Source organism: Mus caroli, unplaced genomic scaffold, assembly GCF_978045245.1.
Source record: "Mus caroli unplaced genomic scaffold, Mus_caroli_1 scaffold_8, whole genome shotgun sequence".
Classification (NCBI taxonomy): Eukaryota; Metazoa; Chordata; class Mammalia; order Rodentia; family Muridae; genus Mus; species Mus caroli.
In genome coordinates, this window is record NW_028227263.1 from 133,723,491 (window position 1) to 133,795,579 (window position 72,089).

A 72,089-nucleotide genomic window follows, 5' to 3' on the forward strand; every position below is an offset into this window, starting at 1 on the left:
TGGAACTCTGGAAAGAGGCTGACACAGTTTTGTGCAAAAGACAAGAGGAGTAGAGGAGGTGGCAGGAGGGAAAGCAGTCTTCAGTTAAAAAGATCAGCCCTCAGTTTCAAAGTCAGCTTCAGGGAGGATGTATATGGATATATACATATATGTATATGCAATCTCTCAAATATTTATGCTCATGGTATATTTTAATCATCTCTGAAGACTACTTCCCATTATACAAACTGGGAAAAGAGATGAGGGTAGAAAGAAGGGAACAACACTTAGGATGATCAAAAGTGAAAATGGACAGTATTTGTATGCTTGTCTGTGTGAGTCTTTCTTTGGGCTTATCCTTAACAGTGTTACATTCATCTCAGAAACCATAAGTCACTGACAAAGAACTTGTAGGTAGAATACCTTCTTTTATGTATTTGTTCTGAGTATGTGGGAACACCCAAAATAATTCACACAATTGTCATTGAACCTGACTACCAACCAGAATGTAATAGCAAGTCCTTCTTGCTGAATGTATCACAAACTTTGGAGATGGGACATGAGAAATCAAGCTCATATTGACTCAGACAATTCAGATCTGTTGGGTTACTTTTTATAACTCCTGAGTGCATTCAAGATGTTGGAGGAATAAAGTTATCGAGCTTTTTACACTGTGAACTTCACCAATGTCCATTTTAGTAAGACTACCATTGCCACATTGTTAGCATAACTCTTATTGGGGTACACATTATTTTCCTGGTTGGATTTGTGACTTGCTCTATAGTGATGATTCTTAATCCATGGTTTATGAGTAATGGAATACATAGATTTCTGGTGGTATCAAACACTTAGACTCTACTCAGTAGCAAAACTACCACTGTAACAATTAAAAATACATATGGCTGTGGATCTTTTCACTATTTAGCTTGTTTTAATGTTTCTTCACAAATGATAAAAATAAAAAGTACAGGCAAAGAATAAACATAATATTCTCACTAACATAATAAACATGGAATTATACTTTTAAAACATTTTCTATTTTAAAAACTAAATCTGGTCATCAATGCAGCTCTGCATGTCTCTAGTAGGGCCAGTCTCTGTGTTGCTGATGGTGCTCATGTTTATCCAATTTCCCAGGACCTCCAAGTCTGCCTGTTCCTTCAGTCTGATCCAATAAAGGTCCAGGAGAGCCCCTAGTACTACCTTGTCTTCCTGTACCAAAACCAACCTAGTCCATGCTGAGGCCTCCTCAGAAGTCTTATGTGTCTCCACCTCTACCACCTCTGAATATTCAGCTATGATAATCAAAGTCAGTCCCACAGTTCAACTATTCCTGCTTGCATGCCACCAGGGCTGCCTCAGCTATGATTACCACCCCGAGGTGGAAATGGTGGAGGGAGAAACCCTCAGCATTAGGGGCCTTATACTGGTTGCATTCTGTTCTCCAGGTGAAATTTGGTTTCCACAGCCCAGATTGAGACACTGCCAGACACTGCTTGCTGCTGGACATTTTACCTTTCAAAGGGATTCCCTCTTGAGCCTCAGAGACCCTTTTGTGGAGGAGCTTCTGCTACTTCCTCCATGTCCTGGCATATAAAACAAGGTTCCTCCAGGACCACCTGGGAGCCAGAACTTCCACAAAGTGGTGGTGGTATCCCTCTGCCCTCACATGATTGCATGCCACCCTGAACCCTGTTCATTAGATGCTTCTCTCGGGCTAGAGAATCTTTATGTTTGCTTCATTGAACATCTTTTCCATCTCCATTTCATGGCACTGTTGGTAGATGGTGGAGCTTTGTAGGACATTGTGGCATCACATTTAGGCTTTCCTGTTTCCTTATCCATGCAGATATTGATCATGGCTTGTCCAGTTCTTTTGTTAATCTTGACAGTCCCACACTGCTTAAAGAAGCCTTTCAGATCATCCAAAGTCACATTGTCACTTAATCCTTGCACATAAATTTCACTGTTGTCAGAGTCTTCATCGAGGTCTATAGCAAAGCCTTGATCAAGATCTGGTCCTTCAATCATGGGTCCAGCAGTCTTATTGAAGACACCTTGATTTCCACAGTACCCATTGCACTCCTCCCTGCCCACTTTTGCTAATGCTTCTAGAATCAAACCTCCCTCCTCTCCTGCCACAGTTATCAGGGTCACTTAAGCTCTGGTTATCCCCTTGTCAGGAAAATTCTCCATATTTCTACCCATAAATACCCATGCCACTGGAGTGGTTCTTTTGAAAAGAACTCTGGTGCCCATAGCTGCTACTCTGTTGGCTATATTGATTTTTAGCCTGGCTATAGGTTCTTTTCTGAGGGGAGTAACTGTCTTATTTTGTGTTTTACTGCTGTGAACCAACACCCTGACAATGGCACGTCTTACAAAAAACAACATTTAATTGGGGTTGGCTTACAGGTTTAGAGGATGAGTCCATTATCATCAAGGTAGCAGCATGATAGCTTCTAGGCAGGCATGGTACAGGCAGAACAGAGAGTTCTTCATCTTCACCTGAAGGCTGCTCGTGAAAGACTGACTTCCAGGCAATTAGAATGAGGCTCTTGAAGCCCATGGCAACAGCAACACACCTATTCCAACATGGATAGGCCTCCAAAAAGTGCTATTCCATGGACGAAGCATACTCAAACTATGACATTCCACAATGTGACTCCAATAGGCTCATTCAACTACGAGTCTATGGAGGCCATAGTTAGTCATATAAAATAAAAAAGTGCATTTAGTCCAACTTTTAAAGTCCACATAGTGTACAGCAGTATCAATTTTAAAATTCCAAAGTTCAATGTCTCTACTGAGACCCAGCCAATCACTTATCTTTAGTCTCCAAATCAAGACAGGAACCAGCTATGCAAACTAAACTTTGTATTTTCATGTCTGATGTCAAAGCAATTGTCAGTTCTGCAACACTTTTTGCATCTTTGTAGATGGCAACAAACTTCTTTTCCTGAGCTGGTTCCATTCTGTGTTACCAGCATTACTGAGGAGATATCCATTGGCTCTGGTACCTTGAAATTTTTGGGTCTCTGTGGCAACTTGGATGTTACAGCTTCTTTGAAACCAGGATCCATACATGATCTTCTGGGCTCCTCCTAAGGGCAGATGTCAGGTCTCCAGCTCTATTATCTTTATCACTCCAAGCTCAGGTACATCCACTCCACTGCTGCTTTTGTTCTTGGTGAGCATCCCATGGGACTGGATTCTCCAGTATGCTGGGGTATTTAGCTGCAACTAGGCTTCACCAATAACCTCTTATAGGCTCTCTTTATGATGTCAAGCTTCAAATCCTTTGCATGACCCCATCAGTCCCAAGATATCAGCTGCAACTGCAGCTAAAACTTCACAGGTTGGCCTTCTATGCCTTCTCACAGTGCTAAGCCTCAGCTGATATTCATGACCCCTTCATGCATTCAAATCCAGTACAAACTGTGTGACTCTTACACACCAAGTATAGCTGCAGCATGACAAACAACCTTGGCTATCTCTGTACCATGATTTTGTGCTCTCTGTAAACATGTGCCAGAAATTTTCACCCCAGTGATGCTGGGCAACACTAATTCCTTAGATTCAGCTAACCGGCAGCAGTCTCCTCTCCTCTTGACTATAAAGTTTGAGAAAGATGTCCCGAACCACTATTGTCTGCTGATTGCAAAAGCTGGAACATGGTCCTCTTGTTCTATTACATTATCACTAGCTTCCTCTTTTCTAACTTCTTCACTGCCTAAGCTTTTCTGTCCTGTATCATGCTCTGTATATTGACCTTGAATTTAAATATCAGAATGCCTGACTCCTGGGATTAAAAGTGTATGCCATCACACCTGGATTTAAGTTTTTTTTTTTTTTCTCCACCTAGAACATGCTCTGTCTCAGGGTGTCCTTCTTCAGGGATCTGTTCGGCTTTGTCTGCTGGGATTAAGTATGTGTACCACCATGCTTGGATCTAAATTTAGTTGGGTAGGTTCTTGCCACAAGGGCACTACTTCCTTAGTCCAATTTAATATCATGAACACAGAATTCAGCTCCATTTCACTTCCTGTTTCCCCTTTAATACTCAGATTATATATTTGCGATTTTTCCTTTCTCAGCTTACCAAGTATCTTTAAAATGCTTTTTTTGAAACTTAACCAGAGGAAAAAAATCTATGATGGGCATTTCTGAGATTTCTTTCTCAATTTAATTAATCTGACTTTCTTCACCTTAGCCTCACACAGGCTCTTAAAACAAGAGCAAAATTGGACCACAGTCGTCCCTAAAATATCACAAAAGCACTCTTTAGGACATATATTGAAAATCTCCCCTGAAACCTCTTGGACCAGGTCTGCATATTTCAAACTATTTCTCAGTCACAAATTATTCCATATTCCTAATATTGTAGTTCCTTTGCCCTATTTAAAGCATTCTACTGCATTCCAAATCCAAAGTCCCCATATCCACATTCTTCCCATAAAAAAATAGATAAATAAATAAATAAGGTCAGGCCTATATTAGCAATATCCCACTCCTGGTGCCAACTTCTGTCTTAGTTAAACTTGTACTGCTGTGAACAGACACTATGACTGACCAAGGCAAGTCTTATAAAGGTGACCATATACAAGATAAGATATGATGGAGGTGTTATAACTGGCTGCCTAGTATATCTCCTGAGTGCTTGGTGATAATGGTCATCTGTATCCGAGGCTAGGCTGGTTATAATTCCCCTGTGCTAGATTGAGTTTGACTAGTCTAAGAGTGCTTGGTACCATTCTGTGGTCTTTTAGGTGGCATGGATTCTGGGTGCTGGCTACTAGCTGCTCATCATAAGCTCAGCAGGCAGCCTGGGTGACATATGCAGACTGAGCTGTGTAAAAGGCCTGTGTTTTGATGAGTGTAGAATTGTTGGTGTCATAAGCATCAGTCCCATATCCTTGTGCAAGCTGACCAAATGCCTGGCGGAAGTTGGAGTGATATAACCAGTAAGCAGCTGTCCATAATAAGTTCCCTGTGCAATCTGCCCATAGGTGGCAGTGGGTATAGCAGACATCAGTAGGCTGTCTATAGGTTCCCTGGCTTTGTGCCCATATGCCTTGGTGGTCTGTGCATATCTTTGAGTTGGCTGAGCTGGGTAGGCCCTGTAGCCTTGTTGGTTTGCAGGTTAGCTTTAGGCACTGTAATCTATGGAAGCCATTTTCTCTCCTTCTTCTCTGTTCTCTCAAAGTTTGTCTCCCTCTCTTGTTCCCCAATGGTTGCAAGTTTTCAGACCAGAGGAAATATATGTTCTACAGTTGTTATGACATATTTTTTGAGGAGCATTGCTTTACAGGAAGCCTTTCCCTACAATTCAGGCCAGGAATCAATGGTAGTGTTTCTCAAAGTCCCCATCAATAATTAAGGCCTTAATTTTTTTCTAAATGATCATAGCAGGAATGTACTTTTATTAAAAAAACCATTTTATTCATTTACATTTCAAATGATATCCCCCTTCCAGTTTACCCCTCCAGAAATGCCCATCCCATCCCCCCCAGTCACCTCACCTTGCCTCTATGAGGTTACAACTTCACCCATTCAACCACTCCCACCTCATCACTCTAGCATCTCCCTGCTCTGGTTCATCAAGTGTATCTCCCTTCCCAATGATGTCAAATAAGGCCATCCTCTGCTTCATATGTATATGGAGTCCTGGCTCCTTCCTTGTGTACTCCTCCTTTGGGGGTTTAATTCCTGGGATCTCTGGGTGGACTAGGTAGTTTATATTGTTCTTCTTATGGGGCTGCAAGCTCCTTCAGTCCTTCCCCTAACTCTTCCATTAGTATTTTCACGCTCATTCTGATGGTTGGCTGTGTCTGCATCTGTATTGGTCAGGTGCTGGTAGAACCTCTCAGGAGACAGCTATATCAGGCTCCTTTCATTAAGCACTTCTTGGCATCAGGAATAGTATGGCTGTTTGGTGTCTGCAGGTGGGAAAAGGTCCCAAAGTGGGGTCGTCTCAGAATGGCCTTTCCTTCTGTCTCTGTGCTAATTTTTGGCCCTCTCTACCATGGATCACCCTGATCAAGTATGGGGTCCCTGGAATGTGGGTCCTTGAAGGCTAGGTGGGTAAGGATTCACCAGTGACAAACAGAAACAAAGGAGGCAGTTTGAATCTGAGTCTATTTTGGAGGTCTCAAGCTAGGGTTTTTATACATTAAAATATATATATATATATATTTCAACTCTTTAAAGACATGATCAGTGAAGCAATCTCAAATACCATCATTATCATTTGGCACATTACTTAAAGCTGGCATGGCACTTGGTAAAAAGCTAACTTTAATATTTTCCACTTCTTGTCCTAGTGTTAAAATTACATCCTCTACAGCACCACTTTTTACTTCTAATATTTTATCTCTAACTCATTGCCTTGCAAGTGTTAAAGAGACATTTTTATTTACATCATAACAAAATGTGCAGACTTCATATCTGAGACTAAGGTGACTGTTGAGACTGTAAGTGAAGTAACGATGGCTATTAAAGCACTAATGGATAAAATCAGAGCCACAGCAAAATGCTTTGCTCTAATTAGTGCATTAACTCTTTTAAGCATTTCTAAGGCTACTTTATCAAACCAAACATCATCTTTTAACTCTACAAGAAGCATAATATAAGTAGGTATTTGTAGTAAAAAAATAACTGAATAATTTCTAAAAGGTGTTCAGCCCCTCCCGCTGGAACTCTGGGAAGAGGCTGACACAGTTTTGTGCAAAAGACAGGAGGAGTAGAGGAGGTGGCAGGAGGGAAAGCAGTCTTCAGTTAAAAAGATCAGCCCTCAGTTTCAAAGTCAGCTTCAGGGAGGCTGTCCTCTGGCAGAGTCAAGGTCAGAGGGAGGAGTGGCCGCGGGGCAGGGATGGGGAAGGTCTACATCTCCTTTAGGTCCAGCAGGGTCCAGCATCCTTTGTGTACAGAGATGCTCCTCTTTGGGGCACTTCAATTTATCTTCCAAGTCATCAATGGTCTTCTCCAGTTTGATTCCCGATCTTTCAGCAAACTCAGCACAGGTCTCTGCCTCCTGGAGTTTATCAGTACGAATCTTTATTTCTTCTTCATACTTGTCTTCTTTTTGAGAGTACTTTTCTTCAGCAGCACTCAGACACTTCAGGTTCTGGTCCATCAGTCTGATCTGCTCTTCCATCTCTCGCAACAGGCCTTGCCAGCGGACCTCTGCCAGCTCAGCACGTTCCTCCTTGTGTTTCCAGTCTCCTTCAATAATCACCAACTTATGAGCCACCTCTTCATACTTCCTATCTGCCTCTTCTACAATGTGCACTGCTTCCTTTAGCTGGATTTCCTGGAGTTCCATCTTTTTTTCATCTTTTAGACCCCTTATTTTCAATCACATTCATACCTTTCTCACTCTCATCTGCAGCCTTCTCCACTCCCTCCAGCTTCTGCAAAACAGTGGCAAGGCGCTCCTGGACATGGTCCCGCTCCTCTTCAACCAGGTGGATCCTGCAGTTCAATGAGGCCACCTCAGCATCAGCCTGCTCCCAGGCCCACCTTTCTCCCTCCACTTCCTGCTAGAGGCACTCGACCCTCTCCTCAGCATCATCAGCCTGCTGCTGCAGAACCTGGATCTTGAGCTTAATTGCCTCGATGGTGGTGCTCCCGGACATGGTGCCTACCAAGCTGCTTCTGGAAATCAGGTTCCTACCTCCTCTGCTCAGCATTGTAGTAGCTTTTCACCCTACTACCGACTCAAGACTTGATTTTCTATCTAATGGTCGTCCTTGAACAGTTGAGAGTGACCTTGAGTTCTTTATTATCTTGCACCCATCTCCCAAGTGCTAGGATTGTAATGTATGTGTTTTTTAAAGATATATTTATTTATTTTATGTATGTGAGTACACTGTAGCTGAACAGATGTTTGTGAGCCTTCATGTGGATGTTGGGAATTGAATTTTTAGGACTTCCTGCTCCCTCTGGTCAATACTGCTTGCTCTAGATGGCTGCGCTTGCTCAGTCCCTGACTGCTCTGGCCCAAAGATTTCATTATTATTATACATAAGTACACCGTAGCTGACTTCAGATAGACCAGAAGAGGGCATCAGATCTCATTATGGGTGGTTGTGAGCTACCATGTGGTTGCTGGGATTTGACCTTAGTCAGTGGTCTTACCCATTGAGCCATCTCGCCAGCCCTATAACATGCTTGTGTGTGAGTGTGCACACTTGTGCTGGGATTCATAGAGCTCAGACGACAGCTTGCAGGAGTCACTTCTCCCTACCACTTATACTGGGGATCAAAGTCTGGCTTGGAGGCAAGTGTCTGTCAGCCTGCCCTGCTTTTCTTTTTTTGGGAGAGGGCATATATTATTGTTTGTTTTGAAATAGGGCCACAGTATTGACTAGGATGTCCTTGAACTCAAAGGTCCACTTTCCTCTGTTCCTGAGTTCTGGAATTAAAGGAGTATTCCACTACACCAAGTATGCTTTGTTATTGTGCTGTTTGTTTGTTTGTTTGTTTGTAAACACAAGGTGTAACATTATAGCCCAGGCTGGCTTTGAACTTATGGTGTAACCCACCTTGGCCTCAGACTTGTGGCAGTGCAGCTTATTTGCCTCAGCCTCCCTGATACCAGGTGTCTTAGTTATGGCTTCTATTGCTATGATGGAACACCATGACCTAAGCAACATAGGGAAGAAAGGGTTTATTTGACTTGCATTTCAACATCATAGTTCATCATCGAAAGCTGTCAGGACAGGAACTCAAACAGGGCAGGAACCTAGAGGCAGGAGCTGAGGCCATGAGGGCTGCTGCTTGCTGGTTTGCTCTCTTGGCTTGCTCAGCCTATTTCTTATAGAATTAGGACCAGGATTGACACCACCCACAATCACTAATCATCCATCAGTCACTAATTAGGAAAATGCACTCTAAGCTTGTCTGCCTTCAGCCCAGTCTTATTGAGGCATTTTCTCAGTTAAGATTCCCTTCAGTACAAAAGTTCTAGCTCAAAGGTGTTCTCAACCTGTGGGTCGGATCCTTTTGGATCCTTTTGACATCATGAGTTTTGATGCAAATGGATGGAACTAGAAAATATACTCCTGAGGGAGTTAACTCAAATTGAAAGGAAATGCATGGTATGTCCTTCTTAAGAAGTAGATACTAGCCAAAGAATTACAGAATACATAGGATATAATCCACAGAAGTCATGAAGGTTAACAAGCAGAAGGGTGCAAGGGAGGATGTTTTAGTTGGACTTGGGAGGGAGAAGAATGAAATCACTGGACACAGAGGAAGGGAGAGGGGAAAAGGGCACATGATCAGGTATGGGGCAGGGGGATACCGAATAGAAGCCCTGAAAAAACAAATAGACGTATGCAAACTTAGGGGTGATAAATGTGGGTGGACCCTCTAGAAGGTACCAGATAGCTGGGAAGTGAGATTTTTCTCAGGACTCAAAGGGAGGAACTTTAGATCAAATGCCCAACAGTGAGGAGAGGGAACTTGTAGAGTCTACCTCCATTAGAAAGACAGGGCATTGAGTGGAGGGATGAGGTTGTGATCCACAGTCAAAAACTCTGACCTAGGATTGTTCCAGTATAAAAGTGCCACAGGAACAAAAATGGAGAAAAGCCTGAGGGAAGATGGTCCAGTGGCCTGCCCAATATGGGATCCATCTCAAGGGGTGGCTCCACAGCCTGACAATATTACTGATGCTATGGTGTGCTTACAGACAGGATCCTAGCATTGTTGTCCTCTGAGGGGCCCAACAAGCAGCTAACTAACACAGATGCAGGTAATTACATTCAATCACTGGGCTTAAGTCAGGGATTCTTGTTGTTAAATTAGGGAAGGATTGGAAGAAGCTGAGGACAAGGGCAACCCCATAGAAAGACCAGCAGTCTCAACTAACCCCTGTATTCTCTCAGACACTGAGACACCAAACAGGCAGCTTATACACGAGCTGTTCTGAGGCTCTGGACACATATACATCAGAGGACTGACTGGTCGGTCTCAGTGGGGGAAGAGGAGCCTACCCCTTGATAGATTTGAGGCCCCAGGGAGTTAGAAGGCATTGCAGGAGGTGATGGAGAAATCCTCTTGTAGACAATGGAGGAGGAATGGGGTAAGGGAATGAGAGGGCACTGACTGGACTATAAAAATATAAAAGTAATAAAAAAAGATATAAAAATAAATTTTTCAATGAAAGTATATATTTTAAGTTCAAAATGGCTCAGGATTCTAATGCAAAATGAATATTATTATGAGGAGATAAATTCATATATACCAATATTAATGTAAAATTCCCAACACATAATACATTATATAATATATATATATATATATATATACATATATATATAATACTCATAAGTACATCCAGACACACACCGATGCATACCTACATATATGGATATGTAAATATATGTATGTATATGCAGTCTCTCAAATATTTATGCTCATGGTATATTTTAATCATCTCTGAAGACTACTTCCCGTTATACAAACTGGGAAAAGAGATGAGGGTGGAAAGAAGGGAACAACACTTAGGATGATCAAAAGTGAAAATGGACAGTATTTGTATGCTTGTCTGTGTGAGTCTTTCTTTGGGCTTATCCTTAACAGTGTTACATTCATCTCAGAAACCATAAGTCGCTGACAAAGAAGTTGTAAGTAGAATACCTTCTTTTATGTATTTGTTCTGAGTATGTGGGGACACCCAAAATAATTCACACAATTGTCATTGAACCTGACTACCAACCAGAATGTAATAGCAAGTCCTTCTTGCTGAATGTATCACAAACTTTGGAGATGGGACATGAGAAATCAAGCTCATATTGACTCAGACAATTCAGAACTGTTGGGTTACTTTTTATAGCTCCTGAGTGCATTCAAGATGTTGGAGGAATAAATTTATCAAGCTTTTTACACTGTGAACTTCACCAATGGCCATTTTAGTAACACTACCCTTGCCACATTGTTAGCATAACTCTTATTGGGGTACACAGTATTTTCCTGGTTGGATTTGTGACTTGCTCTATAGTGATGATTCTTAATCCATGGTTTATGAGTAATGGAATACATAGATTTCTGGTGGTATCAAACACTTAGACTCTACTCAGTAGCAAAACTACCACTGTAACAATTAAAAATGCATATGGCTGTGGATTTTTTCACTATTTAGCTTGTTTTAATGTTTCTTCACAAATGATAAAAATAAAAAGTACAAGCAAAGAATAAACATAATATTCTCACTAACATTATAAACATGGAATTATACATTTAAAACATTTTCTATTTTAAAAACTAAATCTGGTCATCAATGCAGCTCTGCATGTCTCTAGTAGGGCCAGTCTCTGTGTTGCTGATGGTGCTCACGTTTATCCAATTTCCCAGGACCTCCAAGTCTGCCTGTTCCTTCAGTCTGATCCAATAAAGGTCCAGGAGAGCCCCTAGGACTACCTTGTCTTCCTGTACCAAAACCAACCTAGTCCATGCTGAGGCCTCGTCAGAAGTCTTATCTGTCTCCACCTCTACCACCTCTGAATATTCAGCTATGATAATCGCAGTCAGTCCCACAGTCCAACTATTCCTCCTTACATGCCACCAGGGCTGCCTCAGCTATGATTACCACCCTGAGGCGGAAATGGTGGAGGGAGGAACCCTCAGCATTAGGAGCCTTATACTGGTTGCATTCTGTTCTCCAGGTGAAATTTGGTTTCCACAGCCCAGATTGAGACACTGCCAGACACTGCTTTCTGCTGGACATTTTGCCTTCCAAAGGGATTCCCTCTTGAGCCTCAGAGACCCTTTTGTGGAGGAGGTACTGCTACTTCCTCCATGTCCTGGCATATAAAACAAGGTTCCTCCAGGACCACCTGGGAGCCAGAACTTCCACGAAGTGGTGGTGGTATCCCTCTGCCTTCACCTGATTGCATGCCACCCTGAACCCTGTTCATTAGATGCTTCTTTCGGGCTAGAGAATCTTTATGTTTGCTTCATTGAACATCTTTTCCATCTCCATTCCATGGCACTGTTGGTAGATGGTGTGGCTTTGTAGGACATTGTGGCATCACATTTAGTTTTTCCTGTTTCCTTATCCATGCAGATATTGATCATGGCTTGTCCAGTTCTTTTGTTAATCTTGACAGTCCCACACTGCTTAAAGAAGCCTTTCAGATCATCCAAAGTCACATTGTCACTTAATCCTTGCACATAAATTTCACTGTTGTCAGAGTCTTCATCGAGGTCTATAGCAAAGCCTTGATCAAGATCTGGACCTTCAATCATGGGTCCAGCAGTCTTATTGAAGACACCTTGATTTCCACAGTACCCATTGCACTCCTCCCTGCCCACTTTTGCTAATGCTTCTAGAATCAAACCTCCCTCCTCTCCTGCCACAGTTATCAGGGTCACTTAAGCTCTGGTTATCCCCTTGTCAGGAAAATTCTCCATATTTCTACCCATAAATACCCATGCCACTGGAGTGGTTCTTTTGAAAAGAACTCTGGTGCCCATAGCTGCTACTCTGTTGGCTATATTGATTTTTAGCCTGGCTATAGGTTCTTGTCTGAGGGGAGTAACTGTCTTATTTTGTGTTTTACTGCTGTGAACCAACACCCTGACAATGGCACGTCTTACAAAAAACAACATTTAATTGGGGTTGGCTTACAGGTTTAGAGGATGAGTCCATTATCATCAAGGTAGCAGCATGATAGCTTCTAGGCAGGCATGGTACAGGCAGAACAGAGAGTTCTTCATCTTCACCTGAAGGCTGCTCGTGAAAGACTGACTTCCAGGCAATTAGAATAAGGTTCTTGAAGCCCATGGCAACAGCAACACACCTATTCCAACATGGATAGGCCTCCAAAAAGTGCTATTCCATGGACCAAGCATACTCAAACCATGACATTCCACAATGTGACTCCAATAGGCTTATTCAACTACGAGACTATGGAGGCCATAGCTAGTCATATAAAATAAAAAAGTGCATTTAGTCCAACTTTTAAAGTCCACATAGTGTACAGCAGTATCAATTTTAAAATTCCAAAGTTCAAGGTCTCTACTGAGACCCAGCCAATCACTTATCTTTAGTCTCCAAATCAAGACAGGAACCAGCTATGCAAACTAAACTTTGTATTTTCATGTCTGATGTCAAAGCAATTGTCAGTTCTGCAACACTTTTTGCATCTTTGTTGATGGCAACAAACTTCTTTTCCTGAGCTGGTTCCATTCTGTGTTACCAGCATTACTGAGGAGATATCCATTGGCTCTGGTACCTTGAAATTTTTGGGTCTCTGAGGCAACTTGGATGTTACAGCTTCTTTGAAACCAGGATCCATACGTGATCTTCTGGGCTCCTCCTAAGGGCAGATGTCAGGTCTCTAGCTCTGTTATCTGTATCACTCCATGCTCAGGTACATCCACTGGACTGCTGCTTTTGTTCTTGGTGAGCATCCCATGGGACTGGATTCTCCAGTATGCTGGGGTATTTAGCTGCAACTAGGCTTCACCAATAACCTCTTATAGGCTCTCTTAATGATGTCAAGCTTCAAATTCTTTGCATGACCCCATCAGTCCCAAGATATCAGCTGCAACTTCAGCTAAAACTTCACTGGTGGCCTTCTATGGCTTCTCACAGTGCTAAGCCTCAGCTGATATTCATGGCCCTTTCATGCATTCAAAACCAGTACAATCTGTGTGACTCTTACACACCAAGTATAGCTGCAGCATGACAAACCACCTTGGCTATCTCTGGACCATGATTTTGTACTCTCTGTAAACACATCCCAGAATTTTTCACCCCAGTGATGCTGGTCACCACTAATTCCTTAGGTTCAGCTAACCAGCAGCAGTCTCCTCTTCTCTTGACTATAAATTTTGAGAAACATGTCCCAAACCACTATGGTCTGCTGATTGCACAAGCTGGAACATGGTCCTCCTGTTCTATTACATTATCACCAGCTTCCTCTTTTCTAACTTCTTCACTGCCTAAGCTTTTCTGTCCTGTAACATGCTCTGTATATTGACCTTGAATTTAAATATCAGAATGCCTGACTCCTGGGATTAAAACTGTGTGCCACCTCCCCTGGAATTAAGGTTGTTTTTATTTTTTTTTTTCTCCACCTAGAACATGCTCTGTCTCAGGGTGTCCTTCAGGGATCTGTTCGGTTTGTCTGCTGGGATTACGTATGTGTACCAACATGCTTGGATCTAAATTTAGTTGGGTAGGTTCTTGCCACAAGGGCACTACTCCCTTAGTCCAATTTAATATCATGAACACAGAATTCAGCTCCATTTCACTTCCGGGTGCCCCTTTAATACTCAAATTATATATTTTCGATTTTTCCTTTCTCAGCTTACCATGGTTCTTTAAAATGCTTTTTTTGAAACTTAACCAGAGGAAAAAATCTATGATGGGCATTTCTGAGATTTCTTTCTCAATTTAATTAATCTGACTTTCTTCACTTTAGCCTAACACAGGCTCTTAAAACAAGAGCAAAATTGGACCACATTTGTCCCCAAAATTTCACAAAAGCACTCTTTAGGACACATATTGAAAATCTCCCCTGAAACCTCTTGGACCAGGTCTGCATATTTCAAACTATTTCTCAGTAACAAATTATTCCATTTTCTTAATATTTTAGTTCCTTTTGCCCTATTTAAAGCATTCCACTGCATTCCAAATCCAAAGTCCCCATATCCACATTCTTCCAATAAATAAATAGATAAATAAATAAATAAGGTCAGGCCTATATTAGCAATATCCCACTCCTGGTGCCAACTTCTGTCTTAGTTAAACTTGTACTGCTGTGAACAGACACTATGACTGACCAAGGCAAGTCTTATAAAGGTGACCATATACAAGGTAAGATATGATGGAGGTGTTATAACTGACTGCCTAGTATATCTCCTGAGTGCTTGGCGATAATGGTCATCTGTATCCGAGGCTAGGCTGGTTATAATAACCCTGTGCTAGATTGAGTTTGATTAGTCTAAGAGTGCTTGGTACCATTCTGTGGTCTTTTAGGTGGCATGGATTCTGGGTGCTGGCTACTAGCTGCTCATCATAAGCTCAGCAGGCAGCCTGGGTGACATATGTAGACTGAGCTGTGTAAAAGGCCTGTGTTTTGATGAGTGTAGAATTGTTGGTGTCATAAGCATCAGTGCCATATCCTTGTGCAGGCTGACCAAATGCCTGGGAGAAGTTGGAGTGATATAACCAGTAGGCAGCTGTCCATAATAAGTTCCCTATGCAATCTGCCCTTAGGTGGCAGTGGGTATAGCAGATATCAGTAGGCTGTCTTTAGGTTCCCTGGCTTTGTGCCCATATGCCTTGGTGGTCTGTGCATATCTTTGAGTTGGCTGAGCTGGGTAGGCCCTGTAGCCTTGTTGGTTTGCAGGTTAGCTTTAGGCACTGTAATCTATGTAATCCATTTTCTCTCCTTCTTCCCTGTTCTCTCAAAGTTGGTCTCCCTCTCATGTTCCCCAATGGTTGCAAATTATAAGACCAGAGGAAATATGTGTTCTACAGTTGTTATGACACACTGTTTGAGAAGCATTGCTTTACAGGAAGCCTTTCCCTACAGTTCAGGCCAGGAATCAATGACAGTGTTTCTCAAAGTCCCCATCAATAATAAAGGCCTTAATATTTTTCTAAATGATCATAGCAGGAATGTACTTTTATTAAAAAAACCATTTTATTCATTTACATTTCAAATGATATCCCCCTTCCAGTTTACCCCTCCAGAAATGCCCATCCTATCCCCCCTCAGTCACCTCACCTTGCCTCTATGAGGTTACATCTTCACCCATTCAACCACTCCCACCTCATCACTCTGGTGCATCAAGTGTCCCTCCCTTCCCAATGATGTCAAATAAGGCCATCCTCTGCTTCATATGTATATGGAGTCCTGGCTCCTTCCTGTGTACTCTTCCTTTGGTGGTTTAATCCCTGGGAGCTCTGGGTGGTCTAGGTAGTTGATATTGTTCTTCTTATGGGGCTGCAAGCTCCTTCAGTCCTTCCCCTAACTCTTCCATTAGTATTTTCAGGCTCATTCTGATGGTTGGCTGTGTCTGCATCTGTATTGGTCAGGTGCTGGTAGAACCTCTCAGGAGACAGCTATATCAGGCTCCTTTCATTAAGCACTTCTTGGCATCAGGAATAGTATGGCTGTTTGTTGTCTGCAGGTGGGAAAAGGTCCCAATGTGGGGTCGTCTCGAAATGGCCTTTCCTTCAGTCTCTGTGTTAATTTTTGGCCCTCTCTGACATGGATCACCCAGATCAAGTGTGGGGTCCCTGGAATGTGGGTCCTTGAAGGCTAGGTGGGTAAACAGAAACAAACATAGAGACAGTTTGAATCTGAGTCTATTTTGCAGCTCTCAAGCTAGGGTTTTTATACATTAAAAATATATATATATTACAACTCTTAGAAGACATGTTCAGTGAAGCAATCTCAAATACCATCATTATCATTTGGCACAATAAAGCACAAAAATCAAGCAAACATTACAACTCTGAAAAGATGTATTCTGTGAATCACAAATAGAACAGACAGTATTATTATTTATAGAAATCATCCAAGTGTTACAACTCTGAAAGCATGGATTCAGTCATCCAAGGCTAGTGGCATATTTCCAAGAGCAGATTAATATGTCTTTTGGTCAATTATTTTTTTAACATCTAGTGCCTGACCCTTTTTTTTTTTTTTATAAATCTTCAACGTATAAATTTAAATTATTTTAATTCTTTTTATTTTAGTCTTTCTTATTCATATACCAAAACCCACTTCTGATGATAAATGTGTAGCCATATGAAATTTTATTGTTGGGAAAGATTTATCTATCATAGTACAATTATATGTTTTGTAAATGATTTATAAAGAAAAGTGTTGGATTTCCTGGGGATAAGGTCATTTTAGTGACCCCATCTCAAGAGATGGTTTCTTACCTATCATTCTCCCTTAAAATCTTGGACTAGGCTACCAGGAGCATGTCATAAATAAGAGAAAGAATAAAAGGAAACAAAACAGATACATCGCCATGAGAACTATGGCTCAGTATGTTGTTCTGTGCAAGAGTTCCAGAATACGTTCTAGAAGGCATCCTTCTGTTGAAGTTTTATTCTCAGTCTGTGGAACTCATAACTATCTCTTTTGACTGTAGAGCTGTAGACAGAAGATGACTGGATAAATAATAATAATAATAATAATAATAATACTTATTCCTATGACAAGTATAATTCAATGTAACCAACTAACAGGGATTAATGACCATGAACCAGAGCTAATAGACTGAGTCAAATCCTCTACGCTAATAGATTCAACATGTGCTTTGCTTACAGCAGAGATCTGGGCTTGTAATTGAGCCATGTCATGAGTAATATCATTGTCTTTCCAAATTCTCAACAAATTTTTAGTAAAATTCTAATTATGACTTTCATTATAAGGTAATGGCGCTGCACACATTACTTAAAGCTGGCATGGCACTTGGTAAAAAGCTAACTTTAATATTTTCCACTTCTTGTCCTAGTGTTAAAATTACATCCTCTACAGCACCACTTTTTACTTCTAATATTTTAACTCTAACTCATTGCCTTGCAAGTGTTAAAGATACATTTTTATTTACATCATTAACACAATGTGCAGACTTCATATCTGAGACTAAGGTAACCGTTGAGACTGTAAGTGAAGTAAGGATGGCTATTAAAGCACTAATGCCTAAAATCAGAGCCAGAACAAAATGCGTTGGTCTAATTAGTGCATTAACTCTTTTAAACATTTGTAAGGTACTTTATCAAACCAAACATCATCTTTTAAATCTACAAGAAGAATAATATAAGTAGGTATTTGTAATAACGAAATAACTGAATAATTTTTAATTGATATAGGATCAACACAATTAATTAAAATACATTTGGAACATCTTACCTGATAAGATCCTTCTACCTTAGTAGTTTTTAAATCTGAGGATTGTCTAGCTATTATACCAAATGCTTAGGTAAGATCTAATTGCCAAAGGAATGCTCTTAGCTTCCTTAGGCTTTTTGGAATGACCATGTTAGTTGCAGCAAAATGTCTAAAGAATCCTGGAAGAATATTAGTAATATTATGTAAAGGAGAGTGACTGACATAAACAGATTCCACCTATCCTGCAGCAAACCGTCTATTTACAGACTCATTTGAAAATGTATGGGGCCTATATCAATGAAAAAGCCGTAACTCATTGATTAAATGGTTTTGGTTTTCCTATTTGTGGGTTTTTTTGTTTGTTTGTTTTTTTATTTGTTTTTGTTTTGGTATTTTGTTTGTGTTTGTGTTTTGTTTTGTTTTGTTTTGCTGTGTTTTGTTGTTTTTTCAAGACTGAGGTTTCTCTATGCAGCCCTGGCTATCCTGGAACTTACTCTGTACACCAGGCTGTCCTGGAATTCGGAAATCTGCCTGTCTCTACCTCCCAAGTGCTGGGATTAAACATATGCATCAACCACTGCCTGGCTTAAATATTTTATATAATCATAAAATGGTGAGCTTATAGAATAGTTATAAATAACTTATTAGGTTTTCCAAGCATCTTGGACTGAATCCCAAGAACTAGATCCATAATTAAGCCATCTTGAACTTTCATCTTGAAGCAAGGATACCTACAATTTATCATTATCCCGATATTCTTGTAGACATTCTTTGGAAACATAGTCTCTCTTGGCCTTATAAAATTTTCATTACAATTATAATACCCTGACATCATTATTGAAAGCTCCCACATTTTTTCCCAATCTGTCGGTTGCCAATTTATCTTACTGACTATGTTCTTTGTCTTACAGAAGTTTTCCAGTTTTATGAGGTCCCATTTGCCAATTCTTGATCTTAGAGCATGAGCCATTGGAGTTCTCTGTAGGAATTTTCCCCCTGTGCCAATTAGTTCCAGGCTCTTTCTCACTTTCTGTTCTATTAGATTCAGTGTATCTTGTTTCATGTTGAGGTCCTTGATCCACTTGTACTTGAGCTTTGTACAAGGTGACAAATATGGGTCTATTTTCATTCTTCTAGATACAGACAGCCAGTTAGACCAGCATCATTTATTGAAGATGCTTTCTTTTTTCCATTGTATCTTTTTGGCTTCTTTGTCAAAGATCAACTATCCGTAAGTGTGTGGTTATATTTCCCAGTCTTCAATTCTATTCCACTGATCAATATATATGTTTCTGTACCAATACCATGCAGGGTTTTTTTTTTTTTTATCACTATTGCTCTGTACTAAAGCTTCAGGTCAGAGATGGTGGTTTCCTGCAGCCATTCTTTTATTGTTAAGAATTGTTTTCACTATTCTGGTTCTTAATTGTTGGTGGTGTGTGTGTTTTTTTTTTTTTTGTGGTTTTATTTTATTTAATTATATTTTTGGAGTTTTACTTTTTTGGTTTTTTGTTGTTATTTTGTTTCACTTTTTCAGATGAATTTGTGAATAGTTCTTTGTATGTCTTGAAGAATTGTTTTTGGGAATTTGATGGGGATTGCATAAAATCTATAGATTACCTTTGGTAAGAAGGCCAATTTTACTATGCTAATTCTGCCAATCCATGATCATGGGGAATATCTCCATTTTCAGATATATTCATTGATTTTCTTCTTGAGAGACTTGAAGTTATTATCATACAGGTCTTTCACTTGTTTGATTAGACTTACCCCTAGATATTTTGTATTATTTATGGCAATTGTGAAGAGAGTTGTTTTCCTAATTCCTTTCTCAGCCTGTTTATCCACTGTATAAAGAAAGGCTTTTGATGTATTTGAGTTAATATTATATCTGGCCACTTTGTTGAAGTTGTTCATCAGCAGGAGAAGTTCTCTACCTGGAGTCTAAGCTATACTACTTTTGGGAATATACCCAAAGAATGGTCCACAATGCCACAGGGGCATGTGTTCCACTATGTTCATAGCAGTCTTATTTGTGATAGCTAGAAGCTGGAAACAACCTAGATGTCCCACAACAGAGAAATTGATAAAGAAAATGTGGTTCATTTATACAATGGAATACTACTCAGCAGCTACTAAGAATGAAGACATCCTGAGTTTCAAAAGTTAATGGATGGAACTAGTAAATATCATCCTGAGTGAGGTATCTCAGACCCAAAAGGACATGCATGGCATGTACTCACTAATAAGTAGATGTCAGCAGGAGAAAGCAAAACAAAACAAACAAGCAAACAAAATAGCAGAGCACCCAAGGTACATTCCACAGACCTCACAAAGATCAACAACCTGAAGTGCCCAAATGAGGACACTTCAGTCCCACTTTAGAGGGAGAAGAAAGCAATCACAAGTTAGGAGGGAGGAAGGCATCTGAGAGAAAAAGTGGGGGGGGGGAGGGGATAGGAAATCCGGAGGAGAGGAGAACCTGATCTGGTACTGATTCAGGGGAAAAGACTGAAGCCATGATGGCTAGCAGAAAGAATGGAAACAGGTAACCTCAGGAGATATGAGGTGGGGCAGGGGAAACCCTCCAAAATGCACCAGAGACCTGGGAGGTGACATTCTCTCAGGACTCAAAGGGAGGGATCTTAGATGACATGTCATCAGCAGTGAAAGGGAACTTATAGAGCCCACCTCCAGTAGGAAGACAGATCTTCAAATGAGGGAGAGGAGAGCCATCCTACAGTCACAATTCTGATCTATAATTGTTTCTGTTTGACAGGATTACAGGGATGGAAATGGAGAGGAGGCTGAGGAAAAGAAGGTCCAAAGTGGGATCCAGGTCACTAGGAGGTCCCCAGGCCTGACACTATTACTGAGGCTGGTGGAGTGCTCACAAAATGGGATCTATCATTACTGCCCTCTGAAAAGCGCAACAAGCAGCTGGAAGGGTCAGATGCTGATATTAACCCCCAGAGCGGTCAGAAGCAGGTGATCCCCGTTGTTGAATTAGGGAAGGCCAAAGAGTCCGAGGAGAAGGGTGACCCTGTAGGAGAACCGCACCTCTCTATTGACGTGGACCCCTGAGACCTCTCAAAACCTAGACCACCAAATAGGCAGCATACTCCAGTTGATATGAGGACCCCAACACACAAACAGTAGAGGACTGCTGGGTCTCTTTTCTTTCAGAGATGATGCAACTAATCCTCAATAGACTGGTGGCCACAGGAAGTTAAGAGGTCAGGTGGGGTGGGGGGAGTGGGAACATCCATGTGGATACAGGGGCATGAGAAGTAGCTATGGAATGTGGAAGAATAGGAGGGTGGAGGGTGCCAATAAATTATGGAGTGTAAAAAATAAATTAATTAATTACATAAAAGAATAATAAAGCAAATACATTATTTATGTAATTTTTAAAAGAAAGAAAGAAAGCTCCCACATTAACTTTCTAAGATGTGGGGGCTTTGTATCTGGAACTCATCTATCTGGATGTTCAGAAAGAAAAGTTCTATAATTAACGGGAAGACAACCCATCAGGGGTATTCCCTTAAAATAACAAAAATTAGAGCAGAGAGTATTGGCATTTTTCCCATGCAAGGTGTTTTATGATGTCAGATCCCTCAGAGGGAGAAAGCACCTGTCTTTCCTATGGACATGAACATTTCTGGGTTAAAAATTTAGATGATTGGAGGGCCCTATCTCTCTACAGGGTTTGTGCCTATATACTGGTGGTTGTATCTACAGGTTGTATATCCCCTTTCTTTGGTATTTGGCTAAATAATTGCCATTGGCTTCTTGGAGCATCTCGTATCCCTGGAGTCTAGGACATTCTAGTTGCTACCTGTAGTTCCCCTTGCCCCTCTGCTACATGTTTCCATTCAATTTTCTGATCCTCTGTACTTCTCTACTGTTCCTTCTAATACCTGTTCCTGTCCCCTTTTTTTCTCTCCCTTCTCTCTCCATCCCAGGTCCCTCCTTCCCTCTCAGTACTGTGATTACTGTATTCTCATTTCTATGTAGGATTGAAGAATCTACACTTTAGTCTTTCTTCTTAATCTACATATGGTATGTGGGTTGTAATGTGATTATTCTGAGTTTTTAGGCTAAAGATTATTTCTCAGTAAGGATATAACATGTGTGTTCTTTTCTGTCTGGGTTACAGCATCAGGATGATTTATTCTATTTCCCTTTGAATTTCATGAAGCCATTGTTTTTGATAGCTGAGTCTTACTCCAGTATGTAAATGTCCCACAATTTCTGTATCTATTCTTCTGTTTAGGGACATATGAGTTGTTTCCTTTCTGGCTACTATGAATAAGGCTGTTCTGAACATAGTGGAGCATGTGCCCTTGTTATGTTTGATCTTTTTTGGGGTATATGCTTAGTAGTGGTATAACACTCTTTATTCCATCTATACCCATAGATAAGGGTGACACCAACAACTGATCAGAAAAATGTGTTTGTGCTGTGAAGGGGTTATAAAACGAAGCCAACTGTAGAGAATGAATGACTATGTTATGCTCAATCACAAATGTAATAGGTGTATCATTCCCTTTACCAAACTTTCAGATAACATCATGGTAAATAGTAGGAAAAAATTCAATGAGTCTGATGTAAGAGATTTCTCTCATGGATCTTTCCAAAAGAGAAAATTAAGTATTCATATTTAAAAACTGGTATTTTTAACCTTCACCTTCCCTGAAAGACATGTTTTCCATGTGTAGCTCTGCATGTCCTGCAATTTTCTATATAATGCTGGCCTCAGCTCAGAGATCGTCCTGCCTCACACTCCTCTGCTGAGATTAAAGACATTCGTCACCACACTCTGGTTAAAACTTGTTATTCTTTTTTTTTTTAATTATTTTATTTTTTATTTAGCTATTTACATTTCAGCCATTTGGATCCTTCTTTCTCAACTTCTTGAACAGTGGTTCTCAACATTCTAAATTCTGTACCCCTGTAATGCAGTTCCTCATGCTGTGGTGGATCCCAACCACAAAGACATTCTTGTTGCTACTTGATAACTATAATTATGCAAATTTTATGAAATGTAAATATATGACATTTAACCTTATGAGCATGTCATCTAGCCACAATGAGGTTTCCTCACATAGGTTCAGAAACCTGTTATTGAAAGTTGGCCACAAAATCAGAGATATGTCACTGCCCCTGCTTATGCCTCTGCATAGGCACCTGCCCTGCCCAGGCCTAAGTACCTGCCTCTGCTTTTATACACTGGTGGAATTAAAGTATTGTAACTCCATTTTCTCAGGTTTGTGTGAGATGGTGTTTTGAGTGTCTTTTTTTTTTTTTGGTATTTGGGTTGTTTGTTTGTTTGTTATTCCTGGTTTTGGTGGTGGTGATAGTGGTAGGCTACTTATTTATATATTTTATTATTTTGTTTTTAGGAAAATATGTTGTTGAGTCTTTGAGAGAATGATTGGATTCTAGTGTTCCTGCTGACAGATGCCAAGTACAAGGATTGCAGGGATTCTCCAGATCTGGATAGCACAGTATTATCATCTGAATTCTACCTATGATGCTTACCTGTACAAGGGTTAATTCCTAACCTTAGGATGCAACCTTATTTGAATATGGCACTGAAGCTAATCTAAAACTCTGAAATCCTGCAAAGTCTATAATCTCAAAATATAGAAAGCTAAACTATACCAAAAACTCAAATCCATTAAATGTTAATGTTGAAACAATGAGGAACAAAATTATCCAACTTCACTAGAAAAATAAAGGCCAAAGAACAAGCCAAATCAAAAGGGTTAGAGAACCAAATGCTGGTGACTCGGTCCAGAACAAGCAATGCCAGCAATAAAATCCTAGTTGGGGAAATGTATAACTTGTGTTGGTATTCATGTCAGCTAAAGCCATTGTGTACTTTTAAAACTGAAGTCTTCTGATTGCCTGCTGAAAGGTATCGCCAGGAACATCGGGACAAAGTCATAATGCATCCTCAAATGTTTCTACCTGATATGGGAACTTACCTAACTCATGGGAATCACAAGCGCACACACACAGACCCAAACAACTCAATTAGCCTGTGCCTGTTGTCTTCAAATCTGCACAGAATCCTGTTTCTCAACATGACTCTTATGCCACTTCACATTCTTGACATTAGTTTTTTGAAAATTATTCATGGAAAAAGACTTGCTTTTGTTAGCTAATCTTGATCATGTGAGGCAAGTATCCTTAAATCCTGCTCCGTGAACCAAGTGCACAGGTGTTCTGAAACCAGAGCTATGCAGAATGTCGGGAGAATGATAATTGAACAGGTAGGGGAGGATCCTCTGAACTACTCTGAGCAATTGTTGTTTATTTATTTATTTTTTATTCTACTTTGATGGTTGTTCTAGTAATGTAGAGATATATTCTTTAACTGTAAGCAGTAGACATGAGATGGGAGATATCTGAAAATGCAATTCATTTAACTTGCAACTCCAAGACTTGGGATTAAAACTCCAAAATGTAGAAAAATATCAGAGGGAATGTCAGGCCTCTGTCAGGACCACTATAGAGAATAAAAGTGGAGATCAGAAAATGTTTGGAAACTCTAGTGCCAGAAAGACAGGTGTATAAAGCTGCCAACCAGAAGAACACTGTCTAAAAGCAAGAAGCAACTCAAGAATTAACAGCAAAGTATTCTAATAAGTTATGCTGTGGAAGTATGGAAATACAAACAAAAAATTACACACACATACACACACACACAAAATAAAAACCAAAACAAAACAAAATATAAAAGTGGCAATCTACAAGGATGTTATATCTTCATTGGGTAAGTGCAATTTAGTAGCAATATTCTTCTCGGTTTGAAGATGACATACTGAGGCTGAAGCCCTACCAGTCTCTGCTGAGCATGTTAGATAGTTCAGTCAGATCTGTGGTAATTCCTCAGGTGACGGTGGTAAGTGGATGATTGGCGAAAGCGACGGCTACATAGGGAACAGACATAAGGCATTTCTCCTGTGTGAATCATCTCATGAGACTTCAGGTTGGTCTTGTGGCTGAAGGACTTTTCACATGTGCTGCACTTGAAAGGCTTTTCTGGCATGTGTATGATCTCATGGGTTCGGCGGTCAGAGACTCGTTTGAACATTTTCTGACAGGTGACGCAAAGCAATTCACTCTTATTCAGGTGAGTTCTCTGGTGGGATGAAAGGCTCCTGGCATGTTTGAACATCCTAGAACATTCTTCACACTTGTATAATTTGGCATCTCTATGGACTCTCTTTGGATAACTTTCACATGGTAAGTTGGACTCCTGATTCTTACCAAGAAGGACAGGTTCAGAGAGAGGCTGCTCTTGCCTAGACTGCAACCCTGGTACCTCCCTAGGGTCTTTTTCAGAAAAACGTTCCCCAAGTGACTCTTGCAGGCATGTAGATATTCCTTGACTTGCTCTTGTAGAATCCTGAGGAACTCCATAAGGAATATCTCTCATCTCAGGCTCAGGATGATATATTCTCTTGTTAATGAAAAGGGAGTCTGTCTTGTTCCTGGGAATATTATCACTGCTATATACTTGAGTAGCAGCATTCCTGGAAGTGTTATAGCAATTGTTCTTGTCCTCAGAGATGTTTTTTCTAGATAAATCCATTGGTTGTTCCTCCATGGGGACATCTGTAGTAGTCGGAGCACTCGAGAAGTCTACATGATGACTGGAGTTGCCTTGACTTGCTCTTCTGGCACCATGAGGGAATTGACAAACAACATTCCCCTCTTCATGCTCAGGGTACTGTTCTTTCTGGATAATAAGAAGGGAATCCATTTCATTTCCACTACAGCTTTCACCAACATTTACTTCAGTAGCATTACAAGAGGTGTTGCCTTCATTTTCACTGTTTTCTTGTCCTTTGGAAAGAAGACAATCTATGAAAATGTACCCAAAATGGACCCCCTCAAAACATGACTCTTTAATCCAGGTTACCAACTAACCTGTGGCCAAGAATCTATCTTGCGTGGTGTCTACTGGCATCTGAGCATTATCTGGTGTTGACCTTGTTGCAGATTGCTGTTGTTTCAAAAGCTTGATGACTTCTTTTAATGGCATGTTTTCAGAAAAGAGGGCTTCTTGTCCTTGCATTGACACGTGGACCTGTAAAGAAAGACATGTTCTTCTTATGCATGAGCATGTGGATTGCAGACACCTAACCTCAACCTGCTAGCACAGGGAGACTGGAATATTGATTAGCTCATTTGTCTAGGCCTTAAGTCTAATGATCTTTCCTGGCACTCACAAATTCTGACTTCTAAAGTCACTATAGATAATGTGTTTTCAAATGTCAAGTCATTGTCCCCACAGACACACAAAGATGTGTTCCTGTGTGCTCTGCCAGTCATAGTTTCTTTAACTGGTCAACACATTGAAGGAGAATAAGCCTTCCTTAAACTGGCTAGCCCATGTTTTCAGATTGTCTTAACTTTACCTGATTTTTTTTTTTTAATGCAGTGTCTCAAAGAAGCACAAGGCCTGCTCTTAAGAACATGACTGGATATTAGGGAAGCAGTGTACTTAGTATGAAATTTTAAACTTAAAATAAAACTCAAAGAGTATATGCAGTATAATTCTTAACTTGCAAGGTGTGGTCAACAGATTTAATTTAGCTGGGCAGTGGTGGCTCGTGCCTTTAATCCCAGATTTTGGGAGGATGAAGAAACAGGATTTCTGAGTTTGAGGCCAGATTTATCTACAGAGTGAATTTCAGGACAGCCAGGGCTACAGAGAGAAATCCTGTCTCAAAAAAAGAAAACAAACAAAAACAATACCTAAAAAAAAAACCCAAAACCCCAAAACCATTTAACCTAACACGTGAGCAGCAGAGGGAGGGTAATTCCTCTGATTCCAAGGCCAAGGAGGACTACATAAAGACACCATGCTGCAGCAGGGCGGTGGTGGCACACGCCATTAATCCTAGCACTTAGGAGGCAGAGGCAGGCTGATTTCTGAGTTCGAGGACAGCCTGGTCTACAAAGTGAGTTTCAGGACAACCAGGGCTATACAGAGAAACACTGTATCAAAAAACAAACAAATAAACAAATACAAAGAAACCTTGTTGCAAATCACAAATACAAGCAAGAAGCAACCAGGAAATGAACCATACAACTAAACCAATAAAAATGTAAACAAAATATGTGAAATAGGAAGCATTTTTAATTGGTATGTAGGGATGTATGCATGGTGTGGTTGAATATTTTCAACTGCTTCACAATTTCTGTAAATAACTGAGAATTTTGCAAATCACGGCTTTGAGAAACATCCAACATAATTAAATCTATATTAGGTCTATCCAAATTTGAATGTTTAGACTGAAGCACCATTATGCATCACAGAAATTCTTATGGGTATGGTGCTGTTTTGTATACAGCACCAACCGCATTTCAATATCAGAACTTTAACATTCTGACACCTCAGTTTTCTAGACAGAGAATCAATGATATGTAATAGCCAGTTTGAGAATCCATCTAGTGGATTTAATCCCAAAATTTGCCACACACTTCCACAGATCACAGGCTAGCAGTGTGAACCTTGTTTATAAGTGTTCATGGCAGGATCTAACATAGTCCTCATGAATACTCAGTAAGCATCTCCATGAACAAGCTGGGTCTCTCACACAAGTTATCTCCTCTACATCCTTAAAGTCCTCCCCAGGACAATTCTTCATCCTCTCTACTAATATGTAAATAAACTAGACTTAGTTGTGCATATCAAACCTAATTGATAGGCTCCTTTCTGCTATATTCATGGTAATTTGAGGCAATAATATTTCTTCAGTATAAATATTTTTTTACAGAATATAATCTCATTTGTAAAATACAACATAGACAAGCAATCAAAGAAAAACAAAACAAAATGAAAAAAAAAAACCCTACTTTCCCCCAAACCCAAATGATTCTGCCTTTCCTTCCACCTAAGCCCCGAGGAACTCACCATGACAGGAGGCTTCAAGCACTCATCAGTCAGACTCTCCATGAATCTCTCCATGTTTTTGCCACTGGATTTCCACTTCTCTGTCAAAGCAAACTTGTCCTTGCAGTGCCCAGTGAGAAGAAACTGCGCCAAGACTAGTTGAGAAATCATCTGCTTTTTAGTCTGCTTTTCTGGCTGCAACCATGAGTTGAACATCTTCCAGAGACTTTGCAGCTCCTGATTTGCCCAGCAGCCATTGTTACTTGGGGAAAAGTTTAGCTGAGCACTTGGTGAGTTAGAGATGTCTTCTGCCCACTGCACACCAGAACTACCATTTGGAGCAAACTCTAAATTGTTGGTCTGAAGGTCTTTTGCTGGTGCCTGCTGTGAAGCCATTTTGGTGACAATGGTCGGAAAGACTCAACTATAGCAGTTTAGTATCTGTTTTGTGACTTTAGGAAAATGCTAACAGTTGATGGATGTACTCTAAAAGCTGTCAATTTTAAAAAGGAAGAAACAAATAATAATGTTAACAAACAAAACAAAATGAGATTTGTGTCACAGATGGTTTTATGGGTTCCTGACAGGAAATGTTTCACTATAATCCTTTAAATCTGCTTGCATGGAATTGGAAATGGGCAAAACACCTGAAAAGAAGTAGAAAAAAGATTGACTCCATAACCAGAGAGTCCTGTATTAGGGTGAATAGATCTGACATAAGATCTTAAGAACACAGCAATGTCATCTGTTCCCCCCTTGGAAAGGATGGGAGTTATTTTGCTGTTCCTCAAATTTTAAGTTTCACACTTCTGTCTCATTCTAAAGTACCAGAGAATAATACTTTCATAAGAAAATATTTAAAATGAATAACCAGGAATATTAAATTCACAGAGAAGCAAACAAATATCCACACACATACCTGGATGGTTACCAACTCAGAGTTTTCTTTAGAGTTTAGAAAAACCAACCTCTTGATCATTAAAGCTTCCAAAAGGCAATATTGAACTACTGAGATCTACCCATAATTGTGATGAAGATTCTCCCAAGTCCACAAATAAACACACACACACATAAATACACATATACTCACACATTCAAGACCACTAGGTAGGGAAGTTTACCTATTCCTCCAACTCACCTCTTTCTCCAGTGACTTCAAGAGTGATGCCAAGAAGCCCAGAGAGTCACTGTGTGTCCCTGCCTTGGCTCTGCTTCATCTGAGGTTCTATTAGGATTGTGTCCCTTTTATAGCGCCTGGCTTCCGTTAGTCAGTTACTGATGTTGATTAAATTCACACGGTGATTCTATCATACCTCCTGTCCCTGGGCGGGGCAGATTACCATTTTATCCATAGTACTCAAAGTAATAGAAGTTGAATCGGGAGAGTTCCTAGTCCCAGCACTGCCTATTAATCCCAGAGTTCCAAGGTCAGTCTGACCTAGGGGAACAGATAATGCCAAAAGAGGGCATCAAATACAAGCAAGCAAACAAAATAGGGAAAGACATCTTTTCCTGCTGATTGAATCACGTAAGGAATCCTAACTCAGCCCTAGTTTTGCATCTCCAATGCAATGATTGACTCTTCTTTGGAAGAAGATCATCTCCTAATCAAGTGTTGTAAGTCACTGTAGTGAATGGAAATAGTACCACACTGAAGAGGAATTCCAAGATTAGCATTTACCTTCTATGACCTCTGAGCCTGGGTTCTCACAGAGTAGTCAATGGAAACTTGTTAAAATTTCCTGGTTTCCAGAGAGATTGGATCCTAAGTGCTTCAGTGAACTCTGTAGAATCCTTGATAGTGGAATCAGATAGGGCAGGAAGAACCCAGAATGTGTCTGTAGCACAATATAGTAGAGATCGAGGCTGAAGGGAACTTATGTCTTGATAGAGAGGAAAGCCTATTGGGAAAACATGGACATCATTTGAGGATTGTATACTAGGGAGAGATTAAAATTTGTGGCAAAATGTGGTGGTCTTTTTTGTTCTGTCTTGTTTTCTCTATCTTTCCATCTCTCATGTTTGGTTTGTTTGTTTGTTTGTTGTTTTGTTTGTTTTTTACAAATGTCTATATGGTATCCTAGTCTGCTCACAATCTCACTAAGATTTTCAGAATGATTTTGCAATACAATCATATAACTTTTAACTCCTTAGTGCTGACATCTCAGAGTGACCTCACTACTTCACACATCCTTTTTGTTTTTCTGTCTCTGTTTTCTTTTATTTAATCTTGAGACAATTTATTCCCATGTATGCCTAGATATAATAGCCCTACTGTGTGTATCAGGTTGACCTGAAATTTACACATCCTTGCTATTAATTCCAGAGTGGTGGATTTAAAGGTGGTTGCCTTTGTGAATTAATTTGTCCAATCATGCTAATTGATAGATTCAATTGTGACCCCTAAATTCACGTGTTGATGTTTTATCTTCAAACACTGAGATTGTGCTGAACTTCAGTCCAAACATAGAAACTTACTTTCCCTTACCCCCAAATAGGCTGGAAAATCAGTGATTTACAACTTCTAAAATCTGAAGTCTTTTACATTCACAAAATCAAAAATTTTGAATGCTTAAACCTAAAGCTGCCCTTCCCTTTATGGAAAAAAAAATGCCACATGACAAAGAAAGCACTACAAATTCTTCAAATAAATTAGCCATTTGTTACAACAATGATTGACTCACCATGTAAAAATGTATAATTAGTTTTAATTGCTTCTGATGATGTTCAGTATATTAATGAATTAATGCAATACCAACCAGAAGAAACATTCAGATGAAAGTGTTTTTTCATGAAAACAGTAAACTTTTTACTGTTCTTCCTGCATGTGAATTTCAAAAGGCACAATTAAATATAGCAATTAGACTACTTGAAGGAGGTTAGTGGCTTTAATACCTGCTACACACTTAATCCTAGATCAGAAAACGGATGCAGGAGCATCTCTATCAGTTTGAGGCAAGTCTCGATTTCAAATAGAGCTCAAACATAGCCAGGTTTGCATGAACAGAATGTATATATAAAAAGAAAGTATAAAAGCATGAAGAAGAAGAAGAAAAAGAAGAAGAAGAAGAAGAAGGAGAAGGAGAAGGAGAAGGAGAAGGAGAAGGAGAAGGAGAAGAAGAAGGAGAAGGAGAAGGAGAAGGAGAAGGAGAAGATAGAAGTAGTAAGGTTGCCCTGGAACCACGACTACTAGGAAGGTAGAAGACATGCTTTTAAGTCATTTTTTGTTGTTGCTGTTGGAAGGGATCCATAATGATAGCTTGTCCATATAAAGGAAACACAATCTAGCTATTTTATTTACAAACTCAAGCCTAAATAGGGCAGATTTACAGCTATTCTAACTTATTCCCCAATAATCAAGTCCCTTATACTTGCTGTTTCTCTGTTCCAAGAGTTTATATTTCATTTCTTCCCATGGCAACGTCCTCCACTTAAGTCTTCTTTCTTCTTTCTCCCCCTCTACCAGCAATCTCTTCACTCAATCCTCAAATCCCACCTTTCTCCCTCCAATGGACAATCATAGCAAGTTGCTTTTCTTTTTTTTTTTTTTTTTTTTGACCAATTGTATTTCTGGACAATATTCAAATAGCAACATTTGGTGGATGTGTGGCTCTGTACTTTGTGGACAACTACAGATTAAGAAGCCAATATTGCCGGGCGTGGTGGTGCACGCCTTTAATCCCAGCACTCGGGAGGCAGAGGCAGGTGGATTTCTGAGTTCGAAGCCAGCCTGGTCTACAAAGTGAGTTCCAGGACAGCCAGGGCTATACAGAGAAACCCTGTCTCGAAAAACCAAAAAAAAAAAATAAATAAATAAAAAAAAAAAAAAAAAAGAAGCCAATATTTAGCATGATAATATAAGCAGAATCAGAGCAACCCACTGCATTATTTTACTTATACTAAGAGTTAGAATTGGGGCCGGGTGTGGTGGCACACACCTTTAATCCTAGCACTGGGGAGGCAGAGGCAGGCAGATTTCTGAGTTCGAGGCCAGCCTGGGCTACAGAGTGAGTTCCAGGACAGCCATGGCTATTCAGAGAAACCCTGTCTAAAAACAAACAAATAAACAACTCTAAAACAAAACAAACAAAGAAAACAACAAGAGTTAGAATTGGGGATAAAACAGCAATTCTTCTTTTGTATGAAAAGGTATTTTATATGAATAGAGTTTGTACAACATGAGAACTTCTCTCAGAAAGTATTTGTAATCCCAACAAAATTAATTTCAAAATAATAGGTCTTAACAAATACATTACTTTTAGAGAGAAAATTATTACAATTTCAAATATATTCTATAAAGCAAAGAAGAAGGAACTTACATGCCATATTCTTCAAGTAAAACATCAATGACACAGACATGACGTGTTTCAATGCACAGAATAGCAGGACAGTATGTATGTTACAAGGTAATATGCACTACACATATCATTCTCCTCCAATTTGTCAAAATGATATGTAATTCATAAAAAAATAAAATAATGTAGTTCAGAGGCAGAGTACTCATTTTTCATGTATGACATTCTGATTTCAAACTCTAGGACTGATAAGAGAAGAATAACGATGATAATGTCAAGTATTTAGAGTGAGCTTTACTGACTATTAGAACTACAGTGAATATACAGTAAAATTCACTATAAAACCATAGTCTTTAAAAAATTTTTTGTTTGTATTTTAAATTTTAAATTAGTATACATATTATTATGTAGGTTAAATGGTGGGATCCCGAGTCCTCTCAGGGCTGGGGCTACTCAGTGAGGTAGGATGCTGGAGTTTTGTTGTTGTTGTTGTTCTGGTTTTCTTGATTATTTATTTCTATTTCAAATATTATCACCTTTCGTGGTTTCCCCTCAAAAGCCCCTTATCCCCTCCCCACTCTCCCTGTTCACCATGCCACTCACTCCTTCTTTCTGGTCTTGGCATTGCCTACAGTAGCTCATTAATCCTTCACAGGACCAAGGGCATCCCCTCACATTGATGCCCAACAAGGCCACCCTATGCTACTTATGAAGCTGGAGCCATTGGTCCCTGTATCTGTACTCTTTGGTGAGTAAATCCCTGGGAACACTGGATAGTCTTGACTTTGCTTTCCCCTCAAGGGCTCCTGCTTTGGGTGGGCATCAGGCTAGGAGAAGTCACTTGGAACCTGTCCCAGGTGTGGAAAAGTGCAGTCTGAGTTCCCCTGGAATTTCACAAGTTGGCTCAGGCTACCCTGGAACTGCATGGAGACCAGAGATACCAGATTTTCAGACTCTTGGGCCCCTGAGACACCACTTAATACTGCAGAAGAGCTGAGAACTGAGTGCCCACCAACGCCCCTCCCCAGTGGCCTGGATTTAGCCTTGGGATGAGAGGAAAGGGCCAGGAGCTCAGGATGGGTCCCACTGGAATGAGCAACCTTGGCTTGTCCAATGGGCAGCTAGACTTGGTGGAGGCCATGGCTGAGAATGCTGAGAAGCCTTCTGCTGGAGACTAGACTCAACTCTTTAGATGAAGCCCTACAAAGTTCCTTGCCTCCCACATTGGATGCAGATGAAAAGAGACAGTCCATAATTTTAAAGCATTTATTGCCATGGACGAGAGTGTTGATGAGTGAAACTGTAGTCCCCTTTTTCAGGGCGTGCCTGAAGTTAAACACCTTTTGCAAGGAGGAACATCTGGGAAGGGAAGTTCATTGGCTAAGCCATTGAGACCTTCAGGTACCTCATTAAAATGGAGATCAGTCTTGAGAGTACTTGATCTGAGGTCACATTTTCTACTTGTGGAGGGTCTTGAGGCACTGCCCTTACTTGACTTATGGCCATAAACCTATGGAGAGCCTAGGACTCAGGTCCGGGGCCTGGTGTCCAGGAGCATGGCAAAAAGTCTACCATTCCTTGCTGGGGTCACCTTTGGGGTCACCACGATTTCAAACCTAGCTCAACCAGAAACCAGGCTGCCTTTCATGGTCCCACAGTATTAGGGTTCCGTATGATGTTTTCAAACAAATTTATTTTTTTCCTCTTGTCTTACATTTTGTCTCCATTCCCCTGACACACTCTCCCAAGTGTATAGGTGCTTCATTATCCTTTCTCTTTAATGGCACATTTGTCCTAGTGAGCTCTCACTGATTCCTCAACAACCTTTATTCTACCTTTTTTGACCTCTTCTCTGGTTTCATATATCATACCCACTTTTTCTTGCGTTTAAATATGTATGAACATTGTGATTTACATCCTTTTATGAGACAGAATGTTCTTCAAGACTATGCCTGGGCTCTCAGAATCTGAACACCTATCAAGGAACATACACAGGCTGGACCTAGGCTGCCTTCCAATTATGTAGCAAATGTGTATCTTGTTCTTCATTTGGGTCTCAAACAACTGTAACAGGGGCTATCCCCCAAAATAGTTGCCTACATTGAGGAAATTTTCTTCTTACTTGGCTGCTTTGTCTGGCCTCAGTGGGACATGAAGCACCTAGCCTTACAAAGATGTGAATAACCAGGGTGGAGCATACTTTCAGGGAGTCTTTCTCAGAAGGGAAGGGGACAGGGGATAGGAGAAGGATTTTGGAAGAGGGTGACTGGGAGGGAGCAGTGAGCTGGATGAAAAGTGATGAGTAAAAAAAATAAATAATTAAAATTAGAGCAAAATGAAAATTTTGATACACACACACAAACACAAATCATTTTAAAGTCCATCTGGTTCCTGAAAATTTGATTATTTTATTTTCTTTCACAGATTGACAAAAGTCTGCTGTGTATTGATAGCATACTTTTATTAACTGGTAATTAACATAATTTCTTTGCTGTTGTAAATTATGGAGAACTTAATGTGCAGGTTCAGTTTCTCTATGGTAGTTTCACTCTCAGGGTATATGTCCAGAAATCATATATCTCTGTTTTAGTGTAATCCTATTTTTTTATTTTAATGAGTTACTCTTGTATTTGTTTGTAATATGAATGAAGTACTTTACTACTTACCATTATAGCCTGATGATTCCTTTGTTCCATAGCATTACCTGCATTTGTAGTATGACACTGAAAATCTTAAGTAAGGCATAGAACTGCATTAAAAGGACAAAATGTCAGCCATCAGAGTGAAAAATGATCTTCACTAACCACACAACTGACAGAGGGATGATATCTAAAATATATAAAGAACTCAGGAAACTAGATAACCAACAAACCAATTAATCAAATTTAAAATGTACTACATATCTAAACATATCACACCAGGCTGAGTCAACAAAGGAAGCCTCTGAGGACTCCCAGTCAGTGCCAACTCCTGGTCCCATTGCTTCCTCAGGAACAGAGCAAGGATGCTTTCAAATAGTGCTTCCTGGGAAAGTCAGCCTTGGCCATGATTGTTGTGGAAATGTGCTCAGCAAGAAGTTCCTTTTTGCTTGACACAGGAGGAATCATTCTGGAGTGAAGCCATATGAGTGTACCTAGTGAGGGAAGGTCTCCAGCAAGATCACATACCTTCTTCAACACCATATGGTCAATACTGGGGAGAAGCCATACAAGTACATGGAGTATGAGCAGGCCTTCAACCGCAAACACCACCTTACCCAGCACCTGGGGATCCACAGTTGAGAGAAGCCTTATAAATGTGAGGAGTACTGCAGAGCTTTCACCCACCGCTCTATGTTCATCTTACATAACAGGAGTCACACTCTTGAAAAACTTTTTGTTGGTAAAGGATGTGGGAAAGCTTTTGAGATAGGCCAGGTTTCATCAGACACTACATCATCCACAGCAGGCAGAACCCATACAAGTGCTTTGAGTGTGGACAGATCTTCAAACACAGGTCATACCTCCTGTGGCACCAGCAGACACACACAGGAAAGAAGCCCTATGAGTGCAGTGAGTCTGGGAAGGTCTTCCTTGAGAGTGCTGCCCTGATCCACCAGAATGTGATCCACACTGGGGAGAAGCCCTTTGAGTGCCTCCAGTGTGGCAAAGCCTTCAACTACTGGTCGTACCTCAAGGGGTACCAGAGCATTCACACTGGGGAGAAGCCCTTTGAGTACCTCCAGTGTGGCAAAGCCTTCACCCACTGCTCTACATTTATCTTGTGTAAAAAAGGTCCACACCAGAGAGAAGTCCTTTGAGTGCATAAAGTATGGGAAAACCTTCACCAGTCGGAAAGATCTCATCCAGCACTTCAGCATCCACACTGGAGAGAAGCCCTATGAGTGTGTGGCATGTGGGAAGGCCTTTCCGGACCTATCAGGTCTTACGAGGCACCAGCGAGTTCATAGTGGGGAACATAATTGAAGTATTGGGTGTGGGAAGACCATGCCATCATCTACAGTGGGGAGAAGCCATGTAAGTGCAGTGAACGTGGGAAGGTCACCAGTCTCAGTTCATCCCTCAATCAGCTTCAAAAACTGCAGTGACAGAAGCCCTACCACTGTGGCAGAGAAGGGAAGACCATTCACAGCCACACAGCTCTCAGTTATCTTCGGTGAACTTCTTCTGAGGAAAGATTTCTTGAGTGGAGCCAGTGAGGGGAAACTTTTGTCACAAGAAACATCTTCTTCAGGATCTGATCATCTACACCAAAGGGAAGCTGCACAAGTGTCTTGACCATAAAACAAGCAAGCAAGCAAGCAAGCAAGCAAGCAAGCAAGCAAGCAAGCAAACCCCTTCCTATTACAGCACACGCTGTCATCTGAAGAGCAACAGCAGCCACAGACCCAGCCTTATTTCCCTCTGAAAATTCACCCAGGAAGAACTCCAGGGTTTGGGGTGGGTTGTGGTAGGGGTGGGATCTTGTTTAAAGTTCACCCAGGAAAACTTCAGCCACATCTCCCTACAAATTTACATCGTAGTATTATCTCAGGGATTGTTTACAAAGCAGATGCCAACAAAAATAAAATCACAGATCTCTTCAGACCTCCCAGAAAAACCTATGGCACTGTGATATCGACCCCTCAGCTTATTTGGAGTGAGGTGGGTGTTTTACTAGTCAAAGCCTTTGGCCCTTTCTTGTGCCTTGTGTATTCACATGGTGTTGGGGAGTTAGCTGAGACCAAGCCTGTAAACATGTATTGCATATCTTTGTTTCCTAAGATACTATTCTTGAGACCAGTAACCTTTGTGATGAACGAGGGACACTTGAGCCATGAAATACTTCATATGTAAGGCAATAAGGATCCACATTTTTCCTAAGTATCTGTATTCTTGCAAATTCCAACAGCCTTTTTCTGTTTTCCTTTAGCAGTCTCTCTCTCTCTTTTTTCTCTCTCTCTGCATGTGTAAGCTCTCTTCACTGCTGAGCCATTGCTCCACCTCTTTAATCATATAAATATACACCCTTCTTCATACTACACAGCTGAAAATTTTGCCTGTCTTTGTAGGGTGAAAATGATAAACCTTGTGTTTTCAGCTGTTTCAAATTTTTCTCAGATTAAAAAAAATGTAGTGGAGCTGGGTGGTGGACTCCTTCTTTAGGAGGCACCTCAGATTAGAATGCAGAGTCAGTGGGGGTGGTAAACTCGGATGGGATAACTCAGTGGTCCAGAGTATAACTCCTTCTAGAAGACCTGAATTCAGTTACCTGCACCCATGCCGAGCAGTTAACAATTGCCTGTAATTCTAGCTTCATGGGATCCTATACCCTCTTCTAACCACAAACTGCCACAGGCATTTTTCTGTATGCACAGACACACAGAGATACAATTAAAAAAATAAATTAATATTTTCCAAGCCTATTAAAGTAGAGAATAATGGCTCTGCCAGGTGTAGCTATATGGTTCTACTACAAATCATTTTCTTTCTTTTTTTTTTTTCTCCTTTCTGAGACAATGCTAGAGTTGTCTATATAACCATTTAGCTGAGGTAGCACAGTAGTAAGAGCAGTGGTTTCTCTTGCAGAGCACTGGGTCTGGTTGCCAGCATCTACATGGTGGCCTACAGCCATCCATAACTCCATTTGCAACTGACTTCTTTGGGCTCTTGGTGTGCAGGGAGTGTACATACAAACATGCAGGCAAAACATTCACACACATGCACGTACACACAATATTTACTAAAAGAAACCAAGTGTAAGACTGGGCATGGTGGTACAAGCCTTTACTAACACTCAGGGAACAGAAACAGGTGTGTCTATGATTTCAGCTAGGCCTACATAGTGAGATCCTTTCTCCAGAGAAAAAGAAGAAAAGGAAACCAAGTGTAGTGGGGTGTGCCTACAAGTGGCTCAGGCAGGAGGACTGTGTCATGTAAAAGTTTAACTATGGTCTTTCTTGTGTGTACTCCCACATAATGACAGAGATTATATTTATACAGAAGCTTAAAGAATTACAGCTGTACAGAAATTCATCTATTCTGACCTGACTATGAATGTCTGGCCTATTTTCCAGCCCCATATCTTGTTACCTGCCATCTTAGTCTTTCCCTGGCTCCTCCTGCTCCATCATCTCATGGAGACTCCCTCCATGACACCCTTCTTGATCTCTATCTCCACCTTGGACCCCCTCACTGGGAAGGAAAAATCCTATTTTATCTCTCCTGCCCAGCTATTGGCTATTTAGATCTTTATTAACTGACCAAGCCAGCTCAGTCAGTCAATGGGTTCTTCAGGAAGGGAGAAAGGATTGATAAGAAAAACACAATTAGACAACACTGTAAAGTAACCCCAGCCAGTTCTGAAGCTGAAGGCCTGTTTATTTTTTTCCAGTCTGCTTTTATACCATTCTAGGTACACACAAAGTATATGGTCAGTCCTAAGGCATAAACAAAATAGTTAAGGAAAAAAACAAAGCTTAAATAATGAACAAACCAGACAATAATCAAAGTAATCAAACAGGAAATAAACAAAGTCCCATTATCACTGTGTCTAGGGATTTATCAGGTTGACCTTCCTAGAAGCAACTTCAAAAGCTCTCCACAGTTAGCCAATCAGAGGTGATGGAGAACAATTTTTACACAACATTGAGACAGGAGATGCTTCAACAATTATGACAATGCCAACATCCAATAGCAATTAGGTGTTGTTGCACAAAAATCAGCATTTGAATGCACATTATGTAAAACTATCCCACAAAGATGTACTGCTTGAGGCCAGTCTACTTTGCACAGCCCAGGGTGTCCATTGGGTACATGACAAGACATGAGCTTCATAGTGAATTCCAGACCAACCTGGGCTACAGTGAGACACAATCTCAAAAACAAACAAGCAACAACAACAAAAGAAAAATCAAAAGCAATAAAATCTAAAACTGAAAGGCTACAGATTTTTGTCTTTAGCACAGTGACTACTCTTAAAATATATCTCTTAGCTGGCTGGCTGTAGGGCATGCCTTTAATCCCAGCACCTGGGAGGCAGAGGTGTGTTCATATTGGGAGTGCAGGGGGGAGGGGAGGAGTGTGTCTCTGTGAGTTCAAGCCTATGCAAAGGGAATACAATGGGAAACAAGTGTGTTTGCTTGTTTTTTAGGTGGTGTTTTGTTTTTCCCCTTAGCTGGAGTTGGTCTTTACAATTTTTCTCACATTGCCTAGTCTGAAAAGAACAGGAAAGCATTATTGCTCCAGGCAGTCAATTTCTTTTAAAAGCAGTGAGCCAGCTGGGCACTGGTGGCACACACCTTTAATCCAAGCATTTGAGAGGCAGAGGCAGGCAGATTTCTGAGTTCAAGGCCAGACTGGGCTTGAACAGAGTGAGTTCCAGAACTACACAGGGATACACAGAGAAACCCTGTCCTGAAAAACAAAACAAAACACCCAAAAACAAACAAACAAAAACAAACAAACAACAAAAAAAAAGAAAGTAGTGAGCCTTTGTGGAAACAAAAACTTTACTGAATAGGGAGGGTTATAATACTTGGATTGGCCTTGTGTTGTGGAAACACAGGCCTTTGATCCCAGCTGTCTGGAGCCAGAAGCAGACAGATCCCTTTGAATTCTAGGCCAGCCTGGTCTACATAAGGATTATCAAAATACCCAGCGCTAAAAAAAGGAACCCCGTGGGGTGGGGAGGTGGCAGAGGGCAGGGGATGACAAACAAACAAGGATACTTACAAAAAAGTCTTACAAATTAGGTGGGCTTTTTAAAAATTTGTTTTGTAAGAAGGAACCAAACTGAAGCCTTTTGAGTAGAACTTCCATTTTGAATAGGGGTCAAATAAAGTTTAATTCCTAAAGACCTCCCTGGGTACTGAGAAGGTCAGGAACTTTGGGAAGGTCTTGGAACACTTGCTCCTCTTGGAAGGGAGAGGCTAATTTTTCTCAGACCACAGGTTGGGAACAGACCTGCAGGTGGGGACACATTCTGCAGGACAGACAGTTGCCCCCACCTTCAGACGAGTTTGCCGTTTTGCTGAGACATTAGCTATACCTTCTCCTCCCCTTCCGGACTCATGCTCTCTCCGATTATCATGGAGTCATTAACGTTAAGAGGAGGACATTCCTCGAAATAGGAATGTAAAAATAAGTACAGTGTTAAACAAACAAGCATTACTGACACTTGTGGAGGCCCATGCCTGCTAGTCCTGTCTCAGAGGCAGGAACAATGCATGTCATGCCGGATCTGGCAAATCCTAATGGGTGGGAATATGTAACTGTAACTTGGAGCTGATGTTGATGGTTTCAGGCTTAAAATTTTTCTGTGATATTCTGGCTTGGAGTCGCTTTTCAGCTCCCAAGTTCTGTGGCCTGATCAGTAGCAGCCTGAGTACAATAATAGACTTTTGTCATCTACTTGTGGATGAACGTCCCAAGAAGCAGTCTGCTCCCAAGTCTGTGTTGCTATCTCCTACTGGTCAGTTTTTGCTGCCTAATTCAGTATCTTGCTTTGTATCTTGCTTTGCTTGGGTTGTTTTGGATTTTCAGCCCCCAATACTTTGTTTTTCAAGACAGGATTTCTCTGTGTAGCTTTGGCTGTCCTGGAACTTGCTCTTTTAGATCAGGCTGTTCTCAAACTCAGAGATGCCCCGTGCCTCCTGAGTGCTGGGATTAAAGGTGTGTGCAGGATTTGTAAAGATTTTAATTCCCTATTCTAATAAACATAAATTTCATCGCATTTGACAGAGGAGACACATATTTGCTGTTTCTTACTACGGGGTCCTCTAGGTTGATTGCAGGTCCTCTGTACCTACACAAACACCTAGTGCCCCTCCTGCTGACCTCCGCAAATGGTACTTTCCTTGCTAGTGATTTTAGGCACATTCTGGACCCGCCCCCATCATCCTATAGGGCAAGCAGCCTGGCTTCTCAGGTGCGCCTATTGGGCATGCTTATGACTTCAGAAAGATAACCAATGGTTATCAGCTGGGATCTACTAGACTCTATCAAAGCGCGATCTGGAAACCTCTTGAGTGCGGCTGTGCTAGTGGATTACCAGTGTGTGTGTCCCAGAGTGGGTGAGACATTCCGGGCGGTTGGGGAGGCTGGAGTCAGAGCGTTACCTGCCTACCTTTTTCCAGGATCTAAGCAACTAGCAGGACTTCAACTTGCCCTCACCTCTTTAGAGTTCAGGGAAGAGTCACCTCCTTCAGGCTGGGCTTCACACACAAGTAAGAGGTAGGAGAACCCGGACCGACTCCAAAGTGGTGGCACGTATGTGAAAGATCCCTGCAAGCAGGAGGACGAGGCAGCAGGATGGGGACAGTTAGAAGTCACTGGGGTCCGCAGCCAGGGGTGCATTATGTGTGTGTGTGTGCATTGGCAGTGAAGGCTTCAGCCTTCTCTCTCTGCATCATCCTTCCTCTCCCTCACTCCCTCTCCCTCACTCCCTCTCCTCCCTCTCTTTCCTCCCCCACCCCTCCTTTCCTGGGTTCACTCTCCATCTCTCCTTTTCCTGCAGTCCTTCTTTTTCTCCTTCTCCCTTTTTCCTTTCCCTTCCATGCCCTCCCCTACAACTTTCTTGATGCCCCTTCCCCTCTCCTATACCCTTTCCCCTCCCACCCTCCCCCAGTCTCTGATAGGGTGATTCTCCTGTGTACTAAGTGGGCCTCAAAGTTGCTATGGAGTGGAGGGTGACTTTGAACTCCTGCCTCCTTGTCTACCTCCCACAGACTAGGGTTGCTATTGAGCATCACCAGGCCCATTTTTCCTCTCTTTCCTTAGCTACTGGCCAGATGGAGCCCAGCACCTCAACCAGGTGAGTGCTTTGCCAAAGTTTCTAGAAGAAAGAAAGTGGGACTCAGGTGACTAGTAAGCAGGGCAAGAGGAGCATTGGCTCATGGATCTAAAATGCTATTTTCCCTATGGAAGACCACTGCTGAGGTTGTGAGCTCAGTGAATGAGGAAGGGGAGCGGTTGGGGACCCCTGACTCTTCCTAGTCTCTGATATGAGGTCATCTCTTCCATCTATTCAGGAATCATTTCACCATCAGTGACTTTGAAATCGGGCGTCCTCTGGGCAGGGGGAAATTTGGGCGTGTGTACTTGGCTCGGCTCAAGGAAAATCATTTCATCGTGGCCCTGAAGGTCCTCTTCAAGTCTGAGATAGAGAAGGAGGGATTGGAGCACCAACTTTGCAGGGAAGTGGAGATCCAGGCACACCTACAGTAAGCCTGATCTATGTGGAACTCAGAGCTGGTTCCCTCTTGCTGCCCTCGACCTCTGAACTCCGTCTTCATGACTCCCAAATAAGCATTTTGTTTTCTACCTGAAGACTTTTCTCTGTAACTCATTCCGGTTAGGACAATTCTCTCCTGGTATTGGACACACCAGTTTCAAGTGTACACACATGTGCAGATCAGAGGTCTACCCCCAGTGTTACTCCTCAGGTGATACACATCTTTTTTTTTTTTTTTTTTTGGTTTTTCGAGACAGGGTTTCTCTGTGTAGCCTTGACTGTCCTGGAACTCACTTTGTAGACCAGGCTGGCCTCGAACTCAGAAATCCGCCTGCCTTTGCCTCCCGAGTGCTGGGATTAAAGGCGTGCACCACCACGCCCGGTGATGCACATCTTTTTAAAAAATGTATTCCTTTGTCCGGAGCCCCTGAGAAGCAGAGGCATGTGGATCACTGGGTGTGAGGCCAGCCTGATGGTTCCCAGTGAGTTCCAGGTCAACCAGAGTTACACAGTGAAACTCTGTCCACAGCAATCGGTTTTGTCTTATACCTACTTATTTGTTTGTTTATTTTAGTTTTGGTTTTGGTTACTTGGAGACAGGGTTTCTCTGTGTAGCCATAGCTGTCCTGGTATTTGCTCTGTAGATCTAGTAGGCTGCTCTTGAACTCGAGATTTGCCTGCACCTGCCTTTGGAGTGCTGAGATTAAGTCTTGCACTACTCAGCAATTTTATTTTATTTTGTTTTGTTTTACGGGGAGTGGTGGCACATGGGCTACATGTGAGTCACAGGACACATGTGGAGGACAACTTGCAGGAATTAGTTCCTCTCTTCCACATACAGATTCTGGGAGTGGTACTCGGGTTAGCACACTTGGCAACAATGTCTCTGTTTGCTATGCATCTTGCCTGCCTTGACTCTTCCTTCCTTCCTCCTTCAGACACCCGAACATCCTTCGCCTGTACAACTACTTCTACGATGACACTCGGATATACTTAATTCTGGAGTATGCTCCAGGAGGTGAGCTCTATAAGGAGCTTCAGAGAAATCAGAAGTTGGACCAGCAGCGTACAGCCACGGTGAGGGGAGTTCTGGGACCAAGGATGCACGCAGTGATGACAGTTACTGATTGTAGCTGCCAATATCCCTTCCCAACTCTTCTTAACTTACTCTTTTGTGTGTTAGTGTGGGATGTGGGGTGGGGGAGCATACAGGCCGTAGTGGGCACATATAGAAGTCATGAGACAACTTGGGGAGGAGTCTGTTTTCTCCTTTCACTTTTATGTGTCTTCCAGGGTTGAAACTCAGGTCACCAGGCGTGTACAGCAAGCTCTCTTACCTACTGAGACATCTTGCTGGCCTTCATCTCTTGTTGTTCTGAGTTGCAGGAAATCTTGCTAGATAGCCCAGGCTAGCCCAGGCTTCCCTGAAATCTCCAGGATGAAACCTGGCTCACGGTGCTGTATTTCCTTCCTTGGGCAGAGTCTTTTCTAAGCAGCTCAGAATGACTTGGAACTCCTGTATAGCCCAGGTTAACCTTGAGTTTGCAACCTTGTAACTCCTAGGATGACAGGCCACCCAGCTTTGGACTCTTTGTTTCCATGAGGGTTGTTTGTTTGTTTATTTGTTTGTGTGGTTTTGGTTTTTAGGTGTGCTTAGATGTAACTTGTTGGTCTAGTTCTTCTCTAGTGTGTTTATGGCCTTGGGTTGATCCCAATGTAGCCACAGAATATTATTATTAATAGATTTTTTTTTTTTTTAGAGATAGGTTCTTTCACTTCTTGTCTAACCTGGAACAATATAGACAGGCTGGCCTCAAATTCACAGAAATCCTCTTGCCTCTGCTTCCCTAGTGCTGGCTACCACACCTGGTATCGTTCTTATCAAGCATTTGATTGTAACTGGGGCTGGAGAAACAGCTCATTGGGTAAGGATGCTTGCTGCTGAGGCTGAACACCAGCATCCTGGGACCCGCATGGTCGAAGGAGAGATAAAACCCAGAAGGTTGTCCTTGTACCTCTCCATGCACTTATTCACATATTTAGGCACAGAAAAACAAATAAATGCAATGAAAATAGTATATAAAAAGTCCAACTCTATTAGATAGAAAATGAAACCATAAACATATATTGGAAAGCTAGCTGGACATAGTGTTGCTGGCCTATAATTCCAGAACTTTGAAGGCTGGAGCAGAAGGCTCAGGAGTTCAAGGTCAGCTTGGTCTACATATCAAGTTTCAGGCCATAAGGTTACATAGTGCAACCTTATCTCATAAAAGGAAAAAAGAAAAGGTACCTTGAAATTGTAGGGTACTTTAAGAAAAGCCCTAGAACTCTATCCCTGCACCATCAGTTAGTTGGCTTTGCTGGACAATAAAATCTCTGACTCCTGTAGCCTTCCCTCTGATCCTTTAGGGGGAATGTTCTGACTGGCTCAGCTGTAGCCTCCCGCAGCCTTGAGTAGGCTGGCTCAGACCTTGCTGCCACTGTGAATGAGACCACCTGGGGTGGACCTTCCCACCTAGATAGCTCTATTGTTCTTGTCACCTGCTGCTGCTCTTTTCCAAGAAGCAGCTACAGCTGAGAGGCTGAACCTGTCTTCCTGAGAGAGCCAACAACCTGTGAACTTGGTGACCTAATGCTAATAGCTCTGACAGACTAGTGTTAACAACTTAGCAACAAAGCATCAAGAAGCCTGGCATGGCGGGGGATGGGCCATCCCGCTTTATAAGCACAGACTCTTAGTAAACATTGGGCCTTGAGCAGAAATCTGTCTTGGTCTCTTTACTTCTTTGATGTTCTATACAGCTCTGGCCTCCCACTCAGGAACTCAGTGTGGCTGCAGGGGGCTACAGGGTCTGAAGGCTCCATCTCAGGTGGTCTCATTCACAATGGCAGCAAGGTCTGAGCCAGCCTACTCAAGGCTGGGGGAGGCTACACTCAGCACAGCTTCTGTGTCTGGCTCCTGTTCTGCTAAGTCTATAGTGGAGGGGTGGGGGCTGGCTAGTTTATAACCATCATGCTATTTAAAGACAGGCAGATCTCATGAGTTTAAGGCTGACCTGGGCCAGACAGTGAAGGCCCTCTTTTAAAAAGAACAAAGAGGCAAGTGGTGGTGACTGAGGCCTTTACTCCCTGAGCTACAGAGAGAGTTCCAGGGTAGTAAGAGCTACAGAGAGAAACCCTGCTGAAAAACAAGGTCGATAGTAAGGCACCACTCTAAAGATTGTCCTCTATGCTCCGCATTGCTATGTATATACACACAAAGAGACAATAGAATTATTGTCAAAAAATGAGATTCCTTGGCAATGATAAAATTCGTAATGTCTGTTCTACCTCACAGGGAAGCCGAGAAAGTCTTCCCCCCACCAGACTGCTTTTGTTCACACAGATAATACACGAGTTGTCAGATGCCCTGACCTACTGCCATGAGAAGAAGGTGATTCACAGGGACATCAAGCCAGAGAATCTCCTGCTGGGCCTCAATGGTGAGGTGAAGATCTCAGACTTTGGGTGGTCTGTGCATACCCCCTCCCTCAGGTAGGTTGGATGGGATGGGGGTGGGACACTCACACTAGTGAGGCATTTCCCAAGTGAATTCATCTCACATGGAAGGCCCAGATACAAACTGGGCCTTGTGGTTAACAAGCACCTTTTCCAAATACACACTTTTAAAATGCATTTGCAAATTGAAAGAATAGGTGGGTGGGGTGATGGACTCTGTAGATAAGAACAGTTCCTTTGTGATCAGGAAACCTGACTTTAAATGAAAAGAACCTGTAAATACCTGGCTGTGGCTATGGATTACTTTAACCCCTGCCTTGAGTGATGGAGGCAGGCAGATCCTATAAGCTGGCTAGCCACTGGCAGAAATGACTGGGTTAGGTCCAATGAGAGACCTTGCGTTAAAGGAATACAGTGGGGAGCTTAATAAAGACACTGAATGTCGTCCTCTGTCTTTGTTAGTGTGTGTCTGTAGGCATGTACACACACACACACCACAAATAGAGCTTTGCTTTCCTAGTCTTTATCAGTGTTTGCCTTTGCCAGTAAGATTCCATGTAAAATTAGCAAGCATCCCAGGAAGGAATTTCTCCATGTCGATGAGCTACATTTCCTTGGTTCCTCTTGAGACATACACCATCATTATGTACATCATAAATCTTCCTCAGATGAAAGGATGGACCATCTGGAAATTGCCATACCCAAGGATCCACCCCATAATCAGCCTCCAAATGCTGACACCATTGCATACACCAGCAAGATTTTGCTGAAAGGACCGTGATATAGCTGTCTCTTGTGACACTATGTCGAGGCCTGGTAAACATAGAAGTGGATGCTCACAGTCAGCTATAGGATGGAATACAGGGCCCCAATGGAGGAGCTAGAGAAAGTACCCAAGAGCTGAAGGGGTCTGCAACCCTATAGGTGGAACAACAATATGACTAACCAGTACCCCCGGAGCTCGTGTCTCTAGCTGCATATGTAGCAGAAGATGGCCTAGTCTGCCATCATTGGGAAGAGAGGCCCCTTGGTCTTGCAAACTTTATATACCCCAGTACAGGGGAACACCAGGGCCAAGAAGTGGGAGGGGGTGGGAAGGGGAGTAGGGGGGTTATGGGGGACTTTTGGGATAGCATTTGAGATGTAACTGAAGAAAATACCTAATTAAAAAAAATAAATATAAAAAAAATCTTCCTCAGTCACTGACTCTGACCACCAGGCTGGCCTCAGACTTACAGCAATCCTGTGATGTTATGCTACAGGTGATATGCTGCACCATGTTTTAAAACATGAGATTAGTGTTTCTTCCCTTATAGTATTTACTTTTTCTGAGTTGGTTTAGTTTTTTTAATTTTTATCTTCTATGTATGAATGTTTTGCCTGCATCTAGGACTTGTGCACCGTTTTTCATGCCTGTTCTCTTGGAAGCCAGAAGAGGGCATCAGTTGTTTTTAAGCAGCCACATGGATGCTGCAAAATCTGTCCAGGGTCTTTTAGAAGAGCAGCCAGTGCTCTTAACCACTGAGTCATCTCTCCAGCCCTGCCTTGTCTGACTGGTTGTGGATTCATTCTAGCTTCAAACACAATGCTCTTCCTGTTGCAACCTTCCCAAATGCCAGAATTAAGAGATGTGAGCTATTACTATATGCATCTGCTTTCCCTGAACGTTAAACAAAAAGAAACCTGTGTTTATTCTCATATGTGCATGTAGGCACACATGTGCCATGTTGTGTCTGGGAGGAGGGTGGGCGTGTAAGAGGACACCTTCAAGATAGTCCCTCACCTTCCACCTTATTTGAGACAAGGTCTTTTGTTTGCTCTTTCATAGTTGCCTAGCTGATCTACAGACTTTCTATGATTCTCCTCTGCCTCCCATCTCACTATAGAAGTTCTAGGACAATAGTCATGGACCCGGCTTTATGTGGGTTCTGGGGGATAGAACTCAGGTCCTCAGGAATTCCCCTTGCAAGTGCTTTGCCCCCTGACTCACCTCCTATAGCCCCTCTGAATCTTGATCCATATTAACAGTTGGTGTTTATGAACAGTTCTCCTTGCCTCAGGCATGCACAGGAGTGGACCCTTTAGGATGTCCCTGTGTCTCCCATTTCCTTGGAAGCTGAACAGGGAAGATTTCCCTTCTTCTGTTTTTTGTTTTTGCTTTGTCGAGACAGGGTTTCTCTGAGTAGCTCTGGCTGTCCTGGAACTCACTTTGTAGACCAGGCTGGCCTCAAACTCAGAAATCCGCCTGCCTCTGCCTCCCAAGTGCGGGGATTAAAGTTGTGCACCACCACTGCCCGGTTTTGTTTTTGTTTTTTGGTGTTTTCCCTTCATCAGAGCCTACGCACAGCCCAATCTTCTGTGTCTTGTTCTAGGAGAAAGACAATGTGTGGGACTCTGGACTACTTGCCCCCGGAAATGATAGAGCAGAAACCGTACAATGAGATGGTTGATCTGTGGTGCATTGGCGTGCTCTGCTATGAGCTGCTGGTGGGGAAGCCACCCTTTGAGAGCAGCACCTCCAGTGAGACATATAGACGTATCCGCAAGGTATGGCCAGCGCACGCACACATGACATTCACCAGGAAGCCAGACAGTGATGGGTCCTGGGTGGGCCTTTGGGGACTGAGTGTATACAAAAGATTATCTGCTAATAGCCAAAAGGGTGCCATGAGGAGACTTATAGCACAGGGAGATTACGAAATGAGAATAACTAGATTCTATTCTTCTTCCCCTGGCTCATTAGGTAGATTTTAAGTTTCCTTCATCAGTGCCTGCAGGAGCCCAGGACTTGATCTCCAAGCTTCTTAGGTACCATCCTTCAGAGCGGCTGAGCCTGGCCCAGGTCCTGAAGCACCCCTGGGTCAGGGAACACTCTCGAAGGGTGCTGCCTCCCTGTGTTCAGATGTCTTCCTGAGTCCTGCCCATCTCTATCCCTATGGATTTCTTCAGGAAGCTCTCCAGGCTCTTTTGTTAGTGTGTGTGGTTTGCTTGTTTTCTATTTTATGAAATGATGTTAATTAAAACTGTTTATTTTTGCATCAATCTTCTTGCTTGAGTGAGTTAGTGTGTAGATTGAATTGAAAAGTTTGTCTTACATGAGTGATAGAGGTGGAGGCCAGAAGCCCACACCAGGTGGCTCCCTCTATTGCTCTCCATCTCATATTCTGAGAGGATAAATCTCTGAACTGAACATGAAATCACCAAGTTGGCTTGACTGGCTGGTAAATAAAACACAGTGATCCTTCTATGTCCAGCTCCCTAGTGCCAAGATCACAGAAGCACTAAAGTATGCCCAGCTTGTACCAGGGTGCTGGGGATCAAACTCAGTCCCTGTGCTTCTGCACATGGACAGAGGCACACCCATGCTTACACACACATAAAATAACAACTAAGTGAAAGGAAGTTGGTGTATAAGGAGAGATGATGTATGTGTAGAACTTGGGGTTCTCTCTAGAGCACTCAGTTTATCAGCTTTACATTTGCCCTGATTTTGGGCAAATGTTCCAGGCATACAACACTCCAATCTACATTCTATACAGAAAGAATGTCAGTCTCACCCAGGCCCAGAATCCTCCTGCACTGTGTGCATTGTTACTTGATGGATCTGAAGCCAGGCCTGGTGACCCATGCCTACAATCTTAAGTATTCAGGAGGCTCAAGCAGGAGAAGTTCAGTTCAAGGCCAACCCGGACAATTTAGCGAGATTGTCTCAAATTAAAACAATTTCAAGTAATAAGAACACCACTCCTGGGCATATACCCAGAAGATGCTCCAACATATAATGACACATGCTACACTCTGTTCATAGCAGCCTTATTTATAATAGCCTGAAGCTGGAAAGAACCTAGATGTCCCTCAATGGAAGCATGGATATAGAAAATGTGGTACATGTACATACTACAGTACTACTCAGCTATTAAAAATGATGACTTTGTGAGAATTTTAGGCAAATGGATAAAACTAGAAAGGATCCTGTGTGAGGTAACCCAATCAGAAAAGAACACACATGGTACGTACTCACTGATATGTAGATATTAGCCCAGAAGCTCAGAATACCTAAGGTACAATTCACAAACCACATGAAACTCAAAAAAGAAGACCAAAGTGTGGATACTTCCATCCTTCTTAGAAGGGGGAACAAAATACCCATGGGAGGAGTTACAAAGTGTGGAGCAGAGACTGAAGGAATGGCCAACTAGAGACTGCCCCACCTGGGGATCCATAAACCCCGCCACTATTGTGGATGCCAACAAGTGCTTGCTGACAGAAGCCTGTTACAGCTGTCTCCTGAGAGACTCTACCAGTGCTTGACAACTACAGAGGTGGAGGCTCACAGCCAACCATTGGACTGTGCACAGGGTACCCAATGGAGGAGCTAGAGAAAGGACCCAAGGAGCTGAAGGGGTCTGCAGCCCCATTGGACAACAACAATATGAACTAACCAGTACCCCCAGAGCTCCCAGGGTGTAAACCACCAATCAAAGAGTACATTTGGTGGGACTCATGGCTCCAGCTGCATATGTAGCAGAGGCTGGCTTTGTAGGTCATCAGTGGGAGGAGAGGTTCTTGATCCTAGGAAGGCTCTATGCCCCAGTGTAGGGGAATGCCAGGGCCAGGAAGTGGGAGTGGGTGGGTTGGTGAGCAGGGGGAGGGGGAAGAGGATAGATGGTTTTCAGAGGGGAAACAAAGAAAGGGGATAACATTTGAAATGTAAATAAAATATCCAATAAAACAAAAGAAAAAAGAAATAACAACTACAATAATAATAAATAGTAATAGGTATGTCTAAGCCATGATGCTAGGTCTGGGACCTTATTTTAGATAAAGAGTAAGAAAACCTCTTCTCTTTGGGGAGGGAGTGATCTGTTTGTAAGCAGGGAAAGAACTATGTTTCCCAGAAGGTATAGAGCACAAGAGTCTTGTGGCTTGCTCTGCAAATAAAATGCTAATGCCTGCGGCTCTACTGGCTCCATGCCATGACGTCATCCTTGCGCTACTCTTCAGTTCACATCCTGTGTGGGAATCTTAGCTGCATTCCTGTTTAGCCTGTAGTAAGGAGGAAAACCTAAACACTGCAGTGAACCCAGCTGTGCTCTGTGACCTGGGCATGACAGCCAGCAGCCAAAGTCACCTGCCCTGGGTAAGAAGATACAGGTTTCTAAGGAGCTCACGGGATTCCTGGCTCTGCTGCCTGCATGGTAGCAGGATGGAGTCCGTGCGCTAGTGGGCTCCAGGCTTGTGGGTTTTCGGAGACGTTTGATGCTTCCTTAAGTTTTGGAGAGCCTGTCAATCAAGAGAGCCTCTAGGATAGTCTTTATAATTGTGTTTGCTTAGGAAAAGTGGATCCGCATGGCCACCCAGTTCATCCCTAGTCTTTTTTGTTTGTTTGTTTGTTTGTTTTGTTTTTCGAGATAGGGTTTCTCTGTGTAGCCCTGGCTGTCCCGGAACTCACTTTGTAGACCAGGCTGGCCTGGAACTCAGAAATCCAACTGCCTCTGCCTCCCGAGTGCAGGGATTAAAGGTGTGCACCATCACGCCCTGCTCATCCCTAGTTTTAGGCTTAGGTTTCAAAGCTGGGACAAAAAGCTTAATGTCTACTAAACAGAACAAAGCACACCCGCCGCTGGGGTGTTTAAGCAACTTTATCCTTACAGGTCACCAAGAGTTCTTGGCTGGCATAGTTAGCCCCCTCCCCCCCTCCCTTAAACTCCCCAAGCTCTGGAGCTGGGTTGCTCTGTCCCCAGCTGCCCTTCCCTTTACAATCTAACCAGTTTGGTTATCCCTGCTCTTTTGGGCCTCTTGGCTGCTGCACCTTTCCCCTCCCCCCTCCTCTCTCTCTCTCCTGCTGCTCCTCTTCTCATATGGCTCAGGGTCATGTCCAATCTGGACTCTCCCAGGTGTTTCTGTCTCTAGCTGTGCTCTCCCACTTATCTATGGTAAACTTTCTCTTCCACCATACCTACAAGCAGTCTTGGCCTTTCCCTTTATTTCTTACTTTTCCCCTTCACGTTGTACCTGAGAAGGTCGTTTATGCACTGGAGGCCATACCTAAGAAAGTTGGAGCTCACTCCCTAATATGTGCCAACCTGCCTCCTTTTCTATAACTAACATTTTGGAATTGTGCCTGCTCTAAGTCGATCTAAAGGAACCCAGATGACTCTTTCCTAGTACTAATCTAGAAGCCCAAAGATAACTTCTGTGACAATGGGCAACAGTCGTCTAGGGTTTGGTTTAATAACTGGGTCCTGTTTGTTGCCATTTCTGCTTCTAATAAAGGACTCACATGGCCCTCACTTTCCAGCATTGCAGCTCTGCTAGTTAGCTCTCCTACAGCTTCCTCATGCCAGAAAGTCAGGCCTCTGGTAGGTATTTAAGAGATTGAAGACTGAAATGAAGCTCCAGGCTAAGGACTTTCATCACTTCATATCAGACACGATCTGTTAAGTATCGAATTCTTCCTGGCTGACTTCTTAGGATCTTGATTCCCTGTCTGACTCACTGCTACTCAGGTGTACCAATCTGACCCAACATTTCCTTTGCTTTTCCAGCTTTTATCTTTGAGGTTTACTCTGCCTCGGTCTTCAGATCTCTGCAAGACCATTCTATGTCACATTTCCACTCAGATGCCACTTTTAGAAAGCTTTTTTAAAGTTTGGGCTGGAGAGATGGCTCAGTGGTCAGAAGCACTGGGTGCTCTTTCAGAGGACCCAAGTTTCAATTCCCAACACCCATAGGACAGCTGATAACTGGAACTCCAGTTTCAAGAGATCTGACACCCTCACAAAGACACATATGCAGACAACACACCAATGCACATAAAATGAAAGCATTTAAAATATTAAAAACTTAACAATTTATGTATGTCAAGTGTTTGTGGGTCTACTCAATGGCTCAAGTGTGGAAGTTGTGGGACAGCTTTCAGGAATTGGTCCTGTCCTACTTTTTTTGTTTGTTAAAGATTTATTATTATATGTAAGTAGACTGTAGCTGTCTTTAGACACACCTGAAGAGGGCATCATGTCTCATTACGGATGGTTGTGAGCCACCATGTGATTGCTGGGATTTGAACTCAGGACCTTTGGAAGAGCAGTCTTACCCACTGAGTCATCTCACCAGCCCCTCTCCTACTTTCATATGGGTTTTGGGGATCAAACTCAGGTGGTCTGGCTTGAGGGAAGTTCTTTTACTCTCTGAACCATCTCACTTGCCCAAGTAGCACTCCTTTTATTTATTTCTGTAATCCCAGTACTGGAGAGGCAGAGGCAGGAAGCTCAGGAGTTCAAGGTCAGCCCTGGCTACATAGCAAGTTTGAGACCAGCTTGGACTACTTATGACCTTAACAAAAATAAGCAACTTGCGGACATCTTCTAGCCTCAAGTCACTGACCTGTACATAGGTACCAGCCATATTTACCATAGACTGTATTAATTAACAGAAACCAGACAAGTTAAATGTGATGTAATTTATCTTTCACAAAGCTCATCTCTATTCTATGGGTATTTTTATACCCAAGGTTACCTTTTTCTGTTTGTTTTGTTTTGTTCTGTTTTCCTTCCTCATAGCTGTTGCCCACGACGTGAGAATTACTGTGTTTCTCTGGAAATGGAGGCTCAGAGATGAAGTGAGGTACCTAATGTTACACAGCTGTTGAGTGGTAGTTTCAGGAGCTTGGATTGAAACTCTAGGCTTCTTGACTTCAGAACGAGGCATTTGGCAGCATTCAGCAAGGGCAGGAAACTAGCTGGACCAGTGAAGCTGAAGAAATGATGTTTGTAAGGTTGTTGGTTTTGGTCCCATCATCATTATTTTGTCTTGCCTGTGACATCCGCAGCAGACCCTCTCTCACAGCCCACGGTTTGACTTTGCTGTTAGTTACTTTCTAAGAGCTCCTGCTTAGGAGGCATCTGCCTTTCACACTGATATATTATGCCCTGCCTTAGCTTTGTTTCCTATGTGATAAGATTCCCTGACAGAAGCATTGAGGGAAAAAGGGGTCTGCTTGGCTCACAAATCCAGATCCATCACAGCAGGGAAGTCATTGTGGCAGGAGCCTATGAGAGGTGGTTACAGCATGTTTGGGGTCAGAACCACCAAGAACAATAATTGCATGCGTGCATGCTTATGCTCCCCTAGTTTTCTGTTTGCTTGTTTGGTTTGAGGCAGGGTCTCACCAAGTAGCCCTCTCAGGCCTGAAACTCACAGAGACCCATCTAGCTCTGTTTCTGGAAGTGCTGGGGTTAAAGGTGTAAGCTGCCACACCCAGGACTTTCATTCATTCTAAGTTTACATGCATTCTTATTAGTGAGTTTAGTATGGGTTTGCATTTGGAGTCCCAAAGACAACTTTGGGAGTTGAGTTCTTGCCTTTCCCTTGGTAAAGTCCCCGAGTAGAGATCAAGTTGTAAAGCTTGGTCTCAAGTGCCTTTGCCCTCTGAGCCAACTCAGTGACTCCACTTTTCCCTTTTTATACATTCTGATACTCAAACCTAGGAATGGTGTCAACACTTTTAGGTTGGGTCTTCCTACTTAACAGAATCAAGATTATCAACATAATCTCACTGATGTGCCCACAGGTCAACCTGTTCTAGGCAGTCCCTCACCGGGACTATCTTCCTAGGTGATTCTAGATTGTGTCAAGTTGTCAATTAAAACTAGCCATTGCATGCTCCAAACAGCCTGTCTCTTCCCTTGTGGCCCATGAAACAGCATAGCCTTCAGGATGTGCTGTACAGTTTGGGCATTAATCTCTGTATTTTTAGGCAAAACCTGAGGCCAGTGCTAATATGTTTAGTGACTTTTCAGGTGGCTTTCACCTTTGAAGATGTGGCTCTTACCCAAGAGGAGTCGAGGCAGCCAGCTGTAGCTCAGGGGACCCTGTACCGGGAGGTGATACTGAAAACCCTTGGGCTTCTGGTCTCTCTGGGTAGTCTTGCTAGCTCCCCAGTTCAGGGTCATTGGCTGCTCTCATTTCACCCTCTGACTCCAGGCCTTGATGCTTAAGAGGTCCTCTGAGCTAATCTTCTTTTCTTCCCACTGCTTCAAGCACTTTCTAGAGTCATCTCTTCCTGTGTTATTTATCTTTCGGCTCCCAGGATAATGTAGAGAAGACGACCATGGAAGAAGAAGGGTGTTTTGTAGAACCCAGAGGTAAGATTTCCAGATTCTTTAGCTAGTCTTCCCCTCTGCCCAACCCTGCCCCCAATATATTTTTATTCTTTTAGTCATGTCTATGTGTGCAGGGTTATGTGCAAACTCCATGGCCCGAAGAGTTTAGACAAATTATTTTTGGTGAGACTTAATTCTGTATGCACAATAAAGCCCAAGGCATGACTCCATTGAAACTCTTTGTAAAGTACATGTGACCTCTTCCATAAAGATAGTTTCTATAGCTTAATTGAGAAAGCAGGCTCAGCACAAACAGCTAACTATAAGGGTCTGGGTGAGGGTGGCACTATAGAGGGAGATAAATGCTCAGAGTCTGGGGAGTCAGGTGTGACCATACCAATGGCACCTGCCTGTTAACCAGCTGCACTCCCAGCCTTCTGGGTAGAAAATAGGTTCTGGAACCCTTCCTCGGAAGAGTTAACCCTGCATGTTTAACAATCCTGGTTTCCTTGAAGGCTTACCTGTGATCGTGAGGATCTCCCATCTCCTACATCTGTGTGTGTCTGTGCATCAGTATGTGTGTGAGTACAGGTGATGGAGAAGGCCAGATGTGCCACATCCCCTGCAGTTGAAATTGCTGGAAGCTGTGAGCCTTGTGGCATGATGCTAGGGATCAAACTCAAGTCCTTTGGAAGAGCAGTCCATAGTCTTCACCACAGAGCCATCTCCCCTGTAGCTAGTAGCGCTTTTACCTACTAAGCCCCCCCTCTTCTCCATCCCCCACATTTATTTTTTTCCAGATGTATTGATACTTTTGTGATAGTCCTTGAGAGGCCGAGGGAGGAGAATTATGAGTGGAAGACCAGTTCCAGTTAAGAGAGATCTTATTTTGTTTGTTTTCTGTTTTTATCATATTTGTAGTAGTAAAAATGAGTTCAGTCCTTACTGTCAGTGGTCTCTGCCTTTTTGCAAGTTTTTGTTTTTCTAGAGAGGCTTATGTGGGGGTTTTCTCTCCTTTTTAAACTGTTTTTGGAAAAACATGATTATATTTATATTTTATGCCAAGGAGGGTGTCATTTGTGCTATGGCATGTGTATATGAGTCTGTTTTCTCTGCCTACTGTGTGGAGCCAGTCTATCTACTTGCTGAGCTATCTTGCTGGTCCTCTGGGGAACTTTTGAGCAGCAAATGCCATCTATGAGCCTGGCCTCTCTAAAGTTTGTTTTCTAGTTTTTCTAATTCTTTTAACAGGTAGTTACTTCTCACAGGTCTAGATGCTGAGAAATCCACGGTCAGGGTTAGGTAGCTTGGGTCTATGTGCTAAGGCCTTCTTCTTTCGAACTCTATGTTTTCGCACTCTATGTTCTATGCTTGTGGGGAGGTGACCTGGGGATGCTGTGAGAACATTCTGAATAGAATCCACATTTAGACTGTGACTTGCAAGGACACTGACAAACTTTGCTTAGGATCTAAACAAACACTTGGGCCAATGAAAATGCATGGTCCTCTGATTTGGATAGTGGTTGTGTGTTGGAAACTTATTCCTCAGCAGGGTGGTATTGAAGGCTTAGGGCTGGCAGACTTGCTTACCATTTTCCTAGGAGGCTGGAGAGATGGCTTAGTTGTTAAAAGCATTGACTGTTCTTCCAGAGGACCCAGGTCCAAATCCAAATACCAACATGGAAGCCAACAACCATCTGTTGCTCTAGTTCCCTGCGATCTGATGCCCTCTTGTAGCCTCTGAGGGCAACAGGCACACAAAAGGGGCACAGACATACATGCAGGCAAAACAGCCATATACATAAAATAAAATAATAAATCTTTTTAAAAGTTATAGAGCTTTACAAAGTAATAGAAACCTGAGTGCTAACTCTAGGTAGGACCCATGTGTATGTGGAAGAAGAGAACAAAGTTATTCAAAGTGCTGTCCTTTCCAGGGGTTAAAGTACTCAACAGCATAGTTCTAGCATAGCCTTAGTTTCAGTAGATTACAGAAAATCAGTACTGACTGAGTGTGCTGATTCACACCTGTCTATAACCTTGAGGCCATCCTAGTAAATTAAGGAAGAGAGTGGGAACAGAGGAAAGGAAAGTGTGTGTGTGTGTGTGTGGGGTGTCAGTATAGGGGAGTGAGTGAAGGAAAGCCTTGCCTCAGAAGTGAGCTAAATAGAGTTGATTTCTATTTTTTGCAAAGACTTGATTTTCTCTCTCATGGCCATCCTTGAACAGTTGAGGGTGACCTTGAGTTCTTTATTATCTTGCTCCCATCTTCCAAGTGCTAGGATTGTAGTGTATGGTTATATTTTTTAAAGATATATTTATTTATTTTATGTATGTAAGTATACTGTAGCTGTACAGATGGTTGTGAGCCTTTGTGTGGTTGTTGGGAATTGAATTTTTAGGACCTCTGCTCCCTCTGGTCAACACTGCTTGCTCTGGTTGGCCCTGCTTGCTCAGTCCCTGACTGCTCTGGCCCAAAGATTTCTTTATTATTATACATAAGTACACTGTAGCTCACTTCAGATGCACCAGAAGAGGGCATCAGATCTCATTATGGGTGGTTGTGAACCACCATGTGGTTGCTGGGATTTGAAGTTGGTTAGTGCTCTTACCCATTGAGCCATCTCACCAGCCCTATAACATGCTTGTGTGTGAGTGTGCACACTTGTGCTGGGATGCATAGAGCTCAGAGGACAGCTTGCAGGAGTCACTTCTCCCTACCTGGGGATCAAGGGCTGGCTTGGAGCCAAGACTGGCTTGTCTACCTGCCCTGTTTTTTTTTTTTTTTTTTTTAATTTTTTTTTAGGGGGGGGGGTATGTTACTGTTTGTTTTGAAATAGAGACACAGTATTGACTAGGATGACCTTGAACTCAGAGATCCACTTGCCTCTGTTCCTGAGTTCTGGAATTAAAGGAGTATTCCACTACACCAAGTATGGTTTGTTATTGTGCTGTTTGTTTGTTTGTAAATACAAGGTCTAACATTATAGCCCAGGCTGGCTTTGAACTTATGGTGTAACCCACCTTGGCCTCAGACTTGTGGCAGTGCAGCTTATTTGCCTCAGCCTCGCTGATACCAGGTGTCTTAGTTATGGCTTCTATTGCTATGATGGAACACCATGACCTAAGCAACATAGGGAAGAAAGGGTTTATTTGACTTACACTTCCACATCATAGTTCATCATTGAAAGCTTTCAGGACAGGAACTCAAACAGGGCAGGAACCTAGAGGCAGGAGCTGAGGCCATGAAGGGTGCTGCTTACTGGTTTGCTCCTCTTGGCTTGCTCGGCCTAATTCTTATAGAATCAGGACCAGGGTTGACACCACCCATAATCACTAATCATCTGTTGCGGCCTGCCCGCAGTCCACAACACGAATGGTTCAACTGAGAATGGCAGTTCGCTGAAAAGAGAGGAATCTAGACGGGGCAGAAGAAAGAATGGAGCTAAGACAAATCCTGATCAAAGCTCAATTTTACTAATTCCAGACACTCAGTTATAAAGGAAGGGGGAGGGAACCCAATATCCCACCAAGTAACTCAGGGTCCAGTAGCAGGACGAACATGTGTGTGCCTCCAGGCAGCAAAGGCAGGTTCCAGCAGTAGGTAGGCGTGGCAGGACGAATGAGCCGGTAGCTCCACCTTGAGCAAGCAGGTTCCAGGCTGGGGGAAGGGAGGCCACATTTCCTCCCATTCGTTAACAAAACAAAAATAAAAAAGGGGGTGGCCTGTGGCAGAAAAATTATCTATGTTCAATAGTTCTGCCTGAGTTTTTTTAGGGCTCAAGAAAAAACCTGTTTCCGTGGGATTCCCTAACTTTTCTAATGGTAAACTGTATCTGGCTAAGACTGTCTTTCAAGCACTGATGGAATAGCAGTGCTGGGCTGTAGGCTCTGACTTTATAATGCTAATTAGTGCTGAATAGGTAGCTACCTGTTTGCATTTTAAGTAGGGCATTGGAACCCTGGCTGAGTTTAACTAAACAATTTTAGAATAACACTGAGCTGATAATTATCCACAATTTTGGATGGCAGGCGGGGAAACAGGGAGAAGGGGGTAAGACTGGCTGGCTCCTAGTACAAGGCCAGTTGGCTTTTTTATTTTTTTTTTGGGTGGGAGGCAGTGAAGGGCTTGCCCTTACGACAGCAAGGTCTCCAACCTCTCTCCCCCCTATTAATTAAGTTTAAATAGGCAATGCTTAACAGAGGTGATCAAATGATTCTTTTCATCCATAGATGAGTGGGCCTTTAACCTTGACTTGGGTGGACATTGACCTGATTCCTCCCGTGAGCATTATAACAACTCACATCTGTGGCTCTTGGTATCTTTTGGGGAGGGGAGGCAGAGCCTTAAGTATTTTTGGTTTTTAGCTGGAGTCAGATACCAACCTCTTTCAAATCAGGTGTGTCGCACAGGGAACTCAGAAACGGTCAAACTGGACCTTCCCTCCGCAGTAATTTCCTGCGCCAAGCGGTACCCATACTGTATTCATATGATTATGAATCAGTAGGGCAGTTCTGAGTTAATGCGCGGTCTCTATATGAGACTTGTCAACCTCAGATTTAGCAAGGCCTAGACAAGAATTATGTCAGTATTAACATCACTAATTTTGGTTAAACTAGGAGCTGAAAGTCTTTCCTCTTCATCTCTGTTATTCCCAGTAGCCTGAGGAACTAAGGACACCTTGCAGTAACAGCAAGGGTGAAAAGCCAGAGGCCAGCTAAGGGACTAAGCCCATCTCTATCAAAATAAGAACTAATCTCTGTAAATATATATGAAATTTCTACTTCCCTAGCTCTCCTGGTAAATCTAAATCTTATCTTAGACTGAAAAGCCACATGCTGGGATGTCCTTGGAAGGGAGATTAGCAGTACCACCTGTTTGCTCTTAGGGGCGGAGAACCAGAGAATGTAGATTGACCTGCTTGAGAAAAGGAAGAATTCTAAACAATGAGAGTGTCGCAATGTAAATTTTCTGTTTGGAGAAGTCAAGGTACTTTATTTAGATGCAAATTGTAAAGCTAAAGTTAATCCGGCCTCTTGTAGGGGATTTGGCTCAGAGGAAAACAGTTTTTCTGAGAGCTTCCACTCCCAGCTGAACTCTAAGCACAAGAAGAATTTTAGTCTTTAGAATGATACTTACGAGAAGAGACAGAATCTGTGTTTACCTGACGAATTAATCTCTCTGGTAGCCACCGTGCTTCATCTTCATCTCGTGAAAAAACACAAACCGAGCCTCTTCCCCAGATTAGAACTGGATCTGGACCCTTCCATTTATTAGTCAGGGCGTCCTTCCATTTTACCAATGCATAAGAATTAGAAGTAACTGGGTGCCAGTGGCGTTCCGCTGCAGACTGACCTTTAATGTCAGTTTGCAAAAAGTTTAGGACAAATAAGGTGAAGGCAAGATGAGCCTTTGGTGACTTTGGGGGAAATGCTCTGAATTAACTTTGCTAGGTAATTTAGAATATAGGAATCTCTAATAATTGAACTGAATATTAGACCAGTCTAAGATTGAGTTAGAATGGCTGGTCACACTGAAGAAGAGTGAAAAATCATTATGACTCTATTAGATGACTAATTTTACTAAGTCTGAATATACAGTCTCTGATGTACTATTGCCATAAAGTTAAAAGGTTAGAAGCTAGTCTAAACTGGAAAAATGACAAGCAAGGATTTAAGGTAAACTTCCCTTGAGAAGCATTAGTTAATAAAATACTTTCCACTTAGGAAACAATATATACTGAAAGATTAAAACTTTTGGCTTCTTGTAAAGAAGCAGAAACAATAAACATTTTTCTTACATAATGTAAAGCTATATTAGCCATACGTAGAGGCAAAATTTTCTAGTGATTACCAGTTTACTAGAAGCAAAAATCTTTGAATTTAAGCATTATTTTAAACATCTGAATAGATCTGTAACACTGTTAAAAAGAAATTTTCTTGAACACAGGGAAAAACTTTTTTAGGCATTGTTTGCAAAACAAAAGAAAGGGCCACAAGCTGCTCTGGGACTGCCCAGAGCCCTGTATTGACTCAAAGGTAAAATACTTTTTAATCTGAGCATTAATCTTAAATTTGCAATCAAACTGCAAGCTGCAGTCAATGGAACAATGGCAGTTTTAACCATAATTTTTAAGTTTTTGTGCAAGGTTAGGATAATACCTACAACTTTGGGAAAGCAAAACCTATGTTTAAAACAATTTATCACTGTTAAAATCAATATTAGAAGCATTACTATCATATTACGGAGTTTGGATATCAATTAATACCTATGAATACCTATTAAAGCAAGCTTTAACGCTTTAATAAAGAGGCATTGCTTTATATCTTATCTTAAATTTTACTATTTAGGATAGGAACCACATTTATCAATTTTTGAGTTAAGAAGATCTTTTTCTGAGGAGGCCTTCTCTGATAGGCACTCCTCCTGAAATACTACAAACTCCGCCTGAGGGCGATTTAGCCCTGGAAAAGTTGCATCTTTTATAGCATCATTTACAAGCGCCCAGAGACCTAGGGTAAAATTATCTGTCTGAGCGATATTTAAGGCCTCACCAACTTTCTCCCAGGTTCCACAATCTATCGTTTCTTCTTCTTTGAACCATGGACAACAGCTATCTATCTTACCTAAAAAATTTCTTACTAATTGTACTTCAAGCCTTACTCCTTTTTCCTTAAGCAACTCCTGAAAACTAAAAACAACCGCCTGATCCATGACTTTGAACCCTTCCTTCTTCCACCTAAGCAGCTTTCTAAAAAGCTGCGGCACACCGCCTGTCTCCGTATCTAGTTCCGATTAACGAACTACTGACCCCAAGCAGAAACAGTGTTGGGTCAGCACTGATTCAAACTTGATTCGTATCCTACCGCATCCTGAGCAACACTTTACAAAACTGAAATTTTAGGCTAGCGCTAGCATGTGTACCTGTCCGTTGCTACGATGCTCCTCCGATACCAAGATCCTTTCCTTTCTTGTGGAGCTCCACACAGCAGTCGTTTCTCTTAGCATCCCTCTGCCATTCTTCAGGTCCCAGTTCTGGCACCAACTGTTGCGGCCTGCCCGCAGTCCACAACACGAACGGTTCAACTGAGAATGGCAGTTCGCTGAAAAGAGAGGAATCTAGACGGGGCAGAAGAAAGAATGGAGCTAAGACAAATCCTGATCAAAGCTCAATTTTACTAATTCCAGACACTCAGTTATAAAGGAAGGGGGAGGGAACCCAATATCCCGCCAAGTAACTCAGGGTCCAGTAGCAGGACGAACACGTGTGTGCCTCCAGGCAGCAAAGGCAGGTTCCAGCAGTAGGTAGGCGTGGCAGGACGAATGAGCCGGTAGCTCCACCTTGAGCAAGCAGGTTCCAGGCTGGGGGAAGGGAGGCCACAATCATCCATCAGTCACTAATTAGGAAAATGCACTATAAGCTTGTCTGCCTTCAGCCCAGTCTTACGGAGGCATTTTCTCAGTTAAGATTCCCTTCAGTGCAAAGGTTCTAGCTCAAAGGTGTTCTCAACCTGTGGGTCGGACCCTTTTGGGGTTGAACAACACTTTCACAAGGGTTGCCGAAGACCATCAGAAAACACAGAGACTTAATTATGATTTATAAGAGTAGCAAAATTACAGTAATGAAGTAGCAATAAAAATAATTTTATGGCTGGGGGTGGGGTCACTAAACATGAGGAACTGTATTAAAGGGTGACAACATTAGAGGTTGAGAGCCACTGCTCTAGCTTGTGTCAAGTTGGTATAAACTAGCCAGCACACTGATGTTATAGGGGCTAGCTGGCCTGTTTCTTTGGTATGTTTGGTTTTGTAACTTTGGCTGGCCTAGAACTCACTATGCAGACCAGACCGGCCTTGATCTGATAGATATCTACCTGTCTCTGCCTCCTGAGCGCTGGGATCAAAAGTGTGTGTCAATAAGCCAGACTCTGAATTTTTATTATTATTATGTTACCCAGCCTTAAGTCTTTCTTCATAGCACAGGAACATGAAGTAATACTCATTCCTTGTTTGAATGGAAATCTTTGATGTTTTAAATATGCAAGTTTTACTCCTAAATTCTCCCTTAAATGTTCTTCAGCCATAAAATGACCTAAAATACAGATACTTTTTTTTTGCCCCTTAGATGTCCTATAAATACAGGTTATAAATGTATCGTAGTTAGGGTTTCTATTACTGTGATAGAATACCATGACCAGGAAAGCATTTTTCTTCTAGGTAGGAAACAGTCTGTCATCAGAGGAAGCCAAGGTGGGAACTCAAGACAAGAATCTGGAAGCAGGAACTGAAGCAGAGGCCATGAAGGAAAGTTGATTGCTGGCTTGTTCCTATTGCTTGTTCAACCTGCTTATACAACACAGAACCACCTGCTCAGAGGTGGAGGCAGCACCACCCAGAGTGGGCTGGAACCTCATCACTAGTTAAAAGTACCCCACTAGGGTGGAGGCAAAGCATGCCTTTAACCCCAGGGAGGCAGAGGCAGGTAGATCTCTAAGTTCAAGGTCAGCCTGGTCTATAGAGAGAGTTCCAGGACAGGCAAGGCTACACAGAGAAATCATGTCTCAAAAAATCATAAATAAATCCTCACTGACTTGCCTACAGGCCAACTTGCTAGGGTTTCTTTTTTTTTTTTTTTTTTCTCTGTTGAGGTTCCTCTTCCAAAATATGTCTAGGTCTGTGTCAAGTTGACAAATATTAAGCAGCATTAAAATATTGTTTCCCTCCTCACTCCAGTACAAGGGGTGGAACCTTTGTACAGGGTAGACAAACCCTCCAGCCCTGAGCTGTGTCCCGGTCCCTCTCTCTCTTTTTTTTTTTTTAAGATGTTTGTATGTATGTATGTATGTATGTATGTATGTATGTATGTATTTGAGTACACTGTACCTGTATAGATGGATGTGAGCCCTCATGTGGTTGTTGGAAATGGAATTTTTAGGACCTCTGCTCGCTCTAGTTGGGCCCTTCTCACTCAGGCCCAAAGATTTCTTTATTATTATACATAAGTTCACTATAGCTGATTTCAGAAGCACCAGAAGAGGGCGTCAGATCTCAGTAAAGGAGTGTGTCAGCACTCCAGTCAGGATTTTTTTAGTTAAAAACAGATTGGTTACACTATTGCATATGCCAGAAAGATTTTGCTGAAGGGACCCTGTTATAGCTGTCTTGTATGAGGCTATGCCATTGCCTGGCAAATACAGAAGTGGATGCTCACAGTCATCTATGCGATGGAACACAGGCCCCCCAATGGAGAAGCTAGAGAAAGTACCCAAGGAGCTGAAGGGGTCTGCAACCCTATAGGTAGAACAACAATATGAACTAACCAGTACACCCCCCCCCCCCCCCAGAGCTCGTATCTCTAGCTGCTTATGTAGCAGAAGATGGCCTAGTCAGCCATCACTGGGAAGAGAGGCCCCTTGGTATTGCAAACTTTATATGCCCCATTACAGGGGAATGCCAGGGCCAAGAAGTGGGAGTGGATGGGTAGGGGAGCAGGGCGGAGGGAGGGTATAGGGAACTTTCGGGATAACATTTGAAATGTATATAAAGAAAATATCTAATAAAAAAAACAGATTTGTTGATTGCATATGGGTGTTTCCCTGCATGTATGTATGTATTTCAAGACCAGAATTTGATCTTGGATGTTGTGAGGCACCATGTGGTTGCTGGGATTTGAACTCAGGACCTTCAGAAGAGCAGTCAGTGCTCTTACCTGCTGAGCCATCTCACTAGCCCTCAGTCCCTTTTTTTTATTTCAAAGCAAGGTCTCACTACATCTCTCAGTCAGCCTTGGCCTTGCTGTCTTCTTGCCTCAGCCTCTAGTAGCTAGAATAAAATCTTGTCCCACCAGGCACACCTTTTACAGTTTTTGACATACTCTTAAGGAAAAGTTACATAAGTTTCCAAGTCACATGTTAATTTGTGTGTGTTGTTTAGAGCAGCTTCATTCCAAGATCAAATTCTGGTCTTGAAATACATACATACATGCAGGGAAACACCCATATGCAATCAACAAAACAAAACAAACAAACCAAAAAAAAAAAAAACTGCTCTTATTTTACCGTTGTTTATTACCTTCTTAGAGTTAAAGATTGAACCTAGTATGTGTTAGGCTAGAAGCTACCCATGAATTATACTCCCAATTTTATTGTGATGTTGCTATGTGTGGCTTTTTTTTTCAATTTTTTAAATTGGAGATTTCATTTATTTACATTTCAAATGTTACTCCTTTACCCTGTTTCCCTTCCACAAACCCACTATACCATCCCCCCTTACCCTTCTTCTATGAGGGTACTCTCCCACCCATCTACCCACTCCTTCCTCAGCACCTAAGCATTCTTCTACACTGGGACATCAAGCCTTCATAGAACCAAAGGACTCCCCTCCCATTGATGCCAGATAGGAAACTTTAACTCCTTCAGTCCTTCCCCTAACACCTCCATTGGGGTCCCTGTACTCAGTTCAATGCTTGACTGTGAGCATCCATATCTGTATTGGTCAGGATCTGGCAGAACCTCTCAGGAGATAGCTGTATCAGATAGCTGTATTTACTGTTTGTAAACACTTCTTGCCATCCACAATAGTGTCTGGGTGTGGTGACTGCATTTGGGATGGATCTCCAGGTGGGGTAGTCTCTGTGTGTCCTTTCCTTTTGTCTCTGCTCTACTCTTTGCCCCATTATTTCCATTAGACAGGAACAATTCTGGGTGTGATTTTGTAGATGTGTGGGTGGCCCTATTCCTCAACTGGGGGGGGGGCATGCCTAACCTGTGGATATGGTATCAACAGACTCTTCTTTCTGATTCTGGGATATTTCAGCTAATGTCATCCTTGTGGGTTCCTGGGATGCTCTTGATTTCCTGGCATCTGGGACTTTCTGGTTGCTTCCCAAAGAACCCCATCCCTGATTGCTATACACCTCTGTTCAATTTCCTGACCTCTGTACACATCTTCCATCTTCTACCATACCTGATTCTTGTCCTATTTTTCCCCTCCCCCTGTTTTCTTCCTCTAAGGGAGAATTTATTTCAGGGATGCAAGCATACTTCAATATATGCAGTTCCATTAAATGCAATACACGACAAACTATAGAATTACATTATTTTCCAAAAAACCTTCAGAAATGGCTCATAGCCAACTCCAACATTAATTCATAGATAAAGAAACAAAAATAGTGATAGAACAGAAGGAACCTATATTTATATTAGAACATTTTCTTTCACAAAACTATTTACAATACTATAATACATGCAGAGGAAATTTTATCTATGAAAGTCAGAAATAATGTCAGGTTGTTTTTGTGATTCATGTTTTCATCCAAGCACTTTAGAGACAAAACCTGAAAATCTCTGTCTCTTTTGTCCCAGTCTACCCTATATTGTGTGTCCAAAACAGCCATGTGTGATATGGAGACACTACCTTAAAATAAAATATCATAAAGTACAAAAGTATGCAGACTTTCCATACTCTAACTCAAAATAGTCTTCAAATATAACAAAGGGTTAATATACAGTTAAAGAAAATGATGGGAGCCAGGCGTGGTGGCATGTGCCTATAATCCCAGCACTTGGGAAGCAGAGGCAGGCAGATTTCAGAGTTTGAGGCCAAACGGGTCTACAAAGTGAGTTCCAGGACAGCCAGGGCTATACAGAGAAACCCTGTCTCAAAAAAAACAAAACAACAACAACAAAAAAACAAAACAAAAAAAGAATGAAAGGAAGAATGAAAGGCAGAGGCAGGTGGATTTCTGAGTTCAAGGCTAACCTCGTCTACAAAGTGAGTTCCAGGACAGCCAGGGCTATATATACAGAGAAACCCTGTCTCGAAAAACCAAAAACCAAAAACCAAAAAAAAAAAAAAAAAAAAAAGAATTGCTAAATTAAGCTGTTTTCATAGGCATCGCCCCATATACCTATTTGTGTGTGAAAAGACTTAAAATATGGTTTCTTAGAGGCTTTCTCATGCACTTTTATCTTTTACTTTTACCTGACTATCAATCTCTGCTGCCGTTTTGTTTTGGTGGTTGCTGCTGCTGCTATTGTTTGAGACAGGGTCTGACTATCATGTTGGCTTAGCTGACTTGGACTGCTGTGTACACTACACTGGCCTTAACCTCCCTCACAGAGATCATCTTGCCTCTGCCTCCCGAGTGCTGGGACTACAGGCTGTGTGGCCTGGTTGTTTCTGTGGTGCTGGGAATGCCTCCCAGACCGCGTGCACGCTGAGCAGGTGCTCTACCCACGAGTTACGTTTTTACCCACATTTCTTGACTTTGTATAAAAGAACGTTTTAGATGGGCAACCACTGAGTAAGGATGTTTCAGTCAGGGATGGAAAGCTTTCAGCTTTTATTATCTTATGTGATGGTGACCAGCATGGTGCTTGGCATTCAGCAGAGGGTTAATCGCCCATTATTGGTGAATCTGGTATAAACAAACTATGCTGCCAAATATTCATCACAGAGGATCATGTATAACATACAGTACGTGTTTTAAGATTTATTTTTACAGCTGGGTGGTAGTGGCACACTCCTTTAATCCCAGCACTTGGGAGGCAGAGGCAGGCGGATTTCTGAGTTCAAAGCCAACCTGGTTTACAGAGTTCCAGGACAGCCAGGGCTACACAGAGAAACCCTGTCTCGAAAAACCAAAACAAAAACCAAAAAAAAGCAAACAAACAAACAAAAGATTTATTTATTTATTATTTTTCACTTACTTGCTCCCATCAGAGCATGTCACATGTGTGTGGGTTTCATGAGAAGGCCATCAGATCCTCTGGAAGAGCAGCTCTTAGCTACTGAGACATGTCTCCAGCCCTGTTGCGTGATGCTCACCAATGATAGTAAACATTAGGTTACTGGTTTATGTATTTGCTATACTATGGGTTTTTTTTTCCGTGTGTGTATGTGTGTGTGTTCCTGCAACTGTGTACATGTGGAGGTCAGATGACAACTTGAAGGTTGAGTCCTGACACAGTATAGACACCAGGTACACGTATGCATCCTAGGGATTGAACTCAGGGTGTCCGACTTGTCAGCAAGAACACCGACACACTGAGCCATGTCATTGGCTTCAGCAGGTCTATGGGCTTATTCTACAGTATAAGCAAGGATGTAAAGGGACCATTGTCTGAGTTATTCTCTATTGCTGAGGTCAAACACCATGATAGAAGCAACTTGCAGAAGGAAGGATCTGTTTTCCTAATACCCTTACAGTCCCTCTAGGGATAGGAATCAGTGATGGTGGAGCAGATGTAGCAGGTAGCAGATGACTGGAATAGCAGCTGAGAGCTCACAGTTCGAAGTTTAAACAGTAAGCATAAAGAGCCCACTGGAACTAGCACATGACTTTTGAAACCTCAAAGCCCACCCCCAATGGTACATTCACTCCCACAAGGCCTTGCCTCCCCAAACAGGGCTACCTACTAGAACCCGAGCACTGAAATTCAGGGTAGTAATGGGAAACATCCCACTCAACACACCACAACTCTCAGAATAATCTGGAACATCTATGACAAACGAAGGCTCAGGGAACATTTTGGAAGAAGGGGCAGAAAGTTTGAGAGAGCCTAGGATCAGATCAGGGAGTTTGCGTGAGGTTGTGTCTACTAATGTCAGACCCATCTGATCTCACCAAATATGAGATGAAGAACCCCGATAGACATGCCTCAGTGGGCAGGGGTTCCCATCTGCTGCTGGAGGAAGCCTCTCTGATGATGGCTGAGTAAGGCACCGATCTATAAGTATAGCAGAATGTCATTAGGAGTCATTTTATCACCACATTTCCCCCTTGTTTTTAGAACAGTGATATTTGGTTTTACCCTAGTCCCTGGGTTATCTCAGTCTCTGGTTCTTAGTCACCCAAGCAGTATTGGAGGTATAGGTTCCATCTCATGCAGTGGACCTTAAGTCAAATCAGTTATTGGTTGGTCGCTCCCACAAACCTTGTGCCGTCATTGTCCTGGCATATTTTTCAGGCAAGATGGGGTTTAGGTCAAAGGTTTTGTGGCTGGGTTGGGGTCTATGTTTCCCTTTTGATAGTGTTCAGTGTACCTTCCTGGGTCAAAGCTACTGGGTGGAAGGCTCTATGTAGGCACCAGCTCAACCTCTCCGCAAGGGTGAGTTGTGTATGTATTGTCTTCAGTAATGGGGAGCTGCTGCCAGTTTGTAGAGAGCAACCTACAGAGTCTTGGCAACAGCCTGGTTGTTTAGGGACTCCCATGGACAACAACTCAATTAGACGCAATACTCAAGTTGTGTTGAGTGGTAAGAGATGGTCATTTGGGGCTCTGTCTCCCCATATTCCTCCAAACAACTCCTTCTCCCTTCTTCTTCCCCCTTAATCCATCCATCCCCTGCCTCATTCATATCTATCTATTTTATTTCCCTTTTCTAATAAGGTCTATCTATTTTGGCTCTACAGATTGTGGCTTGGTTATCATTGACTTCACAGCTAATATTCATATATAAGCAAATACATACCATCTTTGTCTTTTTGGGTCTGGGTTACCTCATACAGGATGATGTTTCTAGTTCCATCCATTTGCCTGCAAATTTCATAATGTCCTTGTTTTTGACAGCTGAGTAGTAATCAGTTGTGTAAATGAACCACATCTTCTTCATGCATTCTTCAGTTGGGTGACATCTAGGTTGTTTATATTTTCTGGCTATTACAAACAAAACTGCTGTGAACACAGTGGAGCACATGTCCTTGTGGGATGGTGGAGCATCTTTTGGGTATATGCTCAGGAGCGGTAGAACTGGATCTTAACGTAGATCAATACCTATTTTCCTGAGGAACCAACACACTGACTTCCACAGTGGCTGTACAAGTTTGAACTGCCACCAGCAGTGAAGGAGTATTTCCCTGGCTCCATGCCCTTACCAACATGAGTTGTCCCTATGTTACTAATCCTGGACATTTTGACAGGTGTAAGATGGAATCTCAAAGCTAGTTTTTTGTTTTGTTTTGTTTTTTTTACATTTTATTATTATTATTATTATTATTATTATTATTATTATTATTATTATTATTATTATTATTTTGCATTTCCCTTATGGCTAAGGATGTTGAACATTTCTTTAAGTGTTTCTCAACCATTTGAGATTCCTCTCTTGAAAATTCTTTGTTGGGCTGGAGAGATGGCTCAGCGGTTAAGAGCACTGACTACTTTTCCAGAGGTCCTGAGTTCAATTCTCAGCAATCACATGGTAGCTCACAACCATCTGAAATGGGATCTGATGCCCTCTTCTGGTGTGTGTCTGAAGACAGCTAAGTGTACTCATATGAATAAAAATGAATAAGTCTTTAAAAAAAAAGATGATGAAAAATCTCTGTTTAGAACAGTACCCCATTTTTAAAATTGGGTTGGCTTTTTTTGATACCTGTGTTTTTTCCTTATTAACTTTGGATATTAGCATTCTATTGGATTCGTACTTGGTGAAAGTCTTTCTCCACTCTGTAGACTGCCTCTTTTCTCTCTTACCTGTCAAGCTTGCCTCTTCCTCCTGAGTGATGGGATTAAAGGCATAGGTCACCACACCCAACTTGGATTTATTTTCAGTATATGTGACTATGTGAGCATCAGAAGGAATCCGATTCCCAAGGCAATTGTGAAACCCCCTAACCCCATGAACTAGGTGTTGGGCCCCAACATTGGGATCTTCTGAGGTGTCCTCTGGAAGAACAATAAATGCTCTTAAACACGGAGCCATCTCTCCAGCCTCTTTTTTTGTTTTGGTTTGCTTTTTGGGTTTTGGAGACAGGATCTCTCTGTGTAGTCCTGACTGTCCTGGAACTCCCTCTCTGTCTCTGTCCCTCTGTCTAACTTCTTTCTTTCTTTCTGTGTGTGTGTGTCTGTCTGTCTGTCTGTCTGTCTGTCTGTCTCTCCGTCTCTCTCTCTCTCCCCTTCTCCTCCCTCGGCCTTGAACTCATAGAAATCTGCCTATTTCTGCTTCTCAAGTGCTAAGAAAAAGGGGTTCACCTCCATCACCACCCAGGTCCGCCCACCCCGCCCCATTTTTCTCTCCTCCCCTTTCCTAGGAGAGGATGACATCAAGAAGTGGGTGTGGCTTTTCTTAGGACCGGTTAACTTAAACTACATTTTGTGCTTGACCCTTTAGTTAAGAGCCTGCAGCAGGACCGTGAGCCGCCTTCTACAGCCGTGATATTCCTAAATAGAAACCTGGGTGAGTAAAGCGCCTTCTTTCAGGTTGGGTTACTCAGTGTATATACAGGATATCAGAAGGCCCAATGAGAGCAGGTTCTTGGTGGACGCTGTGCAATGGTAGGTTGCCCAAGCTTTGAATCCCAGCACGTGGAGGGGGGGTGGGGGAGGGGGTGTTGGAGGAGGAGGCAAAGTCAGGAGGCCAGTCTGGACTGCACAGTGAGTTTCAGAACAGCCAGGGAAGTTATAAAAATCGTGTCTCAAAATACAAACGGGAGGTGGGCGTGGTGGCACATGCCTTTAATTCCAGCACTCGGGAGGCAGAGGCAGGCAGATTTCTGAGTTCGAGGCCAGCCTGGTCAACAAAGTGAGTTCCAGGACAGCCAGGGCTATACAGAGAAACCCTGTATAAAAAGAAAAAAAAAAAAACACAAAAAAACAACAACAAAAAACAAACAAACAAACAAACAAAACAGAACCAAAACAGAAACCCAAAACCAAAACAACAACATCAACAACAAAAAACCCGGGCTGGTGAGATGGCTCAGCAGGTAAGAGCACTGACTGCTCTTCCAAAGGTCCTGAGTTCAAATCCCAGCAACCACAGGGTTGGAGTGTCTGAAGACAGCTACAATGTACTTATTTATATTAACCTCAGCACCCTCAAAGGTGGTGGGTCAAGAAGATCAGGAGTTTGGGGTTATCCTCAGCTACATAGTGAATCTAAGGCTATGCTGGGCTATATGAAATCCTGTCTGAAAAAAACGTGGGTTTTTTGTTTGTTCTGTTTCTAGTGTATATTTGTAGAAAGTAATGGGGTTCGGTATAACATTCATAGAGGCTTATAATGAGCTGGATCATTTTTGCTCCATTTATCTTTTTATTGTTTTGAGACTCATATGTATGTATAGGGCATAGTTCAATCAAATCCAACCTGGTTTCCCTCACCTCCAGTTCCTTCCCTATCCTTCCCACTACTTTTCTCTCTCAACTTCATGTGCTCCTAAAAAAACAAACCTGGGAGCCAGGCAGTGGTGGCGCACGCCTT

General features: G+C 42.2%; 1 protein-coding gene and 6 pseudogenes across 1 annotated transcript; 2 read left to right on the plus strand and 5 right to left on the minus strand.

Annotated features, from left to right (window-relative positions):
- Positions 1-1,060: 1,060 nt before the first annotated feature.
- On the minus strand, positions 1,061-2,299 carry LOC147003608 (RNA-binding protein EWS pseudogene; annotated as a pseudogene).
- Positions 2,300-4,652: 2,353 nt separating this feature from the next.
- LOC147003609 (RNA-binding protein EWS pseudogene) lies at positions 4,653-5,155 on the minus strand (annotated as a pseudogene).
- Positions 5,156-6,861: 1,706 nt separating this feature from the next.
- On the minus strand, positions 6,862-7,616 carry LOC147003610 (uncharacterized; annotated as a pseudogene).
- A 3,668-nt stretch (positions 7,617-11,284) lies between these two features.
- Positions 11,285-12,523, minus strand: LOC147003611 (RNA-binding protein EWS pseudogene; annotated as a pseudogene).
- Positions 12,524-24,729: 12,206 nt separating this feature from the next.
- Positions 24,730-28,164, minus strand: LOC147003612 (zinc finger and SCAN domain containing protein 4C-like). Its single transcript, XM_085842276.1, has 3 exons — positions 27,790-28,164; positions 25,797-25,956; positions 24,730-25,712 (listed from the first exon to the last, which is right to left on the minus strand). The coding sequence occupies exons 1-3, from the start codon at positions 28,162-28,164 to the stop codon at positions 24,730-24,732; spliced, it is 1,518 nt and encodes a 505-aa protein (XP_085698402.1).
- A 3,961-nt stretch (positions 28,165-32,125) lies between these two features.
- LOC147003613 (uncharacterized) lies at positions 32,126-36,340 on the plus strand (annotated as a pseudogene).
- Positions 36,341-41,012: 4,672 nt separating this feature from the next.
- Positions 41,013-48,691, plus strand: LOC147003614 (aurora kinase C-like; annotated as a pseudogene).
- The last annotated feature ends 23,398 nt before the right edge of the window (positions 48,692-72,089 follow it).

Bases quoted from the DNA above. Each gene is read 5' to 3' on its own strand.
- LOC147003612 (XM_085842276.1), bottom strand. From the start codon at position 28,164: ATGGCTTCACAGCAGGCACCAGCAAAAGACCTTCAGACCAACAATTTA. The intron at 25,957-27,789 runs GTGAGTTCCTCG...CTTTCTTTACAG, and splicing joins GCTTGAAGCCTCCTGTCATG to GTCCACGTGTCAATGCAAGG. The intron at 25,713-25,796 runs GTTAGTTGGTAA...TTCTTTCCAAAG, and splicing joins AGATAGATTCTTGGCCACAG to GACAAGAAAACAGTGAAAAT.